A 62,407-nucleotide genomic window follows, 5' to 3' on the forward strand; every position below is an offset into this window, starting at 1 on the left:
TTTGAAAGATTTGGGTTTGACATAAATGGATTTCGATTATAAACAGGTCAGTATTAAATGGGTTAGATTTAGATTTAGACTTTTGATCCGTTTAACCTATTTTGACCCATTTAATAATTTGGTCGGATTATTACTCGACCGATTTAACTTGTTTAAAACCTACTTAACATGTTATATTAACCTGACCCTCTTAACTTGTTTAATCTATTTAAATCTATTTAACCCGCTTAATCTGACTTGACTTGTTTAATAAATGGGTTATAGAGGTCTGGCCGAGTTACCTATTTAACAAACAGATCGAATTCAAATATAAAACTTTAATATGTTTAATAAACAGGTTGAATTTGGTTTGATAAATTTTTAATCTGATCCGCATCTGACTCGACACATATCCGATCTGATCCGATTTGGTTGCTAACCCTAGCAAAAGTTGATGGGAAGCCAGCTTGCCAGTACCTTTAATCTGTGGTTGAACATGATGACACCTTTTGGCCTTGGTCGACATTTTGTGACCAAAACGTGCATGTAGAAGCAGCATGTCCACCTCAAAGCACGAAGTTAGTGCGCTGAAATCTTTTCCTAATGCTTTCTCTTTTTTTTTAACTTGGAGTAAATCGTGCATTTATAGGTAGTAGCACGTGCGATCCATTAGAAGAGAGAGAAGGAATTACCGCATAAAAAAAAGGAAGGTGTTGCTGCCCGCCACATGTCCCATTCATGTGGGAAACGTGCAAGGCAGCGCCAACCCTCACATTTGACCGAACGGCCGGAAACCTTGGCACCCTCTCAAAAATAAAAAATAAAAATAAAAAGATTTATAATCCTCTCAAGATTTCTAATTTGAAAACCACGACCTAAAGATTCAACGACCAACAAGTTTGGTCATCCTAGTCTTTTTTTGTGCTGCAACGTGTAATTCATGCTCATTGTTGTAGCTATTTGATTCGGGGCTGTTCTTTCGACTCCATCTTTTTCAGTCATGGTGCAAATAATTAGCCTAATTGGACCAAGTCGGCCATGCCCATTTATTTCTAAAATTTAGTATCTTTTTTTTTCGATAAAAACGGCATCCCATATAACTCTCAAATACAGTATCTTTTGAAACCAATGCCAGAAGTAGGTGCTAGAAAAACAATGATTGCACTGTGCAGGATGGTTTCACAAATGGACATCTACAAAGCTCATGATCTGAAATAGTCGGGAGAAGGTTTCATTGTTGTGGGCAGGGCATATACCTCGTTATGTACATCAAGGATATCTTACAAGTCTCTCCACTTCTTTCTTTCTCCCTCTCTACTTCTGAGAGGATGTATCTTTTTGCCTTCTTTTCAATATATTTGGCCCCAAAGCTCATTTCTTCTAAAAGGGAGCAAAGGATATTTGGCAACCCTCACCTCTTGAACCCATTAGTAATGCAGGATTGCCTCTGGTGTCTCGCATCTAGCGCCATTCTGTTGATCTTAGGACTTCTAATTATATTTTATTTAAGAGATCATGGGTGATTTTCCAATCAAGACAGGACTTAGCCTGGTGGTTTAATAAAAAATGATACTACTGCATTTGCTCTACTGAGTGAATGCTGTAATATCAAATAAATTGGAGGCTATAAGCGAGCAAGAAAACGTGACACCTATTGATGGCCCTGTCCCGGGCAGAAAACATGACTGAAATTTGGCCCAAAGTTAAAAAAATATTTGATCTTGGACCCCGATTAAGCTAAAAAGGAATAGAATGAGAAAGCATTGAAAACACTATTAAAAAATTATGAGATATCGTATAATATATCACTTTTGAGTGGTTTTATTTCTATTGATATTTGATATACATATGTATATTATTTATTCGAGTATTCTTGATAGTTGGTTTGTGATTTCATAATGTGTGCTACAATTTCTTGCTATTTTTAAATTTAAATTATTGTATTGATATGAATGTGTGGAAATTTTTACTAGGCTGTAAAGCTTATGCCACCTCTTTTCTTTCTTTTTAGAGTCGCAGGATGTATAGTTTCAGATGGGTTGGACATGAAGTTTGAGTATCAAAGTTATCAATTAGTTAGTAGTTTTTTTTTTAATTACTAATGAACATTTAAAGATTTTGTAACTGAAACAACTTGATTATTTGGATATGATGGATTTATTTATTTAGATTAATTGATTAATTGTGGAATTATTAGATTTTTTTTTCATCTTCGACCTTGCATAATTTTTAGGGTACTGCTTTAAAGCTCATACAGCCATGTGACGTGGTCGCCCAGGTGATGGGTTCAGGCCGTAACAATGGTCTGTCAAGGCATTAACTGTATGCAAGAATCGCATGACTATTGGAAAACCTGGACTTACACACAATCTGGTTTTGGTGATCTACGAGATCTATATGCATCATGCGAAAAGATCCGACAGATACAGTGGCGAAAGAAGCTACTTACATGCACATGATCTTTGAAGGAGCAGCAAAATCTAAAGCTTGCAGCTGGGGATAGAAACATAGCAAAAGAGAACTTTGAGGGCTTTGACTTCACAACTTCAGTAATGTTTTGGTGACACACAGCAGTAGAGGGGTAGCTGTTCCTTAAGAGGAGTGCAGATCTAGTTTTAGCTTCATGATCTAAGAAGTACTAATTCCTTCACTGTCGTGGAGATTCCTCTCAGCATTTTAGGTTTCTCATTTGGCATGTCAGTTATAGCTCTAGGATGTGCATACTGCATACACATGTCGTGTATTCATGCCACTCTGATCTGCTCATTAATGGATGATGGTTGGTGGAGAGGATTTCTATGAATATATACAAAAGTGCTTTTGTTCTTCAGGTATACTGAAAGCAAGACAACTTAAGGCACATTAAGATGTCTATTGATATTAGGAATATAGAAATCAGATAAGTCCTCTGACAGACATTTATGAGTACGGGTCTTGTAACCTGTGTTATTAGGACATGTCGTTAACAAGAAGAGACATACTTAAAGTAGATTTTTTGCAGCTGGATCAGCCTTCATTTCGTAGCCAAGATGAAGGGTTGTCTGATCTTGATGTTGTGAATAGTGCTGTGCTGCCTCCAACAAATTGACATGGTAATAGTTTCGGGAATCGAATGTTGGAAGAGTATCAAACTCAGGCCCTGCTGGCACAATACCTGCTTGCTGTGCTCGCTCATTCTCTGCTATCTGAGAACACCAAAAAATTCAAAGTGAGCAATAAGAATATAGATGGTACGTTGCTACTTTGAGACTGTGTGTGGCTGTACAGACCTAAATACAATATAAAGAAACAGAATCAATTGAATCAACAAGTGAAAATATAAAAGACTCATGACCGAGATGGGGGAGAGGAGCCATTTCTTTGAGGAATCCAAAGAGTCAGCAGCAAGCTGTCAAGCCTCCAAAATACTGTTTGTGTTGGTATGGACATGTAGGAAAAGAGACCCTTTGTTTTGTGAAGAACAAATTAAATGGCATTTTGGCTTTCAGGGGGCTTCATTTATGGTTGTTGAGATGTTACATGTTTGAAGTCAAATGCAACACTTTGATTTAAACAATATTGTTTCCCATTGTAAGAAAATATAAAATATATAAATAAATCTACCTCATTCTATTTGATTAAGCTTTTAGGATAAGTGGTGATTTCCTGATAGTATCAGACCAGATACTGAGTTCGAACTCTATCTCCGCACTCTTTAACTTCATTATTAAAAATTTTACATGTTGGGCTCACCCATTAAAAAGAAAATTCGACCCACATGTGAGGGAGAGTGTAAGAAAATATAGAATATATAAATAAATGTATCTCATCCTATCAGCTTAAGCTTTTGGGACAAGTGGTGATTTTAACACCCATGAAGGGTGTTGGTGCATCGATCTATCAAGAAATCGGCAATCCAAAATTTGGGCTGTAATTAGGTCACTTGTTCAAGTACTGCTTGTCCTGTCTCTTGCTTCAAACAGTCGATCATTCTGGATCTCATTCAGAGAGGACAATTTTCAAATGAGCCTCCATACAAAGGCTTCAATATTGCATGATATCTGTACTATCATCATGAATATAGTTTACAATCACATTTATTTTTTATACCATGTCATACAGGCCACTATTGAGGAACCACATAATTACCGCGCCTAGTGGGAATTCATTTCTTGAAGACAAGCAAATAAACTCAAAGTGTTTTGTCATAACTATTGGAAAAAAATCCTACTATTCTCAACTGTTAAATGCAGCAGTATGTAAAAAAAGTTTGATCAATGAGAGAATTTCTAGGATATAAGTTACTGCTTCGTTAGCCAGCCATTTTAAACTTATGAAAATGCATTTTATTTTTCTCTCAGTGCTAGAGTACACATACAGGTCTAAAAACATGATAGATGATATCAAATATCTTATGAATATGATATGCAAGTACTGTTTTTTGATTGTTGGTCACCTAAATTTAATTTCATTATGCATTTCTTTTGTTTATATCAGAATGAAGTATCAGACTAACAAAAGGAGGGAAGAGAGTTTTGTTGTTCTCATTGATACCTTAGCTCTGAGGTACATATTGTCATTTTGAAGTTCTACTTCCTACAGTTCAACAACAAAGAACCACTCAGAGGGAGACAGATGAATGAAAGAAATCAACACTTGGAATTAAGTTGCAGGGATTAAGTTTATAAGATTACCTTTTTCTGCATATACTCGATCTCTGCAAACAGCAGCTCATGCTGATGATAAAAAGAACAATGAGATTCCTTAGAAATCAAATTAAAGAGCTGGATGGACCAAAAAATTCTGATGTTGCATATTATTAGGTAATGGTACATGCATACTTGGTACCTATGTTGAGGGCAGAACAGAAAACAAATTACACTTATTTTATATTGACTCGATTCTCGGATCCCATCAAATATTTTATACATGTCTACCCCCCTCCCGTGAACCAAAATGATTTCCCTTTTCAATGCTGAATAGTTGCTGGGTTGAGATAACAAATCTGGTTGATGTAGGGCATGATGTTTTATAACTAATAATCATAAACTTCAGATAAGCCAACAAACTGTGCTGGTGGCAATATCAAGATCTCAGTTCGAAGAAAACATGGATGCAGATTACCTTCTTCGATCTGATCCGTGTGATGCCTCTTTCAAGTCTGTTTTCGAGTTGCTTGAGCTCCTTTACAGTCAGAGAGCTCAAAGACTCACCCATTAAGTGCCTGAAAGTTAGAGGTGGTAGTAGATTAGGAATCATGGTAAGACATAATCAAGGCTTAGAAAATGCATACCTTTCCACATATTTAGCTACATTGTATTCGAGACCTACAATCGTTTCTGATGTAAGTTTGAGGTTCACCTGTTTGCGTTTTGTAAAATCTGTATCTGGTGGCGCAACTTTGCTGATTCCTGCTGATAGTATTGCTGCAACCACATCACCATAGAAAATTCAAGATGATCAAATGAATCTTACAAAATTTTAAGTGATTTCTGCTCTATATTTTCTAAATCTGTCTTTTTTCTTTTTTTTTTTTTTTAAGCTGTCCTCACTAGTGCAATGACATACATAGAAAGCAAATACCATTTATATGGATAGCATTCGTTTCTTCTAAAAAACTAAAATGTAATAAACTTGATTATTCAAAAATGATATAAGCTATTATTTGAAGAATTGTGAGCTGTCAAGGGGAACACGAAGGAGTTACTTCCCATCCTTTTGAATCTTATAACTATCTCATACTTATGGTGGACCACAATTCATAGTCCTTGATTAGTCTAAATGACAAATGGACCTGTCTGGCCTGTCTGAACTCTAGACATTTCCTGGTAATGACAATTAAGAAACAAAAATGCGTAGCTGTATCATGCGAGAAGATGATTTGCAGGTAATCACAATTACGAAACAAACAATGGCATGAGTAGCAGATAATGATCGATAAAAACAAATCATTCAAACGTACTTTCTTGCCTTTGCTATACAATTTGATAACCACAATAGACTTTAAAAAAAATTCCGGATTACATAAAAGCTCATTAAAATGCCACAACAATAGAGTTGCACCTCATTCAAATAACTTGCAAATGCGGTTTATTTTGGAACTGAGGGCATTGGATTCTAACAAGTGGCAGTATAATGGCAAATCTAAGCTAATGATATCATGTCACTTGATGTGAGTTATGGAGCAGGATCAGCTATAACAAATATGTAGGGTTAAGACTAAATGTAGATAAAAACATACTTGCTCTTTCACAAATGATACCCCAAATTGTATGTATTTCATACCCTTTTGAGAAAAAAACCAATTCTTTCATACTTTCTTCTTATTGCTATTATTATCACTTATGGCATGCACTGTCTTATTAAGGCAGTATCCCTTGTCTTGTCTTCTAGCTTGTGACATTTAGGTCTTTTTGCTTAACTCTTATTCGTTGTTTCTGCAAGTTGTGTTTTTTATTGCATGAAATTTTGTGTCAGCAAACCGATCAATAAAAAATCTTGTCATGCCATTCCCAAATAAAGAACAACAAATAAGGAATTGGCCATGCATTGTGAAGTATAAACAAACCTGAGTGTTTGATGGTAATAGTCAAGTCAACGTATGAGAGAAACATGATCTGTTTAATTAGTAGTATTGTCCACCCAAGATTCAACATATTCTTCTGTAAAACAGATAAGAAGCAGACAAACTTTGATGTATGTCTATGTGATTAATCTTCTACCTAGATAAGCTGCACTTTATTTGAGAGTTTTCACTCTTAACTACCTAATATTTACATTTTACCTGGGCATCAGTTGTCATTACAATATTTGGTTTTTTGAAGAGTTGAATTCAAAAATTTGAACTTAGCCAAAGACTTTTAGAGCCGAGGAACATATATTTTACAGATATCATTTAGCAAAAATGACAAAATAAAAAGATGATATATATGATCTCATCTCTATTTACTGATTGAACTTTTGAATTCTTTTGAACATTCAGACATTGTAATCAAGTGGTTGAAGTTCTCAACCATAGACTAGAATGCATTATCGACCATGTTTTCTGGTTATAATAGGGATTTCCTAGGACTAACATGAATATATTTACATCTATTACTGGCCAAGGTCTATCTTTCTTTTAAAACATAAAATTGAGATAAATTGAAATAAGTTCTGGAAAAATATAGCAGATGAATGTTTACTGCAAATCATAATTGTAAAATGTGATTGAAACCAAATAAAAAAAAATGGAGGAAAAGCAAATATGGTTCTGAACCAACAAGGTATTAGTGGAATCATTCTTGGATGATATTGCTAAAATTCACTATCTCATTAGCACAAAGTATTGGAGTTGATGCAAGGTGATTATACTTTGCAAGGAAAATCTTTTCATCACCCCTTACGTCATGCGGAGTGACAACTTCAAATTCATGTTTTCCATGAGAAAATTGACTCTGACATAATCTTAGTAGTTAGTAGTATCATCACTCTGTTCTCTTAGTAGATCAAGCACTTTACAGCCGTTACAGCCCTCAAAGGAAGGTTGTAAACTACCTTAATCCACTATTCTCAACCAAACTCAAATATGTCCAAAGAAAGCAACAACCAATGAAAATGAGAAAAAGAATCTGTCCAATCAATATATCAACAAAATATTGCAAGGTACATGTAAACCTACAAATAAACAACAAAAAGACCAACTATATAAATAATTCACTGGCTTGCTTTTTTGCCTAAAATTATGAACTTGAAGAATTTTAACTGATAAAAAGATAAGGTAAAAATGTATGTAATTTAGAGAAAACTAGTTTAGATTGAATTGCCAAGTCTTTCTTACTTGAGAATTAATCTCTATGGCGGCACTTGAGTTTGAACTGTTGGCACATGCCTTCTTGTACCTATCAATTGTTGATCTTATGCTGAACAAAAGAATTGCCAAACCAGATAAGTTATATGCATTTTAGTAAAAATTATACATTAAATTACTCATGAGAAGCTGAACTGTCCAATAAACATGCCTATTGATATATCATGTTGCATTCTAAAAGAACATGTTTGAGAGTCATGGAGAGCATTATTAAAAATACATTGATGAGGTCTTGAAGTAAAAATTACTTATTAGAAGTTAAAGGAACTAACATTTAAACTTAAAACATAAATTATTAAAGAAAGAATATTTTCAAGCACTTCATTAAGGTTGCTGACATGATTGCTTATTAAACATTAGAAAAATGAAACTTGAACACTAGTTTAGACATTAAGAATCATATGAATCATGTTTAGTGACATCTTCTTACTATATAATAAATGTTCATTAAAGAAACTTCACAAATATGGCTATGTTATCCAAAAATTTAAGTTGTAAATGGAGGTAATGCAACCTTCCTACTGAAATCTAAAAAGAGAAAAGCAAGGTAATGAGAATAGTACATTAGGTGCTAGAGAGTGTCATGTAGCTATTGTTTAGAAAGTGCCTTGATAAATATAGTGTCTCACTTGATTACCACCTTTTATGATAACTGTATAAGAAACAATTGGCTTTTATATTTAAAAAGAGAGATTCCTGGTAAAATTTATCATTCAAGATATGCGTCTTATAATCTAGATTAAATGGCCCTAGACAATCCGGATCTCATCTTGAATCATGATGCATTATGAATTGTATAGTCCCTTGGATCATAAGATCTAGGTTGATTATGCTATTTAGAAAATAAATCATTTGTTATTGCATTTTCCATTATTCATTAAACTGTATAAATTTTAAATTATTTCACTTATAGATCTTGATTAGTGAAGTAGCAAACATAGTATTGCAGTTTGTGGGCTTAAAAGAGAAATTTTTATATTTTTTTAACCACGTTTTGGAAAAATGATAATTAATTGGAAGATAGTATATAAATCTTGAATAACTGGACACAATCTTTATTTTATTAGGCACTCTATCTATATGAACTTATACTAATGCAAATTAGATTTCTTATATGTATTCTTTTTTATTCTTCATTCATCAATTCTATATTTGGCTCATAATTTTTGCATTTCTTGTATATTTTAAAATTTTGATGCTTATACAGAGATAAGGAAGCCAAATTATAACTTTTGGTAGATTCTTTTGGATAAGATCTTGGGTTTCACAAATGGTATCAGAGTGGACTTAGCCTACAATCTATATAGACTAGGGGCACAACAACACGAGAACTTTTGGAGCTAACCATGGATTGATTATAGCATTTGTGATTCAATTTGATTAGAATAGAACTCTTAGCCTAGCAAGTAGATCAAACTTAAAATAGGAGTATAAAAGGACCATGTGACCATGTGTTTGGTTCTACATTGTACATTAGAAAAATTTTGGATACTTGTATAGAGCCAAAAAACTAAATAATAATTTCTAACTAGCCTAAGGGTGTTGTTGATGTTTTGAGGAAAGGTGTTTATGTTGCTTATAGGGAGTGTTGATGGTTGTTAGGTGAGTTGATTTGTGTTAATTCTTAGTTGTAGGGTCTTTTGGGACCTATTAGGATCGTTCTCTAAGTAGCTTTTATGAAAGATGGGTATGGACATTGAGTGGCAACAAGTGGAGGTTGGGATGTTGAGGTGACACTATAGTGGCAAGCATAGGATGAGATGGCAAGTGAAGACCGTGATGATGAAGTGAGGAGATGATGCAATAGGTGCCCCATAAAGAGCTGCATTAATTTTGATGCTGAGCTAAAGAGCAATGGAGTAGATGGTAGTAGCAATATAGTAGAGTCGAGCGAGACATTAAGAGACATGCCATGGAGGAGCATTGATTGGCAATGGAGCCGTAATGCATGAAAGTGGTAATTCTCCAAATTAGGAGAAGAGAAGATGCAATGGTCTGTAATGACATCTAAGTAATTAGAGCCTAAAAAGTAGAGGTAGTACAATTGCAGAACTTTAAATTTTATAATTCAAACTCAAGGAGCTGTTATGGTTGGGTTGGTCATTGTCTAGGCTTAGGGGGTGTATTTTGGGCTTTTATTAAGTTGCATTTATATTTGCTTATGCTGAGTTTTATTTGTTATGCTCACATTGGTTGCTTAAGCTTGCGGTCTTATATCCCTTCTTCTCTTTCTCTCTCCCTTTCTTTACTTTATATGTAATTTATTTTAGTTATCAGTCACATATTATGGTGGGTTTTCACCATGTGCTCAAAGAAGTAGTATAATATATGTAAAGTATAATAAGTAATTTGAATGCTTGATTTATTTTAGTACACTGCACTATTTACCAAATCATTCCATGCATTATCTAATGAATCTACTAATATTAAATTTTGCTTTTCAATTTCTAATTGATTAAAAATAGAAATAAACTAAATGATACATGATGCAAGTTGAACTAATGGAGTTTAAGTTGAAATTATTCTTACAAGATTGGTAAGTATATTCCAATTATTATCAAATATTTTTTATTTCCTTAATTTAATGCATTATTTAGAGAAAAATAGTTGCAAAGGATATCTATGCAATTAAAAGTTGGAGTAAAATTTTTAAAACTATTTAAGCATACCATGTAGTGAGTGGTATATGTTCTATTCTATTGATTATATAAGGTTCACATTCTTCAGTTCAGGAAACCGCGATAATTATATGTATCAAAGCTTAATTAAATACTATATGTTCATTTGCATGCTCAATGGTGTATCAATATTAAGCATGAACTATTATGTAACTGTAAAATAATCAAACATGTCTTATTCTTTTTTAATTTTATCCTCAATCTTCTTTATGGCAATGAAAATTGATAAAACTATTTTTGTTTAAAAATAAAATTTATTTTAGTTTCTATTTTTTCCTCCCATAAGCATTATTCGGAGTGTAAATACAAATAGTGTATAACAATGGCACATTTATCAATTATAAATATCGAAATACAAGTACTCATAAATTGAAAACATATATTTGATTAATTAAAAAGTATGTGTACAAATGGTTGATGCCTATTTCTTAATCAATGTGCTCTTATAAATTTTTTAGTATCCTTTATAATATTGACGTCCCACAAACTGGTGCATTAATATTGATATTTTAGAGTTATAATTAATTACAAATCAAATGAAAACCCCTATATGTTGCTTTTTATAGTTGTAATCGACCATACAAAATGCTTCAATATCTTATTTATTTTTATTGATATTGTAGTACTTCTATTGCCCAATATTGGACTACAGCAAATAGACACTATTGCATAAGTATTTGATATATCCAAATTGCAAGTTGAGTCATTTGAGAATATAAAGAATTCCAAGATCAAGAATTAAATAGATTATCGGGTTCAAATAAAAATTAATTTATTGGTATGTAAGTTATATACTAAATTAAGGAAAAGAGGAGAAGTTTATAGAGCCAAAAAAAAAATACAAACAAGATTTGTTATTCTTATATATGTCTTGACTATCCCCATGTATCTTGAGTATCCTTCTCCTTGTGTGATTATGTATGGGTGATTTTAGTTTAATTTTGAGTTAAACAAGTATCTCACCTATAGTATTGGATTCTTCTAATGCAAAATATTAGAACAAGCTAATTATACTAGGATCCATAAAATCAAGTCTTATAATATTGATACATATATAAAATAAAATAAAAGTATTTTAAATTTTCTTATAGATGCATTAAGTGAGAATATACCATATATCATATAAATTAAGAAGTCAAATTGTTGATCATGATTAATACATATTAAAACACATATATCTGAGTTTGACTGATTTGAAAGGGTCTATATCTTTGATGGAATTTGTGAGATACGGGCTGAAGTCGGCAGCCCCAGCCGACTTCAGCCCCGTTCTTTTTGGGGAAGAGCCGGAATAGAGGATCGCGAACGCGATCCTCTCCGGCCCCTCCGGGGGCGATCGGGGCGAGGGCGTCGTGGGCATCCGCGCCCCCCCCCCTCCAGCTAATCCGCGGCCAATCCGGCCACGGATTTCGCTCGTCCGCCGCGATTCACGCGGCGGAGAGCCGTTGCCCTAGGGCTATAAAGCCTTCCCCCCCCTCCTCCAGATCACCGCCGAGCTCCCTCTTCTTCCTCTCCTCCCTCTCCTCTCCCTCTCCTTCCTCTACTCCCGCTTCCCAAGTGGCCGGCGAGCCGCCTCGGCCAACCACCATCACCACTTGAGCCTCCTCTGTTTTGAGCTCTCCTTCCTCTCCGGAAAGCACCGCTGCCGTCGCCGCTGCTAGCTGCCGGACCGAGCCACCTGCTGCCGGAATCTGCCACCTCCGTCGACCGCCTGTGAGCCTCCTTCTCCTTGCCTTCGTCTTTTGCCAAATAACGTGATATTTTCCCCTGTTTTTGCCCCAAACCGAGATCCTTCTCGGTTCTTCCTCGACGCCGGTCGCCGCAGCAATCTGCCGCCGGCCACGACCGCCCTACCGACAGCCGCGTCCCCCGCAAGCCACCGTCCGGCCACCTAGGCCGGCCACCCTGCTGCCCTCCTTCCTCCCTCGTTTTCCCATCTCCCCTATCCATGGGGAGATCGGGAAGGAAGAAGGCCCATTGTGGGCCGTGAGCACTTTGATGGGCCGTTGGGCCCAGTCCACTGCAGGCCCAACTTGGGCCCAGTCCAGTCCGGTTGGGCCCAGTTGGGCAGTACCTTTGTGGGCCCAACTTGGGCCCAGTTCAGATCCGAACCCGAAACCCGAACCCGAACCCGAACCCGAACCCGGAACCCGGAACCCGGAACCCGGAACCCAAAATCCGAACCCATTTGGCCAATAAATGAAATTTTTCAGTTCAGCCCTTGGCAGTATATTATTTCACAAAAAAGTATTCTGTAATTTGTATTTGATCCCTGTAGGAAAGATTTATTACATAAAGTCCCTCAACTATATTTGTTTGGTCCTTTTACCCAAGTTTTATTACAGAACGGTGCTATATAATTAGACATCGGTCCCTGAAACGAATTTTTATTGCATAAATGAACAAATTAGAGGCCAACCTTGGGAGGGCCCTATTGGGCCGAGTCTATGTGGGCCCATTGGGCCGTATCTGATGTGGGCCCTATCGGGCCATGTTCATTATGGACCAACTCTGGGCCCTGTTGGGCCGTGCCCAGTAGTATTATTTTTGGACTTTTGCTTAGCTCTGAAATTAACAAAGAAATTAATTAAATTTAAACAGGTGAACCTGATCCGCCTATCTGAAGTAGGGATTAAGCGAGAAGATGTAAGTAACTTAATACTTCAAGTGTGATTTCCAAATTGTTTGATAAACTGATTAAGTTTCGACATATGTTTTGTATTTAGTAAAATGGGTCTAGCATGTTAAATTTTATTTGAAAATTATGCTCTGAAATCCATAAATTATGACTGGGCAATTTATGAAATCTGTTTATATATATATATGCATTCTCAGCATGGCTATGATCTGTTCTGTTCTGTTCTGGCCCCGCCAATGGGGATTATACGTTGGACCTGTCGACTTGTAATCTGTGAGGAACCGGTTTCGACACCGCGCCACCGGTGATTAGAATAGTGGTTTCTGGACACCGGCTGCCATCGGTGGGTAAATATAGTGGATTTGGCACTTTTGTGCAACACCGGCTGCCATCGGTGGATAAATATAGTGGATTTGGCACTTTTGTGCAACACCGGCTGCCATCGGTGGATAATAATAGTGGATTTGGCACTTTGTGCAACCCATGCCACTGGGGTACGTGGCCGTAGCCTGTTTGTGTTGAGATTATGATATTAGAGTTTTTGGAAAAATGATAATAAGTTTTGAGAACAGTAAAACAATGTTATTTATGAATTATTCCAGTTACTATCCTGTATTTTGATCTGATATGCTCTGACCCCACTTTGGGGTATTTTGTTGCTTACTGGGCTAGTGTAGCTCATTATTTTATTTTCTCTATTTTTTAGATCCAGAGGCTTGATCGCACGGGATTGGGGAGTGCGTTAGATTCCTGATGATTTCTTCAGTTATTGGCATTTTAGTTAGATTAGTTTGGACATTTGAATTATGTTGGCAAATATGCTATTCTGAAATTTTGTAAGACTGCTTTTTGAATAATTATGTCATCTTTAAACATATGTGATTGCTTTGATATGATCAGCTGCCTTGCACGCCTGGGCGGCCCGCCGCACGGGCGTGCGACGTCTGCCACGCCTCGGGCTCGGGGCGTGACAGATTTGGTGGTATCAGAGCGAGGTTTAAGATTACTAGGGATCATAAGAGAAACAGTCATAATTTGAGCCTAAGTCTTAGGATTCATAGGATTCGTCGAAAAGGTTGAGAGATGGGTAGGAACTAAACAAGGGGATAAGGTTTATTTATTTTTTTTGCTAACTATTTCGTATTATTCTGTTTGGATGATTTTATGACATTTATATATTTTAACTGAATCAGAATGCCGCCTCGCCGTGTCCGTAGTCTGAATCAGATGGTTAGGGGCTCTCGAAGAAGAGTTCCTGCTAACCAAGCGGACGAGGCTTCACAAGGCTCAGGGCCCCAGGGTCAATCAGCAATGACTCCGAAAGCTGTCGCCGGAAATCAAACCCGGGTGCTCGAACTGATTGAGGAGGTCGTTGGGTTAGTACGCCAACAAAGGCAACAACCTCAGCAACCAATCCAGCAAGTCGTTGATCCTCCGGAGCAAAGAAGGAGTATAGCTGAATTCAAGAGAATGGCTCCTTCGGCTTTTAAAGGCACCACTAGTCCTCAAGAGGCCGAAGCCTGGATAGATGAAATGGAGAAAGCCTTCAGAGCAATGGAGTGCACTGATGAAGAGAAGGTCAGATTTGCCACCTATATGCTTCAGGACCGAGCTCATCATTGGTGGATGTCTGTGGAGCGCACATTGGCACCCGAGCAGGAGGCACTTACCTGGCAGAGGTTTCGCACAGCCTTCTACTCCAAGTATTTCCCTTCAAGTCGCCTTAAGGAGCTAGAGAGAGAATTTCTAAATCTGTCTCAAGGAACTATGACTGTGGATGAGTATGAGGCAGAGTTTGACAGGTTAGCTCGGTTTGCTCCCACCCTCATCATAGATGCAGAGTCCCGGATGAGGAGATTTGAAGAAGGATTGAAGCCTCACTTACGTCGGGGTTTGGCCGTAGTGCACTCAACCAACTATGATGATCTGGTAGACAGGGCCAAGAATATGAAAATTGTCTGGAAGGAAACACAAGATTCAAAAGATAAAATACAAAAGAAAAGGAGCAGAGATGATGATACTCATAGTGGACAGAATTCTAGTAGGACAGCGAAACCTCGTAATAGGCCTGGGCAATCAGAAAAGCAGGGATCTTATGGAGAGACTATTCAACAAGACCAGTCTAAATGTGAAGCATGTGGTGGTGCCCATAAGACAGAACTCTGTAGACGATTATCTGGCGCATGTTTCAGATGTGGCCAACAGGGTCATAAGATAGCAGAGTGCCCTCGCAACCGGCAAGTATCACAATCAGATCAGAGGCCTCAAGCTACAAGAACCCAGCAAGTGCAAGGTTCTCCTGCTCCGGTTCAGTTTGCTCAGCCTTCTTCTCCTAAGCAACAGATAGGAGGGAGACCGCATACACATGGTCGTATTTATGCACTGACTCAGCAGGATGCTCAGGCATCCAATACTGTGGTTTCAGGTACATTGCTAGTTGCTTCTGTTTATGCTCATACACTATTTGATTCTGGTGCTATGCATTCCTTCGTGTCATCTACATTTGTGCGAAAATATGACCTACCTTGTGTGCCGTTAGAGTATGATTTGCATGTTAGCACCCCTGCCGGAAGTGAGATGATTGGTAATCAGGTCTGCAAGACTTGTCCAGTTTAGATAGTAGGTAGAGACTTGCATGCTGATTTGATAGTTATAGATATGTATGACTTTGACACAATTCTCGGTATGGATTGGTTAGCATCACACTTTGTTGCCATTAACTGCCATGAAAAGCAGATCCGTGGAGACACTGAATTTGGCTCCATAGGTAGTGGTGCTTATACTTTCCCTCGAGTTCTCTGCTATGCACATTAAGCAGCCTGTATGTGTGGTTGATAGAAAAGAACAAGCGTTGAGGAGGCGCACGATTCCTTATGTTAAGATCCAGTAGAGCAATCACTCAGAACATGAGGCTACGCAGGAACTGGAGGACAAGATGATGAAAAAAAAAAAAATATATATATCCAGACCTTTTTTTTTGTAAACTAAGGTATGTTAAATTTCGAGGATGAAATTTTTATAAGGAGGAGAGAATGTGAGATACGGGCTGAAGTCGGCAGCCCCAGCCGACTTCAGCCCCGTTCTTTTTGGGGAAGAGCCGGAATAGAGGATCGCGAACGCGATCCTCTCCGGCCCCTCCGGGGGCGATCGGGGCGAGGGCGTCGTGGGCATCCGCGCCCCCCCCCCCCCTCCAGCTAATCCGCGGCCAATCCGGCCACGGATTTCGCTCGTCCGCCGCGATTCACGCGGCGGAGAGCCGTTGCCCTAGGGCTATAAAGCCTTTCCCCCCCCTCCTCCAGATCACCGCCGAGCTCCCTCTTCTTCCTCTCCTCCCTCTCCTCTCCCTCTCCTTCCTCTACTCCCGCTTCCCAAGTGGCCGGCGAGCCGCCTCGGCCAACCACCATCACCACTTGAGCCTCCTCTGTTTTGAGCTCTCCTTCCTCTCCGGAAAGCACCGCTGCCGTCGCCGCTGCTAGCTGCCGGACCGAGCCACCTGCTGCCGGAATCTGCCACCTCCGTCGACCGCCTGTGAGCCTCCTTCTCCTTGCCTTCGTCTTTTGCCAAATAACGTGATATTTTCCCCTATTTTTGCCCCAAACCGAGATCCTTCTCGGTTCTTCCTCGACGCCGGTCGCCGCAGCAATCTGCCGCCGGCCACGACCGCCCTACCGACAGCCGCGTCCCCCGCGAGCCACCGTCCGGCCACCTAGGCCGGCCACCCTGCTGCCCTCCTTCCTCCCTCGTTTTCCCATCTCCCCTATCCATGGGGAGATCGGGAAGGAAGAAGGCCCATTGTGGGCCGTGAGCACTTTGATGGGCCGTTGGGCCCAGTCCACTGCAGGCCCAACTTGGGCCCAGTCCAGTCCGGTTGGGCCCAGTTGGGCAGTACCTTTGTGGGCCCAACTTGGGCCCAGTTCAGATCCGAACCCGAAACCCGAACCCGAACCCGAACCCGAACCCGGAACCCGGAACCCGGAACCCGGAACCCAAAATCCGAACCCATTTGGCCAATAAATGAAATTTTTCAGTTCAGCCCTTGGCAGTATATTATTTCACAAAAAAGTATTCTGTAATTTGTATTTGATCCCTGTAGGAAAGATTTATTACATAAAGTCCCTCAACTATATTTGTTTGGTCCTTTTACCCAAGTTTTATTACAGAACGGTGCTATATAATTAGACATCGGTCCCTGAAACGAATTTTTATTGCATAAATGAACAAATTAGAGGCCAACCTTGGGAGGGCCCTATTGGGCCGAGTCTATGTGGGCCCATTGGGCCGTATCTGATGTGGGCCCTATCGGGCCATGTTCATTATGGACCAACTCTGGGCCCTGTTGGGCCGTGCCCAGTAGTATTATTTTTGGACTTTTGCTTAGCTCTGAAATTAACAAAGAAATTAATTAAATTTAAACAGGTGAACCTGATCCGCCTATCTGAAGTAGGGATTAAGCGAGAAGATGTAAGTAACTTAATACTTCAAGTGTGATTTCCAAATTGTTTGATAAACTGATTAAGTTTCGACATATGTTTTGTATTTAGTAAAATGGGTCTAGCATGTTAAATTTTATTTGAAAATTATGCTCTGAAATCCATAAATTATGACTGGGCAATTTATGAAATCTGTTTATATATATATATGCATTCTCAGCATGGCTATGATCTGTTCTGTTCTGTTCTGGCCCCGCCAATGGGGATTATACATTGGACCTGTCGACTTGTAATCTGTGAGGAACCGGTTTCGACACCGCGCCACCGGTGATTAGAATAGTGGTTTCTGGACACCGGCTGCCATCGGTGGGTAAATATAGTGGATTTGGCACTTTTGTGCAACACCGGCTGCCATCGGTGGATAAATATAGTGGATTTGGCACTTTTGTGCAACACCGGCTGCCATCGGTGGATAATAATAGTGGATTTGGCACTTTGTGCAACCCATGCCACTGGGGTACGTGGCCGTAGCCTGTTTGTGTTGAGATTATGATATTAGAGTTTTTGGAAAAATGATAATAAGTTTTGAGAACAGTAAAACAATGTTATTTATGAATTATTCCAGTTACTATCCTGTATTTTGATCTGATATGCTCTGACCCCACTTTGGGGTATTTTGTTGCTTACTGGGCTAGTGTAGCTCATTATTTTATTTTCTCTATTTTTCAGATCCAGAGGCTTGATCGCACGGGATTGGGGAGTGCGTTAGATTCCTGATGATTTCTTCAGTTATTGGCATTTTAGTTAGATTAGTTTGGACATTTGAATTATGTTGGCAAATATGCTATTCTGAAATTTTGTAAGACTGCTTTTTGAATAATTATGTCATCTTTAAACATATGTGATTGCTTTGATATGATCAGCTGCCTTGCACGCCTGGGCGGCCCGCCGCACGGGCGTGCGGCGTCTGCCACGCCTCGGGCTCGGGGCGTGACAGAATTAGAATATGATATCATGCTATTAAAAATATTAATCATAAGTCACATGTTTACAAGTAAGAAATGTTCAAACCTATGATATTTCAATTTTAAAAATATGTTAGATCATTTTGAACATATTTTGTATTGACAAGTTCAATATTTTTAATTTATGAAAAATATAATGGGATTCTAATTTTGGAACATGTTTGAAATATTATACCATATTATTCTCTTTTTTTAAAAATACAAATTAGGTGAAGTGTAATAATAACAGAAAATATATATCTAATTGAACTTGTTTTAGGATTTTATAGATACTTTTTTTTCACAATCTAGTGAAAATAAATGTAAACTTAACTAATATCTATGAAAAATATATTTTAACATGTTCTAATGTTATGGAAGTGAGTTATTTCCAACTCTTTCTAAAAATGGTATGCTTTAAAATATATACTTTCATACAAAGGATTACGTGCCAAATACTTTTCAACTAAATTCAGATCATTTATCATTTATTATAAGTACGAAACCAATGTAACATTTAGATCTAACTTTATAGAACATATTTTTTCTCCCCAAAAAAATTATGTAGTAATTTTTCAGAAAATGACATTAATGAATATAAGCAAGCTTTTTATATCAAATCGAGGTTAATCGTTCGACTTCACCATCATTTCTTGTTCAAGGTTTGAAAATTCTTATAATTAATTTATCAAAGTTTTCTTCAATTTCCTCCCCATTTTTAGTCCTCAAGATATACATAAAACTTCTTCTTTCTTAAATTTAGATTATATTTATGCACTTCTAAATCATTCGACATTTTTCCTTCCTTTTTGTCCTACTTTTTTCTTTCTTATCTAAGCATATACATTAATAATTATCTCCCAAATTGGATTTATCTATGTACGATGATAAATTGTATGCTTGTGCTCCTGAGTTATATCCTTGTTGGCCCTTGATGATAACGTATTAGTCAACCACTACCAGAAAACACGCGTATAGTGACGAAAAATTAGTGACGGACCGTTATCAGTTACTATTTGTGACGGATTAGTGACCGACAGAAATTTGGTCACCGTGGTGTAAACTTAGTGACCATTTAGTGACAGACCGGTCACAGAATGCGCGGGTAGGATGGGCGCCAAACCTTAGTGACCATCATAGTGACGGGGTATCTGTCAGCAATATGATAACCAAAATTGCAACCAGACAGTGACAAATGCAGCCGTCACAAATATAGTAACCCTAGTATTTATAAATTTTTAAAAGATTATTTTTGGCAGTAACAGATTATTGACAAAAATTTCTGTCACCAAATTTAATTTTAATTCCAAAAATATTAAAAATATTATTTTTGAGTAAACCTAAATTAAAAGAAAAGATAAAAGGAGGAATATCCAAAATGAAACTAAGTGTGCCCGCCGTTCCGCCCAAATTTCTTCGATAATCCAAATTCCAATCGCTCTCTATAAAACTCAAATTTCTTCTTCTCATTTTAAAATCTCATGGTGTCGGCCATGACCCATTTGCACCCCTATTGCAAGTTTCCTGCTTTATAGAATTTTTTTACCATGCTTTATAGTTCAAAAATATTTTTGTCTTGCAAGTCCCGTCCAATCAGCCTTATAAATAAAAAATAATTTGATATGAAATTTGGCTTGCAAACCGATTTAGCCCAAATCAGCCTTAGATATACAATTTGGCTTGCAAACCGTGGTATAGAACCATGGTGATTTGCCTTAGATAATCCACATCAATGGATATTGGTTGTGAACATGGTCAGCAATATAGAACCATGGTGATGGAAGCTATGGGTCCAGAAGAGGAACTTCATTTGAGAAGTGCATTTGAAGTTAATCATGAGGAAGAGCCAAACAAGGATGCTGCAGATTTTTATTCTTTGTTGAAAGATGCAGAAGTACCTTTGTGGGAAGGGTGTAAAAAACACTCTAAGTTATCTGCTATTAGTCAATTATTAAATTGCAAGTCTGAATTTAATATGAGTATATCTTGCTATGATCGAATCATGAAAATAGTGAAGAATATGTTGCCGGAAAGTGAGAAGCTGCCCTCTGATTTCTATCAATCAAAGAAGATGCTTCGGAAGTTGGGGTTGGAGTATACAAGTATTGATGTTTGTGAGAATAATTGTATGCTATTCTATAAGGAAACAGAGAATTTGATTGAGTGTACTATTTGTGGTCATCCTCGTTATAAACTCAGAAGAAATGATGGTGGTGGTAGAAGAAAAGATGTTCCTTATAGAAGGTTGCGATATCTTCCAATAACACCAAGACTTCAGAGGCTTTTTATGTCAAGCAGAACGGCTGAACTCATGTCATGGCATGTGAAGGGAGGTGATTCAGATGAGATGGTGCATCCTGCTTGTGGGGAGGCTTGGAAGCACTTTGACCGCATTCATCCATCCTTTTCTACCGAGCCTCGTAATGTTAGACTTGGGTTATGTACGGATGGATTTAACCCCTTTAGCCAATCAGCTCGTCCTTATTCTTGTTGGCCAGTTTTCGTAACAGTTTACAATCTTCCACCATCAATATGTATGAAACGACCCTACATTTTTCTAAGTTTAGTCATTTCTGGACCTAAGAGCCCTGGCAAAAGTATTGATGTCTTGCTTAGGCCTTTGATTGATGAACTTAAAATATTATGGAAAGTAGGGGTCACCACTTATGACATCTTTAGAAAAGAGAATTTTCAAATGAAGGCAGTTTTATTATGGACTATCAATGATTTTCCTGCATATGGCATGCTTTCAGGATGGAGTACGCATGGAAAGTTGGCCTGCCCGTATTGTATGGAGAACTCAAAAACATTTACACTACAACATGGTGGGAAGACTTCTTTTTTTGACTGCCATCGTCAATTCTTGCCCATGGACCATGCATACAGATACCAAGTTGATAGTTTCTTCAATGGTAGAATAGAGACAGACCCCCCACCTCGTCGACTGTCTGGTGAGGAGTTGAAAAATAGGATCTCTGCTTTGCCTAATATAACTTTTGGTTTGAAAGCTCCTAAGCACACCATTCCTGGATTCGGTAAAGATCATAATTGGGTGAAAAGGAGCATATTTTGGGAGTTGCCCTATTGGCATACACTACTTATTCGACATAATTTAGATGTCATGCATATTGTTCGGAATGTGTTTCTCAATATATTTTACACTTGTATGGATGTAAAAGGGAAGACTAAAGATAATGTGAAAGCAAGGCAAGATTTGGAGTTGTATTGCAAGCGTCCTAAGTTGAGGATTCAATTTGTTAATGGAAAGCTAGTTAAGCCTCCAGCTTCCTATGTATTGTCCAAAGACCAAGCAATGGAGGTCTGCGAGTGGGTGAAAGGGTTAAGACTGCCTGATGGATATGCTTCAAACATATCGAAGTGTGTTAACCTGGATGATTATAAGTTTTACGGGTTAAAAAGTCACGATTGTCATGTTTTCATGCTGAGATTGCTTCCAATTGCATTCCGTGAAGTATTGCCAGCACCAGTGTGGGATGCATTGACAGAATTAAGCTGTTACTTTAGAGATTTATGCAGCACAACTTTGCGTGTCCAAGATATGGAGGTTCTTGAGAAAAATATTGTGGTAACTCTCTGCAAACTTGAGAAGATATTCCCTCCTGCATTTTTTGACTCAATGGAGCACTTACCTGTTCATCTAGCTTATGAAGCTAAGGTTGGGGGGCCCGTGCAGTACAGATGGATGTACCCCTTTGAAAGGTAACAATTTCTGTAAATCCATTAATATAGTTTCTTTGTATCCATTAAATTTGAGAAATTAACATATTAATCTTATTTATAGGCTTATGCATGATATAAAGCAGAAGGTAAAGAATCGAGCATCGATTGAAGGTTCTATTGTCGAGGCTTACATCATAGAAGAAATATCAACTTTCTGTTCGCATTATTTTGAGCCTTCTATACAAACGAGGTTAAATCAAGTTCCCCGTAATGAAGATGAAGGGGAGTTTGATCTCGTGGATCGTCTATCCATTTTTACTCATCAAGGTCGACCTTTTGGAAAACCTTCTGCAAGGCATTTGACTACTCAGGAGTTTAATGCTGCTGAGTTATATGTTCTTCTTAATTGTGTGGAGGTTCAACCTTTTGGAAAGTAAGTTACACAAGTACTTAATTATAATCATGCTTAAAAATGCATATGGAGTACAATATATGTGATTATAGCTTTTGTCTTGTAGGTATTTTGATGATTATATCCGGCAATCTTGTCCAAATATAAGCCAAATTGATTTGGAAAGACGACGCGAAATGGAGTTTCCGGCTTGGTTTAGATCATATGTGAGCTGTAAATTCATAAATATAATAATAAATTAGACTTTCACTTGATTTATTCTTACGATATTATTTTTATCATGCTAGGTTAATGACAGTAAAAATCATGTTGATGGGCGCTTAAAGGACCTATCATATGGCCCTGGGAATAAAGTTAAATGTTATAAAGGCTACTTTGTGAATGGGTACAGATTTCACACCAAAGAATATGGAAAGGATAAAAGAACCTTCAACAATGGTGTGTGCATTAAGGGAAGCAGTTACAATGACTTTGAGAGTGACTATTATGGGATGTTGGTTGACATTATCGAGTTAGACTATTTTGGGATTGGTAATAAAGTAGTGTTATTCAAATGTGACTGGTATGACAGAGATAAGGGTATGAAAGTGCATTCTCAACATGGCCTCGTTGAGATCAATTATAAACTAAGACTTCCAACCAATGATCCGTTTGTATTAGCTCAACAAGCACATTAGGTGTTCTATACTGGTTACCCAGGTAAGAAGAAGAATCGAAGATTGTGGTGGACAGTAATTAAGACAAAAGCTAGAGGTAGGTTCCTTCCTAGTGGGACAGAAGAAAATTTTTCTGATTTTTATCAAGAAGAAAACTACAGGATTCCTACCCCAATCTCGATGACAGATGAGCTTGATGACCCAGACATTTTGGTTGGTGTTAATAGAGATGCAGAAGATATTGATGCAGCAGAAATTGAGTTGACAACTAACCAAATGGAAGAGGATCTTGAGGATGAAGAAGAAGATTTTGAAGATGAACAAACTGAGGAAGAGGAGCATGAGGCTGAGGAAGATTAAAATACAACATGCATATTTATAAATGCTAATATAACTAATTTTAGACTTATAAATTATAGTTGTGCAGACATGAGAAAGAGCAAAGGGAAAGCAACAGGTCCACCGATTGTTCTTTACTTTGATTGAATTTGTTGACATTTACATTGTGAAATAACTATAACTTTTTATTGTTGTGCAGTTATGGCCAAGAAAAAAGGGAAAGCAATAGGTAATGGAAAAGCAGCTTTAATACTGGCTGCTACTCAAGTTCCTCCTCAACCTCCTAGGTTGCCTGAGCGTGTCGAGGAATGTCATGATGATGATGATTACATTCCTGATGGGGACATGATTGAAGAGTTGGATGCAAATGAAGAAATAAATGATGAAGAAATGAATGGTGCAGTGCAAAATCATGAGGATACAATGAATGAGGATCAGATGAATGATGAACTTGGAATTGATCCAAGACAGAGCAATGGCCGAGAACCAACCCTTAAAGCCCCTGTTGATGCAAATGGAAAAGTGATTGTTAGGTGCAAAAGAGGAATGTATGAAAATATCACTTTCTTATATCACTAATTTGAATTTATGTGTTTGTTGCATTTAAAGTATTTAATTTATTTTCTAATGAATATTTTTTAAATTGTAGGTTTCTTGATTATGAGGTCAGTCACAAAGCTGTTGCTATCATGCGCCAATTTTTCAATGGTCCGTGGTTGTCATGGAGGGAGGTCCCTACACATGCTAAAGTTGGAATGTGGAACAAATTTGAGGTGATGTAATTAATTTATATTTCTTATCATTAACTTTTGCCCTTAGCAAATAGTAAGTCTGATTACTTGCGATCTATATATTGTTAGGAGATACACACAATTCTTCCAGGACAATTGCATCATGTGCATCAAGTTTGGAACAAGCATTGTCAGCGACGATTGACAACCTCATTAGGGAGGGTCAGAAGCCAAAAGCTTCTGGAAGCAAAAGGAGATTTAAATAAAGCCCGTGATAAACTCCCTAATTGGATCTCTAGAGAAAATTGGAATAAGCTAATTGATATTTGGATCTCCCCAAAATGGAAGAAGAAATCAGAAGCCAACAAAAATAATAGAAACACCATGAAGAATGGTAGCATCTCTAAACACTGTGGAGGATCAATCACATTTGTCAATCATGACGAACGATTGGTACATATCTTTATTCAATTAGATTTCTATAATAATTTTTATATTATTGTTCAATCATCTTAAATTAGCCCATTATATGTTAATGAATTTTTTCTTTTCTCTTTTGTGAAATTAAAGTTACGTAGGGAGCCAACAATAGTTGAATCTTTTAATCGGACGCATAAGACAAAGCAAGGCATGGGAGGATATGTAGATAAGAGAAGTGAAGCTGTCATGGTAAGTATAATTTTTTTATGATTCATAAATATTATTGAGCTTGCTCATGTTTATCTCTTGTTTGATCCACCATAATGTTTTTCTCTTCTTTTAAATCAACTGGCAGGCAAAGTATTCAGCTGAATACTCCAAAAAATATGGTGATGCCTCCACCTCAGATGCTCCTCCACGTGATTATGACTTGTGGTTTGAGGCAACTGGTGTCCCAACTGATGGCCATGTCTATGGCTTTAGTCCCCTAGAGGATCTCACTGGAATTATTGGGCAATCATCATCTGCTTCCACCTCTACAGGTCAAGCTCCAGAGCTGTACACTCATGAAGACATTCTACGTATTCTTGAGCAGGAAAAGAAAAAATGGCAAGAGGAGGTTCTTCAAAAGATGAGAGAAGAGATTGGCTTTGGACCAAGGCATGCAGATCGGGGGAGTAATGGTGATTCTGGTTCTGCTGATCATGCTTCATTATAATTGTTTTTGCCTTAGATGATAGGTCTTTGCATTCCTAGGAGGAATGAAATCTCTGTTGATCTTTATGACATATTTTTAGACTTTGATTTTGATGGATTCAGGACATGTTGATGCCAATTTTGAATGACATTTAAAATGACTTTTGCGTAATGTTGAATGCCTTTGCTATTAATGATATTACTATTATTATTATTATGAGCCAATCAATGTACCAAATGTACCAGGTTATTAGATTGTGATCGGTGACCAAATTTTGGTTACTAAATTGTTTACCAAGTATTGTGACGAGCAGTCATAAACTTAGTGACAGGATTTTGGTCAATAAAAATTAATTTTGCTCAGCGCGTTTGTAACCAATTAGTGACCGTAAACTTATCACTAGGTCAGTGACGGGATTAATGACAAATGTAGTGACAAAATGTGTGACCATGTCTGTGACGACTAAATCTGTCACTAAAGATTGTGACAGATTAGTGACCAAACTTGTGACCGCATTCTGTGACAAAATCAGTGACCAAGTTACCTTCGTCACTAACTCCGCAACTGGATAGTGACGGAAAATACATAATTTCTTAAATATTTAATTCTTGAATTTGTAACGGCTTAGTGACGGCGGTTCTGTCACGGAGGTTAGTGACGGGAATCGCCGCCATCACTGAGAATTTAGTGACGCGTGTTTTTGTAACCAAGTCAGTGACGGGAGCTCCGGTCACAAATTCCATATTAGTAACCGGAAACACGGTATAGTGACGGGAATCTCCGTCACTATACGCGTGTTTTCTGGTAGTGAACATACCAAAACTATATTGCATATTGATTATCATCATGGTTTATAATAGCAAACAAAGTCCTCTAATCGAAGATTTTAATCCAATAACGGTAACATCCCTTTTATTTCCTCTAATCATGGGTTTATTGTTCTTAAACAATGTTGTTTCTCTATGAGAAATGGTACCAACTCTTTAAAACAAGATAAATGACAAACTGGCCTTGATCCAATAATTTAACCTTTTAATGAAATATTAATCGGAGAGGAGAAATGAGAGATGAAGTGCTTTCTCTCCATCTCATTCCCAACACAACTATTTTATCTTAATTAGGAGATATTAAGTAGGTTTTGATACCTAATAATAGCATAGTTATCTTCATAAAATGCATGCTAATTTTATTTAAGATGCAATTTAGGAGATTTCCATTAACATGCAAATGGTATAGAGTATACAATGTTGGAAGTCCATCGCTTGTCCTTTCGTACAAAGATTCTATTCCTAGTTTATTTTTATTTCTTATTCCAATGCTAGTTGGAATAGTTTGTCTTTTAGTACTGGTCTATTTTAGTTATGTTGAGCCTTAGATTTAATATATTTGGGTTAAGTTTTTAGTTAGAGTGAGATATTGACATCTTTATCAGTAGGAGATGCTGATGTTTTTTTTATAGTTGGAGGGAGAGTGTGGCTTTATAAACAGAGAGAATGAGAAACTTACGTAAAGAAATGGAAAGAATTTTTTTTGGTGAGGAAAAGTATTTTGGAGATGCTTAATGCTTCTTTATTGAGAGGAGCCAAACTTATTGTTTTGGCTTTTATTTTTTATTTTTATTTTTTTCCTATTATCTTTTTTGCTTGATTTAATTTGTGTTTGCTCTGGATCTTGGACCAACGTGTTTGATCTATTCTAGCTAGTATGCTGTTCTACACACATTGCAGCCATGGATCAAAGCTAGCAACCTTTCATGAATGCATTAGTGCCCCTTGATTTGCGTCCACTTGAAAGTTTATGAAATATTTTAGTATATTTTCCTTTTTTAATTGTTAACAATAATTTTTATATTGAGCATTGCTATTTTTATTGTTGTTACCATTGTTGTTGCTCCTGTTGTTATTATTGTTATAAGTTTATAACCCTACTAATGTTTTAGTCCTTTCATGATCTTTGTCGCTTATTATTATTTTTATCTGACTTTTGCTTCTTTTATGTAAACACATTGGAGGAATGTGCTGGTATACCAGTTCGAGACAATCTCTAACATTTTTTTTCGTAAAATATACTTGGTTGCCCAAAATACACATTCACATTCTCTCCAAAGGCTTGTAAGAGTATACCTGTACATAAAACCGGTTATCAGAGAGGACACTAAAGAAGAACAGAGATAATGTCATGCCGTGTAAAGCTACCTTCTTTACGTACACAGTAAAATCTAGTATACAGACGCTAAATCATTTCATCCATTCCAATATTGTGCCAGATACGTGGAAAAGTATTGCTCGTCATGACACAGAGAAACTTCTTTGGGTGCAACACAATGGTTGAACATGAGATGATTACATGTGAGGTTTTAAAATCTTTCTTAGATTATAGTTATCATACGAAAAGGAAAAAAAAAATCTACATTTTCCTTGTTCCTATTTCGAGTGAGCACAGAAGGCTGCAGTTTCGCCCAGGTAAATCTAGTCTTGATTGGGCTCCTAGTCCTCTTCTGTCAACCTTTGTTTCCTCAACGCTGACAATGAAGCTAAATGCATGACAAGATGCAAGAAAGAACCTGAGAGGAATTTGTAAGGAAGAAAGCTAAAAAAAAGCTATGATGAACACTTAGTTGTGGGAGATGACATCGAAGGCACGGGGCCCAAGAAATATCTCATAACCAGTCACAATGAGCTCTCCATTCAAAAGTGATCATCTTCACCCTGCACAGGTGTCCGAAGACAAGCAACCGCCCATAAAAGAGGAAGGTACACATGGTTGATGGGTTTGAGCCGCTTAGCACCAGAAGAGAAATCCCGTAGGGAGAAGAACAGTTTCCATCTCCATATATATCAGAAGGTTTAAAGACCAGAAAAAATTTATGACTTGCTTTAACAGTGAAAACTGAAAAGCGAATTGGCTTTCAGGAAGCTTCAACTTATAAATAACTCATAAATGAAGGGAGGGGTGCTCCTTGTCCGCTAAATGATTGATGAACAGATATCTGGCTCATTTTCCCATATCATTAGAATGCAGTCCATTTAGGAGCTCCTCTTTCCATTGAAAAAATACAGGAGGTGCTCGAACAATTGGAGACCTTTTGAGGGAATTAGTTACATGTATAGGGGGCGAGAGAGAGAGAGAGAGAGAGAGAGAGAGAGAGAGGGAGAGAGAGAGAGAGAGAGAGATGGCTAGAAAGTACTGCAGATTGACAAGCCAAAAGTGTAACACAAGAAAGGCAAAGGCAAAGAGGAAGGGAAGGGAAGAAGAAAACCTTAAAATGTAAACCCATAATAAATACCGTACGTGTATTGGTTAGAGGGCTAGAATTTACGCTTTTCATGATAGGAAGTCTAATTTTTTAGAGAAACATGACAGGAAGTCTATTGAAACGACTGGAGATATCGTCATTTCGTGGAGTCCCTTTGGAAAAGGTTATAATCGAAGAATCAACTACAAAGTTTCCTTAACAAAACATGGGTACGTCGGAAAAGAAATCCTATGCCAAGACAACAGCTAGAGAAGCTATTCACTCCAAACACCTTGCAAGGATGCAAGACATAATATTATCCATCTTAATCTTCCGGTGTAAGTCTGAAGCCAAAGTGGCATAGAATAAGAGAGACTATGAGAAAATAACGAGCATATATACTATTAGAAGAAGAACGTGTAAAGACAGATTAATAAGCTTTACTTCATTGTTTCTTTCTTTCCATCCCAAGAAACGGCTTAGAGTAATACATCTATTCTAATACTAGAGTAGAAAGTCGTGTAGAGATAGAATTCATATCACAAGAATGTAAGCAAATCTCAAACCCTTTTTAATTGCCCTTCTCTTCACCAGAAAGGGAGATAACGAGTCAAAAAAAACTCTTCCTCTATCACTCGATCATTCCTTCCTATTAAAAATCTTAACAACAAGCTGATCCCAAAGCAAAATAACAACAACAACAACAATAATAATATTAATAATAAAAGCTGAATTAAATGTGACAATATGAAAGGGGATTTTAAATAATAAAAAATCCATTTGGATCGGGGATGAAAAGGAAGCATATGAAAGAGGAGCAATACTTCAATCACTAACATGCTAGAAACTTAAAAAGAATTTGGCTTGGCCATAGAACAAATAAAGCCATAAAACTCGATATCAGAAGGGATGAGCAAATTAGGAAGAGAAGACATCATAATAACCTCATACCTGTTATTGGCGTACTCATAGAGGCGGCCCCGGCTGGAGAAGACGATAAGGGCAACCTCAGCATCACAAAGGACGGACAATTCATAGGCTTTTTTCAGCAGTCCATTTCGGCGCTTGCAGAAAGTGACCTGCCGGCTTGTGGTGTTCTCGATCCTCTTGATCTCAATCTTTCCCCTCCCCATGATCTCTCTTTCTCCTCTATCTGCTGAAGTTGATCTAGATTGCCAAGAACGAAGAAAAAAAAAAGTTTTCTAAAACATAAATGAAATAACGGGACCAACATGACCTAAACCTTCACATATTGACATATTATTTTCCACACATCAAAAGGTATTCAGGAAAAATTAAAAGCAACAAAAAAAATAAAAGATATATAGAAAGAAAGAAAAGATGGGAACTTTAGGTTGAACTAATGCTCCACAAGCTCAATCTTGGTGTTATTTCTAGCAAATAATTATGGTAAACTGATCAGAAACAACTACAGCGGGAGAAGAAAAAAAACCCACAAGTAATAAACATCAGTTTGAAGTAAAAGAATATTTGAATGGTTAGGGTTCGGAAAAGAAAGTGTGTGACAAATAAAACGGTGTAAGAAGGAGATTCACAGCTCAAATCTCGATTCCAGTAACATTTTTGCTTGCAGATCTTTCTTTTAGAGCAAGAGAGGAAACCAACAAACACAAAAAAACAACCGAAAAAAAAAAAAGAATTAGGGCAACCAAAATACATGGAGGAAAGAATTTTTCTTAAGAGAAAAAAATGAAACCATCAGAAGGAAAGGAAAAAAAAAAAAAACTATTTCTTTTGACAAAGATATATTCAAGAACCTGTGAGAACATAACCCTAGAAACTAGAGTCAAGAACTTGGACACGGACCAAACGATCCGATCCGACAAAGATACTGTTTTCCTGGAGCAAATCTAGCGAGAAGCGGGAACAAAGTCCCATTTTGTTGCTGATGCAACGATCGTTAAAAAACAGACGAGATCAGCAAAAAGATCGCCGGAGATCCAGCAAAAAAAAAAAAAACGAAGAGCGATAAAAATAACTCCTTACGATTTCTAGCAACCCCTAATTCCGGTATTATCATTGAAAAACAAAGAAAGAAGAAAGAAAGAGATTGTTCTTGAAAAAAAGAAAGAAAAACTGGGGAGTTTACCACTCCAGGAACTCAGCTTCCACGCCGGAAGGGAACGGGAAGTCCAACACCGCGAATTCCGAGGGAAAAGAAGGGAGCTCAGCTCTCTCTCTCTCTCTCTCTCTCTCTCTCTCTCCACTGCATGCAATTGGCATCGGATCTGGTGGCTTTCCTCTTAAAGAGTGGAGGGCGGGGTGGCCGGGTAAGTTGTACCGCCGGATGGAGTCATGTTGCTCCATCTTGGCAATAATAATGTCACGAGTTAGCTTCATCCTTTTGTCGTTATTGGAGCGATTACAGGGAGATTGAGGAGTTGCGGTGGAACAGTTGACCGGGAAGTGGTGGGGGGGGGGGGGGGGTGGACCTTCGAGGTCTGAATAGCGCGCGGTAGGGTGAAAACGATCGGTAGCACCTCCTCCGCACGTGACCTCCCCATGCCGTATTCCTTCTCAGATTGTGGTTAGGTGTAGGAATGAAGTGAGAAAGGAAACTTGCTAACTAGACTAAGATTCTTGTATAACTATAGGATGAAGAGAGTTTGGATCTTAAAAGTAACAAAACCTTATTTAAGCTTGGCTTGGCAATTCTTGCCACATGCTTTTCTTGATTCATTATACATGGAACAGGTGACATGGTGCACAAGAAATCATTTCAATGGAAGGTAAAATAAGGATGCATGCCACCTTTTTTTTATTTTTTTCTCTCTTTAAATGTTTTTCTTTCTATTCATTTCTTTCATCCATTAATAGTTTTCTCGCATGTATTTTTAAAATATTAAAACTTCCATATATTTGTTGTTATCGCATTATATGCATTCCTGCTTCATTCCATTGGCTAAGAAATCTGGTTCTTGAATGTTCGCGCTTAACATTAAAATAATGCTATACAATATCTTCTCCTTGTTTGAGTGAGGATATGTGCAAATATGCTCAAGTCAGCACAAGTGCAATTAGACGTAGCTTTTATTACTACATTATCATGTTTGTTAATTAATATGATGCCCTACGAGCGCCGAGGGATTTTTGTATGTCAAAAACAATGAAAACACATCCATGTTTGCAGAAAATCAAAACTAAAATATTGCTTAGGTTAATGAAAAAATCATCACCATATCGTCATGTTATTGTAGTGATATCGTCATGTTGGTATACCATCTGCTACCCTCATGTGCTTGTATATTCTTATGGCTAACAAGAACAAATATCTATGGATATTGTATCCATCACAAACTTTCAAGGTTGTATCATGAAGTTTTGTTACTCATTAACATTGTGCTTCCCTCATTTTCTTTTTTATATTTTTTGTTTTCCTAACAGAAAAACACTAAGAAAAGCAACAATGCATAAGAACAATCCATAATTATACTTTTCCTAGTGAGTATAGCAATACAAACTAATTATAACTTGATATAAAAATTTAACTAGGATCATGTATTAAATTTTTTGAAAGTCATGGTTCAGAATACACAAATTCAGCAATGCTGTAAATTATATTGGATTTTCCTTCTTTTTTTTTTTAAGATAAAATGGTAGAAACTCTATATGGATCATATCATTGAGTACCTGGAAATGTAAAACAAACAAATATGGAAAAAAAATACGTATGTTGCCTAAAATTCAAGCCTTTTCTTGAAAATACAATCAAGGGATGAACGAATATGAATACATAGATTCTCTGGGGAATTTCAATTTCCAATATAAGCCACATTATGGATAGTTTCTTTGCATGTAATGCATCACATATGGCAAGGTAACTTAATTACTTAAACATTCGGCAAGTTTTCCTTCATTTACCAAGAAATACTAAATTGAAGGTACATCTAATGACATGTTTAGGACCATGCATGTGTCATGGACTGACTTATGTAGCTGAGTAGGAGCCAATTCAGAGCGAGCATAACGTCCAACTTGAAATAACATTGCTAAATACAAGAGATCTTCTTGCTCTATAATTAGGAGAAACATTCTAATCCTTAGCAGAAGCCACTAATTTAGACTGGACTCATAATTCTGTGTAATTTGAGCTACGGCTCTGCGTAACTCAACAATTTCAAGATTGCTGTAGGCTTATATAAGATAGTCATATACTTCTAACATTGCTATGAACATGTTCCATATTAGAAGGGAAGGCTTAGAAAATTCCACAATGGTTTTCTGGAAACAAAAAAAATATGCTGTCTTTTAATTGCATTGTCTATTTGTATCACTATATTTACTTGTTGAAAAAACTTAGCTATGAAACAATCTATTATCTCTCTTGTTTTTGATTTGAATGATTGCATGCTGTCAAGCCTTCCTAGTATTTTAAAGCAAGAACTTAGCATAAGTAAGACTTTGATATCACATTACGTATAAATGTAGATCAAAGAGAAGAAAATTTACACGCATTCACCTGAATGGCTTTAATGACATAATTTTGCGTGGTTCTTCCATCTTTTCCATCTTCTTGTGTACTTATCCATGGTGAATACATGATGGAGTAATTAATTGCATGACAAGGTCTCCGAAGTATAGTTGCTATGTCCTTATCAAGTTAGGACCACAGCTCCATTGTCGTGGTTGAGTAGGTCAATTTTTCTTTATTGGACTACCATCAAATCCAAATGTTACAAACTTTGTTAATATGGATATAATTCCTTTCCTGGGTGATGCTCCACATGTAGAAGCTATGCACTAAATCAAGACTCTTCGGGGACCATCGATATAATCTTTCTGGGTCACAAAGCTTTTTCCCTGAGTGCAAGGACACAGGAATTGCACCCCTATGATCTCATTAGGACTGTAGAACAATTGAACTCCAGTTTCACTATATATCACAAAATACACAGGCCATGAGGATTTAAGCCTATTGTCCTTGAGTTTTTTTTGGTAGAGAATATATAGCAAGGGACAAGCATTTTTAACCTTTGATCATGTTCCTGGATTAAAGCAGTGAAGAATATGTACTCATTTGCTTGCCTAATTAAAAACATGTTGTTATTTGTTCCTTTGTGTTATCTAGATTTTTTTGCCTCTAATTTGCAGTATACTTGTAGTATCAAATTAAAAATCAGACTGTTTTTAGATAAGGAACACTGGAAACCTTTAAAGAAAACTCGGGAAAATTTTGAACTCCTAAGGTGCATATAGAGACTCTAAAATTTGAAGTCATTCTACAATTCACATCCTCCATCACTAAACATTATTGTTCATGAACTGAACTAGACCAACATTTGTAAAACATCAAAACTTCTGCAAACTCTAGATGACGTTTCTTTTTCTTGAAAGAGAGAGAAGAGAGAGACTCTAAATGACTGACATAGCACTGACTCTCCGCCTTGCAGTGTGGTCCTAAAAAGATGAACTACTCAAACTAGTTCCCCTTATAGTTGCACCATCTTCTTTTCACCATTTACTGTGACTTAACATCCCAACCATGTTCTTTTATTGCATCTGTGGCTATGGACCTTTCTTCAGCTTCATGGCCTCTCTCACATCATATATATTCATGCATGCATGGATCAAGCTTCCCACCTCCGTGTCTTCTATTTCTCGTGCATCACTCTTTGTATAAAAGAGCCAATCACTGGATATTGGACTTGGTTTTGGAGAGGTCATATGTTGTGAGGACTTTCATGCAATCTCTCTCTCTCTCTCTCTCTCTCTGTGTGTGTGATACACAGGCACACATACATGGGAATTCTAATTCATCGTCCCTACTTCTTTATTGCACTTGCTGGTATTCAAGTGTCAGAGCGACCCTCTCTTTGTTTGCATTACGGTTTGGGGCATCAGCGGGTCATCCCTCCATGTGAATAGTCTTTCTTGTTAGTGCCGGGTTATCTGACCATACGAAAATGCTGACTATTAAAACTTTTAATGCAAGAGCTTTTTCCAATTCAGTTCAGCAAGAGGCTAGGCTAGTCCTCAACAAGAGGCACTAGATCGCCTCGGTGGCTTCGGATGCATTGCATTTGTTCAATGATTGGTCTACCCTCTGTGACCACAACCTCCTCCTACCTGATTTTAGAAAAATTTGGTTGAGAGTTAAGAAGATAACTTCTAGCCTCTCTGCTGCCTGATATCTTGTCAATCTGGTTCCTTGCTTTATATTCTTTCTTCTATGAGTTGTCAACCATTCAGCTTGTAGCTGATTTGTAAGTATTTCCTTTAAACAACCTTTGGGTGGTCTTCTACCTCCCTATTTTCCTCAACAGAAAAAAAGGGGGTTATCTTGATTCCCTGCCCCCTTCTTCAATTTCACCTATCTCCTTTCTTACTGCAGCCCTAAAGAATTTGGTTTAGATTGAGCAATCTTTATTTCAAGCAATTTGCTGTTACTATGTGAACTTGTTAGACATGTAGGTGTATGCCAAGCCTCTAGAAGCAGCAAGAAAATGTGGAAAACCTCCCTCGCCCATGGTGGGTCATATAAGTTTATAATCTAAAATGCTTGATGGAATTCAAGGTCACATTACCTTGTGTGTTGCAATTTGCTACAAGGTCCAATGAAGTCTACTAAAGTAGTGCATATTTTGGAAAATACATATTGATCACTTGCATGCAGACAGCCAGATGATGCTACCCCCATCCAGATACTCCCACTGGATGTGTGTTACTTCGATTATTAGCACATATTTGTTGAAATTCTAAAATCATTTAATAGTTGTCAGTCTATAATTTAGGAGACATGTATCGCTCGTCTGAGTCATCTCGATTCGAAATGAGTGCAGTGTCTCACAGACAGCATGATATGATCATGCTACCCAGGTAGTATCTAAACTTCGCTTATCGATAAATCCTGAAAACGTTGAAACATGCATCTATAAACTAAAAATTGAAATCATTATTCGATTCATTTTTCTAGCAAAATGATATGAATGTTCTAGCTAGTTTCAGCTTCTTACTTTGGTAAAATATTGAAAAAGTTATGTGTAGTTGCTTTACAATATGTGTGGTATTTATCTCTGGGCAGTCTCATCTCTTTTCTAATTTTATCCACCAAAAAAATTCAAATTGTTGATAAAATCTCATATTTTTGTGTCTAAATGTGCATAGGACATGCCTTGTGCTTTTCTAGAGAAGATAATAAAGCTAACCAGTTCTCATATTTCTTGGCTATATTTCATGCACTGGTGATCAAGGTTTCTATCAGTTTATTTTGTTAGACCATACTTTTGTTGGGCCTGTAATGGTAAGAGAGTGTTTTCCCATTTAGGACATTTCTGTGATTTTTCTTTATTATTTCCCTCTTCTCTTTCTGTCCAATCCTATTATATGTATGTCTATGTGTACATGTATATGTATATGCCAAGAAAAAACAAAAGATTTATGGCTCGTCTCATGCCGAGCAAAGCTATTCATGGGTAGTCGCCTGCTGGGTTGCGAGAACGTATACTCTCCTATGAAAGATTCCACTAATTATGTAATTATGATGAGCTTTTATTGTGCTTTTGTATGCAATCCAACACTTATGCCTAGAGAGAGCTTTTGCTGCCGACGGTGGACTGAGACAGTTTTGATATTCAAAATAGTAAGTCGGCAGAAAGGAAAAAGAAAGAAAAAAAGAGAAAGAGGAAGAAATGAGAGGCAGGGAGGGCTGCCGGAAGTCTCTATAGGGCGTTGGAGTAGCCTGAAAGGGCGGAGCCTCTAGAGAAAGGGAGAGAGAGGAAGGGCTACCAGAAGCCTCCGCAGGGCATTAGAGTGGCCTGAAGGGTCGGAGCATAGGCTCTATTCTCCAAATCCCTATTTTATTCGAAGCATAGGTCCGTGAGGGTCCTTTTTTTTATTTTAAAAATTTTAAGTGAAGTCGGCAAGGGATTTGCCGACTTTACTTAAAATTTAGGTCGCTTGTTGACTTAACTTAAAATTTTCAAAATAAAAAAAGAAGCCCAAATGAAATAGAGGTCCTAAGAGCAGAGCTCCTGCTCCGGCCCTTCCAGGCCCCTCCGGGGACCCTCCCTCCATCTCCCTTCCTCCCTCCCTCTCACTCTCTTTTTCTGTCTCCCGTTCTCTCTATCCTACTCTCTCGCCCTCTCTACTGTATCGGTACGGATTCGAATGAAACGACATGGGGGCGTATCAAATTGTGCTGCTAGCCAACTGATACGGACTCTGGTACCAGCATGGTAGATCTTGGATTAAACTATATTAAAAAGGCATGTATGTTAGAGTTTTCTCATTTCTGAAATAACATTTTTTATTTTTTATCTATTAGAAGCTGTTTTATTTTGAATTTTGACTGGTTGTTTTCTTTTAGGAATAAAGTTTATTGGGAGAAAATTTAGAATTTTTACTGGCAGTTTTTTTTTTTTTTGACAAAGAGTCGCATTTATTTTATTTTATTTTTATTTTTTTTGGCACATAATGATAACTCTCCTCTTCATTCTTACAACTTATCTCTTCATTTTTATAACCGTTCTTTCTCTTACAACTTAGCAAGTATGTGATATTAGTGTGCTATACTTGGGGTGCAGCCTAAAATGTAGGAAGTGTGAGTTTTGTATCTTGAAAACAATATTTTCACAAAGATGAAAAAATTATTGTCCCTAAAAAAATATCTTAAATGGTATGCTTAGCATAAATTAATTTCTAATTTTTCAGGTTTTTTCTTAAGCTTGATACACGAAGTTTGCCGACATGTGCTAGAAGCAACAAGATGAAAAAAATCCCAGGAACATAAATAAATTTTAGAAGCAGTGAAAAGATTTTGGCCCCTCTCTCTCTCTCTCTCTCTCTCTCTCTCTCTCTCTCTCTCTCTCTCTCTCTCTCACATTCACAAACTTGAGTAGTTATCATCTCTAAACTACTTGTGTTAAAGGCAACTACTAGGACTAATATGCTATTTATTTAAAGTTTAAAAATCATATTCTAGGATAAAGTGGGATGTTTTTAGTAAAGTTATTGTTGTCTACTTTTAACATTAACAAAAGCAAATCAATTTCCATAAAACATTTCCCTTCACAGAGAGTTCATGATGAGGATCGCCATACTTTCACTGGTTGTTGATGATCAATGACATCTGTTGTCTGTAGGCAAATTCAAGCAGCCCCACACACATCCAAAACCTACCAAGATGATTGCTATCCAGGTGTGAGAGAGAAAGAGAGGGTCCTTTTCATTGCCAGGTTAAGGTAAGCAGCATCTCCATCACTCAGAGGACCGAGGAAACTAAACATAAACGAATAGACAAAGGATGTGGCCCCAGAAATGAGCATAATTTTGAGAGGTGGTGGATGTGGTTTGCATTACTGTGATCCATAAAGTTGGTATAGCACAATGCAGTTGGCAAAATTGGTCTAACAACCTTATTAAATCGCATCATTTTTCTCGAGCACAGGCTTGTCCCAGTAATGACACAATTCTGATTAGCAACTAGAAGTTTTGGGATCACACCATACCTACTTTTAACATATTTAAGAAATAGATATAGCTTCAGTTTTTCATTGAGATTTTGTATAAGACGAGAGCTTAGCAACCAAAGTTCCTTTAAAGTAATTATCAATAGCAACCAAAATTTTAAAGGTCATACCTGTGTATGCAGGTGATTGAATGATATAAAGATGAATTGAGATTGTTTTATGCCAGCCAAGATGGAAGGTAGAAGAAATCCAAAATATGTTAGATGATTTATAACAAGTGAGACATCAAAAATTCAAGTGATATAGTTTATAAGAGATTAACCATCGGAAGCCAAAGTAAATCCTACAAAAAACCTTTCACTATTAAAAAGTGAACAGTATATATGATGGTGACCACCAGCTCAAAACTCAAAAGTACCACCCTAGATGCCATTAGATACTCTGACTGAAAGCATGATAAGTGTCGGCAAGTTGAGCACAAACAAAAAGAAAAAGGCAAAGGCATTGAGAGAGAATTAGTTCATGGAACCTGATTACAGCCATACTGAAAATGACACTATTGACCTGGACCATCAGGTCAATTTAAAGTCTTAAGATACCAGAAAGAACTTACAATCTAACATCATTTACTACACAGTAACTTCAGAATGAGGATGAGTACCAAAATTTAGTTCTGCAGAGGGTATGAAGAAGAATAAGAAGAAGAAAGAAGACGACAAAGAGATCAGTACCAAATTTTAGTCCTACCATCAGAGGGTAAAAATTTACTAGAAGAAGGAAGAAGAAATTGATTGATAGAGCAACCATCAGTGACTCAGGCTGACCCCACGAGTAATATTGTAGAAATTAGCATATAATGTTTTTAGTTCCAAACAATCTTCTCCATCCACAAATGAGCAATTATAGAATGGCTAGCAGAGAGGGCGACAATTTCACATAGTGAAAACTGGTAACTATTATAGAATGACGGTCCTTCAGGTATAAGAATGTACATTATTGCATCAAGACCTTGACATTCAGCCTGGTAGCTGAACTGGAATGAACATCTAGCCATCTCATTTCCAATAAAAACATGAAAGATACCAATGGGAAGATGTTTGCTTAAAACTAACTTGCATAAGACCTGAAATTTAAAATCCCAGATTCTACAGTCTCCACTGATGACTGAACATGGGAACATCAATCTAGACCATCAACGAAAGACTACACATCTGTAAAACAGGCTACATTTAAAGTGACTCTTCAAAAGTATGGTCTGTATTCATGATATTAAAGCACTAGGTAGGGGCTTGAAGTATGTCTAATAACTAAAAGATTGACATATAAAGGTCAGAATATGAACTAAACTTTTCATGACCGCACGACATACAGGAACCCCAGTGAAAGAGTACCATTTGTATCTTAAATTTTCAAATCTCTAACAGTAATTTGTGGACAGAACCAAAAATAAGCAGATTTCATTGGTGAAACACTGTACAGAAGACACTTTAGAAAGCCAAAGTGTACAAGGCAGGAGTCAATGTAGTGTCTTCTACAGTTCTTTTTGTAAGAATTCGCAGCAAACTTGGGTAGTGTGACAATGAACATTATAGCTTAGATATGAAGGTAGTGAACTACATCAAGTTGCAGTTTTCAAATAAGAATCCTAGTAAAGGTAAATCATGTTGTAGGTGCAAGAGAATCACATGGCATTCATATTCTTTGCTTTAGACCTCAGTTCTGTGTGGTTGTGAGAACATTATGATACCTTTTCGCACTGAATCAATACTGTCGACAACTTTACACAAATCAGTGCTGCATGAGTGGTGCATAAGAAGAAGAGTCATGATATAATTCTCAGCATACTGCCCCATAAACCAGATCTCAAACCAAGTGAATCAACATAAAAAATCACACCTCAAACCAAGTGAATCAACCCAAAAAACCACATCTCAAACCAAGTGAATCAACATAAAACATTTGCTTTGTTTTGATCCTAGACAACAAACAAAATGGCTGATATCAACTAAAAACATTGATCCCTATGTAAGGAAATCATAGAAGCAAGCAAAAAGAAAAAAACAGAAGATACTATCCCACGGTATTAAGACTAACACCAACGAACCAAGCACTCACTTGATCAGATAGCTACTACTTGATCAGAGAACCTATAAAATATTCACCTCCCTGAATGAATGGTGATAGGAAATGCAGCCCATGCGACCAGCTTAACCTGTTTAAGTTGGATGTTTAGGGGAAAAAATCTATTCAAAGGCCAACTTAGGATGAACTTCTGTACCAAGGTTCAAAACTAAATTAGAATAGGACTGACAAATATATCATATGCTGTCACTAATAGTACCTATGCTATTTACTCTGGTCTCTGATAAGACATTTTCATCTCATCATTTTCCATGTGTGCATGACATTGCCGTGTCATGCACTCAATGGTGTTTAAATATATGCCATTGAATTTGGCCCATGTTCTGGACCTATTTTGAACCCGAAAACTGGCCCCATTTACTTAAGATATGCACACGTAGATTTGTTCTTTGAACTTAAAACCTACAACTTGTACATCTCTTTAATCCCACTTCCTCTAGCTTCCACAATTATGTCAAACATGTTCAAACCAGAGGTCTGGTCTATCCTCTGATGTTTAATCCCTGAAGCCTTGACATCTCGTCTCCTACTTTTTAAAATGCAGTACAAAACTTCAATAGCAGTGATACGCCAATGTTCTTTCCAGCAAACCTAAATATTCATTTGAAGCTGATGATATATGATAGAAAGTAATAGGAGGCCCAGAAATGTAGTAGAATTATGAGGACATTATTAAGCAGAGCAAATCAAATTTCCTCTTCTGACAACAGCATTTCTCTTCAGAAAACTATTGCACTACCTGACCACAGTAACCCAATGCCGGTTTCTGATTTTCTTTATGTAAAAATTACTTCAGGGCATTGAATATAAGCACTTTCAACAATAAAGCCACTTTCCCTCAAAATTACCTCAGAGTAAATGAATGATGAGGAAATGCACTACCACTCTTTCTGAATAACTCAACTGGCACTCCACAAAAAAATATGCAAGCATTGATCTGAGCAAATTTCTGATAGATTCCAAGGTTACAGTGTCTGCAGTAAGTATAATACTTAAAAAATGAGCTACATGATAATCAAACCATCTACCAGCATCATACTTAGAAAAAAAGGGAATATGAATCCAGTCAGGAGAACAACCTTAAATAAGAATATACTCTATCACTCTCACCAAATATGATACTATTGAATCCTATGTCTTAGACAATTATAATGGAGGCATGGGAATCAAAAGCATGTCAAACATCATTACCCAACCATCTATCCACCATCAGAAGCATAGATGGCTTATGCCAGAAAAGGCCATATAGAACATGCTCAATTCAGCATCATAGTTTCCTCTTTAGAGAAAAGCAAACTATTCAAATGATCTATGTGTAACGATGGTATCATTAGAGAAAAAGGAAAAACAAAGATATTAGTCGTCGTAACGGAAGCGCCCCAAAAAAAGCCTGCCGATGAAACCTAGAATATAAAACTTTCAGAGATAACAAAAGTTATTAATCATCTTACATTCATTGTGTGGTATTTTTCATTTTAAAATTCATCAGTGCAATATGATAAATAAACTCAGAGAAACACAACTGGCTTAATCATTCAAGCTTGTCCTCACATCATGAATAAATGGAAACAAACTCATCTATACAAAACATGCATATACATCAAACATGTAGTACCTGGACCCTGCAGTGTGAGAATTACTCGTGCATTTGTACAAATTCAGATCAATTTGCTGAATGAAAATAGAATGGGAATCCCCATTTACTGGAAGAATTCCTAATCAATCACATCATTATATTAGATACAGAAAAATGAAATACATCTGATCTCATCTGCAGGTAGCTTAAAACTTTCGGATACAACAAAATTCTAACAATCACTATTCACTAACAATGGAGAACATTTAATGAATGGAGACCGAAACCTGCAAGTAATTTAAACAAAAATTGTATTAGAAATCGCCATGATAGGGTTAAAATAAAGGATAGACACAGAAGTAATTGCAATATGTCCTGTAGAAAGATTACATAAGCAATTTTCTTGAGACGAAAGTTCCCCTCTTCATATTAATCACGGGAAAGAAGAATACTTGATATCTGTTCAATTTCCTAAATAATATACATCTACGGAGCCAAGTGAGGCCAAAAGGATCAATGTGCATGTTATCATGACAATGTCATGCGTATGTACTTCTGCAACAAAGGTGCATGAGTCAGTGTCAGCAAAATAACCGGGTACAGGAAGTAGTGATTGTTTATATTGGAAAAAAGATCAGGAAAAAGTGCAATTAACCTTGTCCACTGTAGGAGAATTTGTCTCTAAAGGAGTCCAGGCTAGTAGAAGGCCAGATATCATCCAAATAAAACTTTGCAAGGAGGATGATTTTGGGTATTGGGAAGCATGAAGGACATGGAATGAACGGATTGGTGAATGAAATGTCCAAATAGGTCTTTCTTGAGAAAGAAATGCTCAGATAGGGAGAAATGAATCAGATGCACAAATGACACCTAATGGTTCAGCAATTTGAAGGGATACTACCAAAGGGACTTCTTCAATTTGGAGTTCAAGTTAGAATAGATGACTAATAAAAGTAAAATTATGGAAGAAATTGAAATGTGTTACAGTGAGTTGCTTTAGTTAGAATAGATGATTAATAAAAGTAGAATTCTAGGAGAAATTGAAATGTGTTACAATGAGTTGCTTTCTTATTGCTCCAGCTTGTTTGTCATAACCTCTAACCAAAATTGAGTAAGCAGTCAGCTACATAGCAGGCCCAAATCAATAGTTTAAGATCAATTATGTAATTCATTTAACTGTCAAGTTCACTTCCTTCCACTTCAAACTGAATTGTGTTTAAACTGCTAAAAATGTATCCTGACTTTATAATATCAACATTAAAATAAAATTAAAAAAAACCTGTTCGTGCCTATCACGGAGAAACCATTTTCAAAAGTGAGTATATATCATGGCTGATAATGGGGTTATTTTCCAAAATAACCGCAAGGAAAGATATTTTTTTTGCAATATGCAATGAAACAATTTAACTTGCATTTTCAGGAAGAACAAAAGACCTGCAATTCATAAATTACACTCATGCCCAATTATGATCCTGATGATAACGCTAGTAACTTTACTCACAATTGAATCTAGATTTCAGAGGTACTATCTCACCCATAGCATTACCATCAATTGATGATCAAGTTCTCAATTCTGAAGACCAAGTTCAAGCTCAAGCTCATCATCCTCTTCAAACAGCCTTAAGAGGCGTGCATGTCGCTCCTCCCTCTTCTTTTTCTGCCAATGCTTGAAAAGGAAAATAGACAATATCCCAAAACCGGCAACTCCAAGACATATATATAGTATCTCAAGTCCTGTTGTGCTACTAGAATTAGAATGGGCATCAGCTTTTGTTGCATCCTTGGAAGGTGATGGATCGTCGCCTAGACCTGCAAAGAAATGAAAGCTATCAGATGGCATTGCATAGAATGAATTAAAATTAAGAACAATTTAACAGAGCCAGGAAGGTTTAATAATTGACAACAAAACAACCAATCCAAAAGTTTGGATAAATAAAAATTAGATCTGCACCCTAAACTTTGGCCTACAACAGACTCTCTAGTCTCTACTAACTTAATCATAGAGGTTCTACTTGCAGCACATATCCATTTTCAGTACATACATACTAAGATAAATAAACTTAAGCTAAGACAGGTTTTCCAGAAAGAAGCCCAAACGTACCTAAGTCAAAACCAGTCAGTAATGAACACAACCACCAACGCTATTCCAATTCTGGCCAGCTGAACAAAGATGGGAAGCCAGAACAAATTTTGTTTAGACCTTTTCCCTATGTCAGTTGGTACCATTCAATATTGATCTGGTTCTCTGTGGAATACAAGTTGCAGACAGAACTACTAAAATTTCATTTGAGATGTAAAATCTTGATCTATGATCATGGATGGCAAGGGAATGTCTTGACAGATTTCTTAGCAACCTTTACAGATAATAGTTTCATGTAAAACCTCGACAAATTTCTTTTGAAGTCTTGGCCTTTAGGAAAAAGAGGGGCATTCTAGTAATCACCTCATCCCTTGATTAGATTTTATGAAGAAGTTTAGTGAAATTGCAGGTGTTCTATTGCTTTGAGAAAAAAAAAAAAAAACCTCTGTTGGTGTGAGGCCACTGATCAAAACTATGCAACTTGAATGTCCAAGACCAATTTTTAGGTATGGAGTGCGTCCACAATATATTTTATGATTCTTATCTTTCCTTTACCCCCTTTTTCTACTCTCTGAGATGCTCTCATTGTTTCGATCTGAAATCAAGGCCTTTCCCTTTGATCAAACCTAAAACTTTAATTGTTTGCATCTTCCCTGTGATTTACATATTTTACTTGTCACCTGATCAATCTTCATATTTCAAAACAAAATCCCAATTTTCCAGAAATTTGCAGCAAGCACTAGAATTAAGTTATCCTTTCACCTAAACCACTTTAAGGCTAATTTTAACCATACATTCCAAAGCCCTAGTTGAGATTCAGCCAATTACGAGTCATTCTGTAAAAGTTCAACCTAGCTATTCACTTCTAATGAAATCTCAGATATGAACCTAAGTAGGGCCTTAGTTAAGTCTTGTGCATTTTAAATCTCCATCAACTCTATTAGATCCTTTTGACTAAGCTAGCCAATGCATCTTTTATTTATTTATTTATTCGTTTACTTACTTACTTATTCGTTTATTTATTCTGGTAGGAACTATCCTATGACATCACAATAATTGAGTTTAACTCAAAACAAGTCTAAAGGGAATCTAAGTGATTGAGCGGTCACTAAATTTTCAAAGCCATTAATCTATATAACCAAAGAATTAGGAAGGAAATAACATGTAAAAGATCATCTCTTCACATGTACTGATGTGTATACCACTTGGGTTCCTTCTACAAGTAGCAGTTTATCAAACAAAGATAACTCTTCATGATTATAATGATACTTTCAAGCCTCAAAGAACAAAAGTTAAAGCTCATTGTTAACTGGATTCTCCAACTCTTGAGTCTTTAGAAAACTGGAAAAAGCTTTAGGAGCCATGAACAATTCAGTGACCAGCACCTAATTGAGCTTTGTTTACGCATAAGATATAACTGCAAATCTTCGATCAAGAAGAGGAAAGAAAAAGGGAGAAATCTATAGGGATCAAAAACAATGAATCAAGATTTTGTGATGTGCATTTGTGCCTGGTCGCTAAAAATTCTTTCCTATGGTTGTGTACCTGCTTGGTCACCTGCTTCCTAATACTTACACCCATTTTCAAACAACTATCTTTTATTACTGATTTGTCAAGAATAATCATAGTTCATTAAGAAATTTACCACTCAGTGTCCTATCATCCTTGACATCTTATACCAAGTATTTCTATTATATGCGATAGACAAATAGGTAAGCCTTTCCATCTTCAACAGATAATTAGTGGACAACCCTTTGCAAGTGGAGAACAATGTCCCTGCTAAAGTGGAGGAACAGTGAACCTGCTTACTATTTTTTATATGCCTTTTGGGTTGCGACTTCGGAGGTTGCAGAAAATCATGTTTTTTATTTTACTCTCTGTTGGATACCCTTGGTGTGACTTGGACTGACTTGCAATTTTTGTGCTCCACTCTTGACTAGGTCTTTGTCCATTAATTTTACAAATTACAAGACTGGGACTGGGACGCAAGGTCCGCCGTACCGGTACCGGTCGGCGTACCGGTGGCAGCCCAGATCGGTACGTACTGGTCTCATACAGTCCCGTACTGGTCCCGTACCGGTCTTGTACCGGTCCCATACCGGTTCTCCAACGATAAACTACCGGTACCGGATTCCACGCTGATCCAGTACTGGTTCCAGATCGGATCGGTACGGCAGACCATGCTGGGACGTACGTGATGCATGTGACTCACAAAGTTCTCAAACACCCATAGTGTGTTCTGTTGAAGGAATTAGCATGATAAAGAGCAGAAAATGACACCAAGCAAAGTAACTATGTGAAGGAAAAACATTTTTTCCCAAAGAAAAGAAAGTGGAATTATGTTCGTCCAACCTATATAGTAGGAAGTAGAACGAGACGATCCATTGAGGGGAGAGTGGTGGGAAGGAGGTGCAAAAAGGGAATAGTAGAGATGCTACATTGACAATGTTGTTTTCTTGCAAAGTTGCAAAGGCTTTTTTGAGAACCTCCATTCCACTCGCATATCAAATCATCCATAAGATCGAGGTCGAGGAGCGGATTCAACAATTGCAACTTCTAACTTCAAACTCTACTGTGGTGCGCCCTAATAGCTTTTTTCCTTTTTCTTTGTTAGCTGAGTTAGCAGAGAAGGGGAAAGCAGGCAGTAGAGGGAACCAAGTAAACCACCCTCTAGCAAAGCATAATTATTTAGGTAGACAAGGAAGATCCGTTGGAACCCAACAGCTAGCAAGATGATAGAAAGAATTCCATGTTCGCATGCTCCCTCACTAGCCTGTCTTTTTTTCCATGCTCTTGGACTCTGTTCACACCGAAGGCACGGCTCTAAACTAATGGGCTAAAAAAGCCAGGCAAGCAATGACCAGAATATCGCCACTTATGAACATGGCATCCGATGAGTCAAGGTTCGAGGAAAAGAGCCCTTACATCCTTTGGTTCAATCTATCTTTTGGTAACACTCCCTGGTGGTAAGAGTTGAGCAAAGGTCACCCTCAATCAGTTGCTCAGTTAGCTAGCAAGAGGCCCATCCTCAAGAATTTTCTAACTAAGCTAAACCATTGGAATGCCACTAAGCAAAAAAACCAGAAGGTGGAGTCAAACTCCCAAGTTTCCAATTATGATAGAGTAGGTGAAATGAAACAAAGTGGGAGAATTCACTAAATTTGCTCAAATGTAAAAGAATTTGATTATATAATATTAAAAACTTCCTAGTTATTTAATACCCTAAATTTTTAAAGAGCTAAACTACTACACCCATATACATAAGTCCGTTCTCATGCCTACTCCCAATTTAGTTAAGTAAGATATTGCTTCGTTTCTAGATGTCGACCTCTCTAATGATTAAGCTACCTTTAACAGACTACATCAACATATAATTCCTCTTGTTATCCCTTGTTAAAGGTGACCTCCAAATTCTTCTTTCCAGACTGGTGATTTTAGATTAACAGTAAGTATTCTCTTTCATGTAGTAAGGGTTGTAATTATGAAGGATTAACGTCAGATTTTACACCAAGTAGGACAGATAAGGAGCAGATGACAGCTATCACTATAGTTAAAACAATTTCCAACAACCATTGCTTTAGTCCAAAACTGACGAGCATTTTCTGTCTAGCAAAATAGAGAAATACAGTACCGAGTGATGTAGCATAGGGTGCAGCCAGCAAGTACTGTGACCAATTGGCCTATGCCAAGCTTTGCAAGAGCCAATGATTTCTATATTTCTAGTAAAATAATTTTAGCATGTTTTATTATTACTAAGAGCCTGTTTGGATGATTAGGCGGGCAATCCTATACGATTTGGGGATAGGATCTGCACAGCCAATATGATTGTAGGATTACAGGCTAAACTAGGCCTATATTCATAAAACCCTAGAAATTTTCTGGATATTTATGAATATAGGCCTAGCCCAGCCTGTAATCCTATGATCTTGCTGGTTATACTGGATCCTATAGAATTTTCAGCCCAATCATCCGAACAAGCCCTAAGTGATATAGAGAAACTTTTTGACATATTAATAAAATTTCTTTGAGAGAACTTCCTTCACCAAACAAAGGGTTTTTCAATCAAGCTTGCTTCAATTTGTCTGTTGATCTTCAAAATTTAATCCTGATGATCAAATCGGCCTTCACACTTCTTGTTGCATCCTATATCTCTGTTTAAACAATTCTTCTCTCATATTGGTGCAAAGTTTCTTTTTTTTTTTTTTGTTGATAACCATGATTTCACTAGGAAGCAATTTTTCTATGTCGCCCTATTAAGTTTTCTACCCCCAGAGCTCCAGATATGGAGTCCAAGTATGACTGAAAATTACATCCCTAAGTTAGAAGACAGGACCAAACCAGGTCCCAGGTAATCCCAGCTGACTGACGATTTCCACACTGTTCTTTGATTTGACTGATCTTAATACATCCGCTAAAGAAGTCATTATCATTCCATCAGGGAACATACACCACATGCACATGGAATCCAAGAGATTCAAACAAGCTTCACCAAGCCACGAGACGCTGCCTAAACAAATGATTGAACAACAAAACACTCAATTATAACAGAAAAGAGGAAACAACATGCAATATTTCCAGTAACAAACACCTCTACAAACCCCCAGAACAAACATCACACACTGGCATTTGGTTCTCAGTTATAAATCAAACTGAATTTCGTCCCACAATATGAAAATAAGTGATTCCACTGACGCAATGTCACCAAACTCCGTTAACCCCTAAAACTACATAAAGCAGGGCAGGGCAAATCAGACCGAATTTCGACAATCAAATACATCACATATCCAGAAGATGAGCGAAGAAAATTGAAACAAGTTGTGAACAACAAACCCTAGCAACGAAATCCACGTATCTTCAATAAATTAATGCAAAAATCGAAGGATTCTGAAAATTTTCACAAGCGTACCAATCCGCAGATCAGGAATTCAGGTAAAACAGGAATATCCGATCCATAAACTGCGAAAAAAATCGGAAAAAAAAAGCGGACTTTGACGCCAGCAAATGAAGGTTGTGTCTTTGACATTTTAGAACTCTTTTGCGAACTGGTGATTCCGGATCGGATAAGAAACGCAAACCTGAGATGAATTGAAGACATATCGCGGCGAGGAGGACGAACCGTCGGTGGGATTTTCCGTGTCCGTCTCCGCTCATCTCTCTCTTCTTTTGCCTCCTCTCCTCCGTCACGACGTCTTGGTTTTGGTAGAAGAGAAGAAAAGCGAACGGAATTTTTATGCCGAGTTCTTCAGAATATTCTCAGGTTGGCGGCACGTCGATAAAATCGTGGGCAGATGGATCGGGCCGGGGACTCTGGAACTTTAAGATTCGTGTTTGATCCATGACAGTGCAGGAAGATTGTGATCGTGGAATTGTCCGTGAATCTTCAAGCAAACAATATATCGAGTTGTCGAAATTGAAGTTATGCTTCCATCGCACACAGAATCTAAACCATATTTCGTGCAAAAAATACTATCATCAAGAGCATGAGGCGATCCAACATTGAATTGATCAATCCGACCATTGAGCATTTGTCTCGTTGGATCCAAAAAGCCAATAGATTTAGTGGAAAGAACAATATATTATTTTCTAATATGGCTTAAATTATCATTAGTTCAAAGAAGTTTTTAAAATTCTATTTCGATAAACCTAAAATTTACTTAAAAGAGTTTTCCAAACACAATTTACATATATAAGTATATGAGGTCTTTTAATACTCAGACTATGATGGAAGATCTAGTGATATTCGTAAATACAGGGCTTGTCCCTCTTTCTACTCATAAAAGATAAAAATTAGATATTAGATGTTCAATAATTTTTAGATTTTTTTGCATGATACTCAAAAAAATCTATTTTATTTTTGATAAAAATAAATATGATTTTTTATTATCGGTGTTAGAAGAACCGTTACATTAGAAGTATTTATGGAAAAATAATATTTTACGAGGGTACACAAATAAATATAAATTTTAAGAGAATATTCATGCAAATTTGAATTTTTAAAAGTATATTTATGTAAAAAACCATAATTTTTTTATACAAGTTGGAGAGCAAGAAAAAGAAGACTATTTTGCTGAATGGCCTCTAGATTATGCTTCTACTTCAGCTGCAATAAAGAAGTGCATGCTCAAGAGAAGAAGGAACCAATGCATGGTGCAAGATATGTCCTCTAAGTTATAGCTTGTGACTTTCATTGATTACTATGTTACCAATTGTGTAAATATCGGTTACTATAATGAGTTCTAATATTTTTTTTGTACATAAATATAAGGCAACGAGGAGAATATCTTATCCATGGAGAGGAGAAATTCTTGGGTAGACCTAGTCTACCACGTGTGCTGTAGATTGAACCAATGGGAGGCCACCAACGCATCAACTGATCCACGTAGGCGACGCCCCACTCTTCCTTAACCCTAGTTAGATTTCCACCTGATGAGAGAAATATAATTGAAAAAAAAAAAAAAAAATCCTCCCCCCGACGAGAAAGAGAGAGCCGACTCCGTCCAGCCCTCCGCCCCTCGGTCTCCTCCGTCGCCGCCATCTTCTCGACCCCAACGCCTCTTTCGCCGCTCCGTCCAGCTCCCGCTCACCCTCCTCCTCCCCGGCCTCCTCCGGCGCCGACTCCATTTTTGCCCCTGTCCGAGGCAAAGATCACCGCTGCGTCCCGAGGTCGTCTTCTCCTCTTGATACCTGTAAGGCTTTCTCTTCTTCTCCATTTGATCGTCATTTCTTTTGTATTTTTAATGCTAGATTTTCTTAGATCTGTCTACCCTTTCTTCCTCATTCGATAAGCACATGCCTGATGATGGGTATGTTTATTGGGAGAAGCTTTTACAGTTGGACTCCCAAATAAATTACTTTTTAATTTAGGATCCAAGTATAAAATGTAATATGGGGTTTTTATTTTTTATTTTTTTTGTCTTTTTAAGATTTCGTTAGCTTTCTATAAGCACTCGGTGGATATGCTGCAACACAGAGTACGAACTCCCAAACAACTACGACTATGCCAATAAAATCTCGACATGAGTGGTAGGTGTATTAATTTTTCAAAAGAGGATATTCAAGGAATGGTCTTGATTGCATCTGCCTTTCTTGCTCTTGAGGTTATGAGGGATTCTGTTCTGTATTCGTTAATCTTTTTAAAAAATAATAAAAAATAAATATTTGTATTTTCAATTCTTGTAGCTTTGATTCATGATGGTCAGAATTTTCTTATTTTTTCTTCTGATTTTCAGATCTTATTTTCAGGTCTGAAAAGTTTTCTAGTTTTTTCTTCTAATTTTTTTTCTAGTGTAACCACGATTAGGCTAAAAAAAAATTATGTAAATTTGTAACCACCTTTGAAATGTTATAGTAAATTTGTTTTGTATAGGTTAGAACGACATGGAAAGATCACGTTTGGGTGTTGAAGATCATGTTGAAGCAATTGGTCTTGACAGTAATATACAACCTATTTGCCTTGACAGTGATGAAGAAAGGGAAGCCATATGTCAGGTCACAAATGGAAAAAAAGATGGTAGGAATGCGGACTGCTGTAATGTCTTAACTCGTGAGGAGGCAACCAAAAAATTAGTAGGGCACGTTGTGCACAGTGAAAAGGAGGCTTGCCAATTATATTGTGATAATGGACATTGGATGGGTTTCAGTGTTCGAAGAGGAAAGCAGTCTTATTTTCTTAGAACATAAGGCATCCAAGCAAAAGATTATTATTGTTTGAAGGAAGGGTTTAAATTTAATCCTAAAGATTCTGAAAGATTATAAATGGAGGAGGTAAGAGGTTTGGGGCTTAGATCTTGGTACTATTGTTTTGTAACTTCTTGATCCTATTAATTAAATTTAATAATTATATTATTATATTCATATTCAAAGCTAAATGGTTAATGGCCGCACTATACATTTTTTTCTTGAATTCAAAGAGCATTAGTGCATATAAACCAAAGTCCGGAATGTTTTGCATCGATTGTGTCATCTTGAAACTCATAGATACAGAAGTTGTCACTGTCACAGGTTCACTTTCCCTGCATGCATTTATATCCAAAGGATCTTAATCGATTACATCCCCATAAACTCTTTGGTTTCATTTATATAACTTTCTCATGTCCAAGTCAACCAAATTGTTTGTATTGTTTGTTTCTTGTTTTGTTCGGAGTCAATGAACACATAGTTAACAAACCAAGATTTAAAGTCAGGAAAAGTACGTGCATATTGTCTTGTGTCAAAATACATGTCGCTAATTTTGAAATTCTTAGGTAGACTTAGTCTACCATGTGTGCATATCCACCGAGTGCTTATAAAAAGCTATCAAAATTTTAAAAAGAGTGGGGCATCGTCTACCTAGATTAGTTGCCGAGTTGGTGGCCTTCCATTGGCTTAGTCTACAGCACACATGTATAGTGGGGCCATTAACCAATTTGGCTTTGAATATAAATGTAATAATATAATCATTAAATTGAATTAATAGGATCAAAAAGTTACAAAACAATAGCACCAAGATCTGAGCCCAAAACCTCCTTCCTCCTCCATTTATAATTTAAAATATAGGTTTCTGAGGCTTGTCTTTCGATAGGTTCATTGGTCCTCCGCTATGGGTTGCAATCTTTGATTTCTAGGTCAGGACCTTCCTTTTGATGGCTTGGTAGGCCAGCTTTCCTTCTGAGTTGTTGGGCCTTTGGGCCACCTCTTTTGTCTTATCTGTGCCCACAATCCTCCGTCAAAACTCTAGGTTTCCTTGTCCGGCTTCGACTGCAGTTTGGCTTGGGTTGCTGGGCAGCGCGACACAGATCATCAGCATCCCCATTTCGGCCTCCATACAGGCTTGGTGCCCAGAACAACGCCATAATCGTTACCTCTGAAAGCCCTGTATTCTTCTTCAATATTCTCATCTGAATTCAAGTCACGGGTAAGACGATCTGATCTATACCTGGATTTCTATAATATTTTTTCTCTATTTTTATGCTGGCACTTCTTGTTGGTGATGTTACGGTCATTCGTTGTTTTTTTTTTTTCAAAAAGAAAATCTTCTTCCCCTGTATATGGTTGCAATCGTATTTTGATTTGTTTTTGTAGTCTTTTAGTTCATCTCTGCTTGCTCTTTAGCTTTATAGATTGTCAGATTGGTAGCTGTCATCTGCTGTCGTGATCTGATTCTCCGATTTACAAGGGTATTCCAATTGGCATCTGTATGCTTGAGATGATGATTCATGAGACTTAATGCTGGCCAGCAAAATGTGATTTTTTTAGGGATATATAGGCCTTCAGGTTTACTTTATTCGCTACTGAATAAAAATCTTTGAAGTTTCATGTTGAACTGAATTTAGGTGGTAGAAGTGGAGATGTCTTTTTGAAATGTCATATGGCAGTTGCCTGCTGATCAGGCTAGAAGATAACCGTTGTTTGATTTAATCTGACAAAATATTTTGGATATAGAAGCTTGCATTGAAGAGCTAAATGAGCTAAGATGACTACTTTTAGAAATTAGAATGATGAAGTGAATGAGTGGAAATTTGTGATTAAGAGAGCTTAGGACTAGCGCCATTGAAGTAATGTGGAACCAATTGCGTTGACTTGTCTGTTTGTAGTGAAGACCAGGGAATATACAATGAAGTGGGCATTGAGATTCCATCGAAAGGCTTCAACTCATAAGAGGAGATTAGGGATATTTTGATCAATGTAGGAAGAATGAACAGTGAAGTAGAACCCAATAAATAAAACCAATTTAATATAGTTCTTATCGATATGGTTTTCTGTATGGCAGAATATGCTTGTATAGGCCCACATGGTACCTGGATGTTAACATTGGAAATCATTATGATGTTTTTTTGGTACATTATAATGCACCCTCCTTTTTGAAGTGCAACTCTTGAGAGAGATGTAAAACATACTGAAGTGCCAACTGCTTTTGGGTGATTATCAATGTCACAGCACATATAAATAAGCAACCACTATAGTTCTTTATTAAAAAAATTATATATTTTCCTACCTGCCTTTCAGTTGCCTAACCAAGAATTTATGTATATGCCTACATTGGTCGGTTGAAGCATCATATTTCATGAGAAGCTTGGTTTGCTTTTCCTTTTCCTTCTTTTTCTCTTCTTCTGTTCTCTTAACTTCCTATATGTTGTTCTTCTTTCTCTGCTGGACATTTATATCAATTTTTCTTTGTTCCACCTATGCATAACCCTGGCAAATAAAAGTGATACAATACTTGCGACAAACTCTAGAGGCTCTTTATGCGAAGATTTTAATTTATGCATCATAGTACCTAACTTCCAATTTTGGACCAACATCCAAACATCTCTCTATAACTTAATCTTCCAGGTTTGTCTTCCTTGTATGCATATCTATGAACTATAAGACTAATCCAGAAAACTTCTATATACGCTTAAATGTGCAAAATTCACTCACATCTCTCCTCTCTTTTGATAGTAGATGACAAGTGGTTGTTTTGAATTAATATGTAGGATATTCTAGCACATAAGGTCAATCATCCCATACATGTTGATTGCCTACCGGCCTTGCATCAGGTACAGATGCTATTATGCTCTTTAGGTTATCAATGTAAAGATGAATGTCTTTATACCCATAAATACACATAACTTCATCAAGATCTGATCACTATTAAATTTCTAGACTTGCTTCTTCATATTTAGCCATCCCATTTTGAGCCTAAACCTGTGGACCCTTGTGTCAACAACTTAAGAAGCCAGAGCTCACTAGAAAGGTACACTAGGCACCTCGATAATCTAGGTACTAGACCCTTTGGCAATCCATATATGGTGGCACTGCATTTGGCTGTTGCTCTTATATGCTCTGTCTGTATCTGTTTGCAGTGGACATTGCTATTCCTCATACCAATTCTCGTTCATATCCTTTTTTACTAAATGTGGATAATAATTTCAATATTCTTATTTAGATATTTGTATCATTACCCAATAATAAAATGTAAAAATGAATAACAATGAGCATATCTCAAATTTGCATCCTACTTCTTAAATATTTATTGAAAATGCATCTTTATGTTGACCAGAAAAAAGAGGGGAGTCCGAATGGACCCTTGTATTTCTTTAATAATATAAGTCATGAATTGACATCAAACAGCACTATATTGTATTGAATTTGATAAAATCGAATAGCTAATTTATAAATATCAAACTTAATTAAGATATTTGAATCATGCATAGAGAGAGTCCTGACAAGATACCTCAATCATCAAGGCAGTATTTAAGAAAGTAACTAATTCTAAGTTCTGAAGACTTGCACTCTTTCTCATGATATTTCATATTGACCAATTTTATTAGCGATGAATTTCCTTAACAATCTATTTTTTGTATGTGCTAGCAGTAGTAGATAGTTTATTTTTGCCAAAAGGTTTCATATATTGGTGGATTAAACAAACACCTAATATACTTAGATCAAGAACTAGTCAATAACTTTTCTTTTCAGTGTTTGTTCACAATTGTCTAACTATCTATTAGAAATTTCAAAGCAGAAAATGTAGCATAATGAAGGCCAACCTGTCTTAGTTGAGCTGGGTGGCATCCCTTTCAATCTGGGGGAGGTCTTTGTGTGAACCCTGGTGGTGACATCCCTAACATCTTTGGAAATTATATTTGTAGGATGGAATGGTAGAATGGCTTACATCAATTTACGTAGAGTTGTATTATCCTTCCCTTTTTCATTTTTAAATTAGCGACATTTTTTCTTCCATTTTGATCATTTCATCCCTAATTTAGACCATGAGTCTGCTATTGTATGCCCTCAAGCCATTGACAGCACCATAGCAACAGGGGAAGAATCCCTGAAACTGTTTATGTTTGTATATATATTGTTATGTTGATATTATCATGACTATCATTTGTCAACTGAAACTACGACTTACATCTGTTGGTGAGCCTGAAAATATTTTTTTTCAATTTATAAGATATGCTTGATGTGGTGCTAGTAAATCATGTCAAATATGGGATCAAATGAATGGTTTTGTCTGGTGAGCATGACTGGATATAGATTATAGATTGGCATGATATGATCCAACTTAATTGAGCAGACTGGATTTTGGGCCAATACCTTGTTTTGTCAGTAAATGGCTCAAATCAGGTAATCTTCATATTTTGGCTGTTTTCCTAGTTGGTTCTGATCAATGGATATAAGGGTTCCTTTTAAAGCAGACTAACAGGATTATATTTTATTCTGGTCTTGCATAACTAGATTGAATTTTGTGCAACACTCAGAAGCTTCTTTGTTTCATAAGTTGGCCAATTGTTTGGACCATGCTTGGCCTAGAGTTTCAAGGTTTAGTAGCGACAATAGTACAAAACCAATCTATGTTGGTCTAGTCCAGGTTTCAGATAAATTTCAGTTAAGGTCTTGCATATTCTGCAGAATAATGACATCAGATGTGAACACATATGTATATTCACATTGACCATTGAAGTGCTTCTCTAATTCCTCTAGGATGGAGTGTAGAGTTCACGTTCATGTGGTCCTTAAGCTTGGAAATTGGTGCAGGAAACTAATGTAGCAATTGCGATAGTAACAAAAGTCTTTCTGTTAGCCTTGTTTGGGAACAATCATTTTTTAGTTTATCCAAAATTAATTTTTTTCAGCCTTAATATAAATGGTTGCATCTAATGTGTTTCTTGTACTTTCAAGGTACTAACCTCGTTTATCTGCAACAGTGCAACTAATTATAGTATGATATGGTTCACTCTTCTATAGTTTTTCCACCTCATTCTTAATTTAGAATATTGGAATTTTGCAGGAAATGCACCCTCCTTTGACTTTGCATAGGCATCCGATGTGTGCAGAGGTAGTTTATCTCCTTATTGGCTTCATATTGTGTTATAGTAGTGCCATCATTTTTCATTTTTTCCTAAGTTCTTTGGGTTCCTGATGCTTGTGCATTTTATGCTTGTCTGGGATCATTAAATGCTTACTATCAGGTTCAATGATGTAAAACAAGTTAATATTAGTGGAAAATAATTATTTGCAAGCCAAGTACTCATAATTTTTAGAGTTACCCCCCATCAATATGAAAAAAAGGGAAGGTAAAGTTTTTGTTTGAAATTGGCAATAATTATCTAATTTTTAGATCCCTGTTTTTAAATTCATGAGCTTATTGTTTTATGCATTTTCTTACCATTTCCTCCATCAGTAATGTGTTCTTGCTATCCCTTCATCTAGAATTTTGTTACTCTAGATTTGCTAATTTGCTTTTTGTTATTTTAGATCATTGAAGAGTTTCAAAAATGCCACACAGACCATCCGATTGCAAAATTCTTTGGGCAATGTACTGAATTGAAGATAAAGCTGGATCGCTGTTTCCGTGAGGAAGTGGGTTCTCTTCCTTTTTCATCTGCTACTGCAGGCATCATCTCAAATTTGTTAAATTTCTTTTTTACTGCATATCTCTTTAGAGGGCAGGCCTTGTTGCAATGATAAAGCTGCTCCATTGTGACTTGGGTCTCATGGATTCGAAACACGGAAGTAGACTCTCCATATATTGGAGTAAGGCTATGGATATTTGACACTTCCTAAACCCTGCAGTGGCAAAAGCCTCGTGCACTGGGCTGTCCTTTTTTTTTTCTCTAACAACGCACCTCTATGTAATGCCTCTTTGGTATCTCTTGATTTGTTTCAGAAAGCTTTGAAACGAAAGGCTAATTTCGAAAGGAGTAAGATATTGAAGGAAAGGATACAGGCCCACAGAAAAGAAATGACGGAGAAAAGCGCAGAATAATATCACAAACTAGCAATATGAGTACAAATACCTTATTCAGAAGAATGTTGTATTTTTATTTTCCCTGTAAAGATGTTTGCTATTTATGCACCACAGCTGCTTATTCATATGAACATGGACACATTCCAGAATGAGAATCACATCAGCATAATTTGGGCCAATAAATTGATTATTTGTCAATATTAGGATTATGACACAACTATTGGGATTTAAATTGCACATTGATTTGATGGTCATTTTTAAGTTATTAATCCAAAGTGATTTTCAGGGCATCCCACATTGTCTGTTGTTGCTATTGAACAATGTTGACGAACCGTGTTGTTATGTAATCTAATAAATTTCCGCTGGTTTTTCCTTGATATATTTACTTTCTTATGAACTCCAATGTGTGGCAAGGTGTTTATTTTAATTCTCAGCCCATTCATTTTGTCTTCTTTATCACTTACATTTTTGCCGACAATGATTTGAGCCACTGGATCTTATTGAAGATTATCAACTGCCAGTCCCCTGAGTATGTCAATCTTTTCACTGGCTCTTGAGGTGATGGTGGTGGAGGAGGTGTTTATGTGAACTTAAATTATCATGGTGCTTGACATTTAATTTGCTTGATTCTCACCCTGTCATTTATCTTCTTTTTCTTTTATCACTTCCTTCTTACCATCACAGACTTGTGTCAATGGAGCTTCTGAGAACTTTCCATTTCTTTTTTTTCCAATTTCATGAACATGCGGTAGCCTACGGAGGTGCAGATATGGACAAAAATGTGCTTACTGCTCCTCAGTTAAGGAGATGTGAAAGCTTGTTTTTTTCTATAAAAACAGTGCGTGGGAGAGGAGATAATTGGAGTTTTGAATATGAAAGGAATGATCATATACAGATCGAGCAAAATTCAAGTAAAAGCTTCCTCAGGTCCCTGCTCTCTAGTCATAAGTGAAGGAGACAGGAAAAGTTCCTTGGACATAAAACCGATATAAAACTCGGAGAAGCTTGATACGGCGAACACATGGTCATCCTCGTTCAGTTTGCCTTATCTTCTGCTCTCCAGTTGGTAATTTTTTTTTTTCGTACTTCCCTTTTTAACTTAATACAGGAAATGTTGTTTTTGGATGGTGACCATTTTATCTAAATGTTGGCTCTTTTTTCTTTTTTTTTTTTTTGCTAAAAAAAAGAGGAAAGGGGGAGGAAGGGACAAGCCCACCTCCACGTAGCAGCCCCCACTGGGCTTCCACCCCGTTAGGAGAATGTTTGATGCGGGCAGAAATGACCGTGTGTTGGGCACCTCGGTCAGTTTTACTCATACCCTTTCCACTCGTGGGCTTGACTCGGTTACCTCTCTAGGCTCGGGCACAAATACCACATGTGAGTACATCACATCTGACATCATCGAGGCTACCAGCAGAGCGATATGTCCTTTCAGACTTCATATCCGAGTGGGGAGCATTCGGTCTCCATAATTTAATCGACGTTCGTGCGTTTCGAACTCGGAACCACTTAGTTGGAAGTAAGGCCACGCTCCCACTGGGTTATCACCTCAGTGGTAAATGTTGGCTTTCATGGCCAGCTCTGAGAAGGATGCTGCCTTGGTTTGCTTGTGAGATATCATGCAGTAGGCTGTGATTTGGTATAATGGATGTCAATTTGCTATAAAATGAGAAAAGGAAGGCAACTTATGTTTTTACTTGCTATTATAAAAGGTTTTCTTTCTTTATAACCCTTTCAATTAGAGGCATGGCACAGAAGATTGATGAAGACCCTGAAAGTCACAGCTTCATGACTCGTGAATGTGTATTTAAGTCTTAAATTGCAAGTTCTGTTGATGTGCATCAAAGACATCAAAATCATATCCTTGTTCTGGATGACATGGAGAGTGGTGATGGAGTTTCCCTCAGCCGAAAAGATTAACTCAGGCTTCCGATAAGCTAATCGGATGATAATTTGCTGCAGAGTGGAAAAATTACGAATATGTGATTGGGCAATTAACATTCCTGATGAACTTTATACCTTCACCCTTAAGGAGATTATCTGAAATCCCTAGGTTACAAAAAATGAACACTTTAGAAAATTCAATTTTCAATGACTGAAAATAGTAGGTTTGTTAAAATTAGGGGATAAACCCCCAGATAATTTCAACTTAATTGAAACGGGCAAGCCCACCCCAGTTCAAACTTAATTGAAAAGAACAAGCCCACCCTAGTTCAACTATTTTCTGAAAATTATTTTCATTAAAAAAACTATTATCAGAAAAATATTTTCTTGAATATTGCTTAAAAACTCGAAGAGTAAGGCCCTATTTGGCAGAGCTATTGACAATAGAGCTTTTGGAAGTAGAGTTTTTTGAAGTAAAATTTTTATAAAAAGCTACTTACTGTTTAGTAACTACATTTCTAAAGTATCGTGAAACTTTACTATGTGTTTGATAAATAAACTGAGAAAGTATTTTTGGTATAACAAAAAAAATATTATATAGTATTATACAATAGAACATAATAAAATATAATATATTTTAATACATATGATATAGTTTAATATTATTGTAATGTAATATGATATTATTATAATATAGTAATATAATATTATATATCATAGCATAATAATATAACATAATTTGATATCATATAATATAACATATAAATGTATTATGATATAATATAATATAATATTTATAGTATAATATAATAATAAAGATATAACATGTTATAATTATTATTATATGAATATTTTATTAATATAATATTTTTAGAAACTAATTTTTGGGTTTTTTTTGTTTACTTTGTTGGGACTCCTGCAGTTGTAATATAAAGGAATATTTTCTATAATTATAATTTTTTATCATGAATATTTGATTCAAAAAAAAAATTATAAATCAAAACGGCTTTTCGATGCATGCTAAAAGTGCTTTTCCAAAGAATCTCTATTTTGAAGCTTCTTCCAATAAGCTATTTTAGCTTTCTTATAAAGCTAAAACAACTTTCCGATTTTTTTACAAACACCTTTATTCCATCCAAAAATATTTTTTTAGGACAGAAAGTATTTTCTGGCTCATCAAAAGATTTGTCAAACGGGGCCTACTCTATTTCTAAACATCTAATACCAAGCTTCAAATAAAATCGGCAAGCTCTGCCAATACATTGTGCCAAGAACACTTATTTGTGCTTAATTAGAGAAATTATTTATATAGCTTGGCGACTTAGTTTGTATAAAATATGATGCTTTATTTCCCAGAAAGCTCCATTGAATTAGTCTGAGGGATCAGTGGTCGATCAAAGGTCCAAAAAAAAACATTGCCCTTGACAATTTGGAGAACATCATGAGTCCAAAAAGGAGGCTTACATGAAACAGGGTATATCTTCTAATAAATATGCTAAATAAATATTTATATGTGATATGAGATTATTTCTAAATCTTTTTATAGTTATGCAGTAGCCACTAAGAACCTTCATGGAGCTGCAGTTATTTATATGACGAAGGTCAAGAAGGTAGAGGCTATCGAAGAGGCCGTCGAGAAAAGTGCCGAGATTTATTTATTTATTTATTTATTCTTTCAAAAGTATCGATATAACAGTTACGCACGTACATGCGCATAAGACTTTTATGCGGACGCGCTGAAGCCGCATAACGAATATACGCGGACCGTTGTAAATAAGAACGTTAAAAAAGATTTTAGGCGGACGAGTGCATATGCGTTCTATGCGGACGAGTCCGCATATAAAATGATATGCGGACATCAGCAGATGGTTCGTGTATGGAGCAGTGTGCCGATGGAGAAGGGAACCAGCATGCGTCTGTACGCATAAAATATCTATGCGGCAGCAAATCCGCATGGAAATCGTACGCGGGCATCCGCATAGAGGACTTTGGGTAGCGGAGGCGCACATGCATCGTGGGAAAGGGATCCTATCCTGGATTTCCTTCCGGCGGGCGCCGGGTCTCCGGCGCGCACCTCCGCCCTCGCCGCCGGCTGGAGAGAGTAAGACGCCGGCGTCATTAATGTAGCGAAGATCTCCCGTCGTCAACCATCCTCATCGACAAGCACCCATGCATGCATCTCATCCACTTGACCAGCCGGCCGGCGACTTGTGAGATCCCACCGGAGGTCGACGTCCGAGGCTTCTGCACCTCCCCTGCAGCTGCGGACCGATGAGGTCCCCCAGATTGCCAATGTTCTTGGAGTTGCATTCATCGAAGCAGGTGTTCAACGTTGAACGACTCTTTTTTTGGTTATCACACTCTCGATACCAAAGGACGACCTACCCCTTGCACTGGTGTGCTTTTAAGGGTCACCTATGTTCATGCACCGATACCTAGGGGGAAAAAAAAGAAAAAAAAAACATCAACAGAAGTGGGTGATAGAAGGGCTCTTGACCTAGTGTTCGTATGTAGGTTGTTTCTTAACTCAAATAGTTCTGAAATATTTTATCTTTCCATTGTGCATTCTTGAATGCCAAGGAAGAGCTCTAAAGCAACAAAATAAAGCGAAGCTTTCCGAATGGAATGATCGCATGACAATATCAAAATCACAATTAGTAAGCATGAGAATAATCCTTAGTAGGTAAGTTTATGTTGAAAGGAATAGTGGAGAAAAAACTTCTAATACTCATGAAGAAGCCTTGACTAGTTCTCAAGGCCAAGGAGTGTCCAAAAACATTCTCAACAAGACCACAAATCGACTAAAGGAACAGCAATTGGAGGCCATGGAATGGCTGATATATGTGATCATATTAACA

General features: G+C 37.0%; 5 protein-coding genes across 11 annotated transcripts; 3 read left to right on the forward strand and 2 right to left on the reverse strand.

Moving 5' to 3' along the window:
- Positions 1 to 2,831: 2,831 nt before the first annotated feature.
- On the reverse strand, positions 2,832 to 30,967 carry LOC103706126 (agamous-like MADS-box protein AGL11). Its single transcript, XM_017842517.5, has 8 exons — positions 30,839 to 30,967; positions 29,680 to 29,895; positions 7,778 to 7,859; positions 5,320 to 5,384; positions 5,083 to 5,182; positions 4,653 to 4,694; positions 4,513 to 4,554; positions 2,832 to 3,164 (listed from the first exon to the last, which is right to left on the reverse strand). Exons 2-8 carry the CDS (start codon positions 29,859 to 29,861, stop codon positions 2,961 to 2,963), a joined length of 717 nt encoding a protein of 238 aa, XP_017698006.3. The 5' UTR covers positions 29,862 to 29,895; positions 30,839 to 30,967; the 3' UTR covers positions 2,832 to 2,960.
- LOC120111647 (uncharacterized) lies at positions 20,166 to 23,327 on the forward strand. Its single transcript, XM_088717199.2, has 4 exons — positions 20,166 to 22,277; positions 22,360 to 22,671; positions 22,757 to 22,856; positions 22,938 to 23,327. The coding sequence occupies exons 1-4, from the start codon at positions 20,290 to 20,292 to the stop codon at positions 23,325 to 23,327; spliced, it is 2,790 nt and encodes a 929-aa protein (XP_088573325.2). The 5' UTR covers positions 20,166 to 20,289.
- Positions 24,942 to 25,664, forward strand: LOC149768171 (uncharacterized). Its single transcript, XM_089928629.1, has 2 exons — positions 24,942 to 25,045; positions 25,152 to 25,664. The coding sequence occupies exons 1-2, from the start codon at positions 25,007 to 25,009 to the stop codon at positions 25,512 to 25,514; spliced, it is 402 nt and encodes a 133-aa protein (XP_089784755.1). The 5' UTR covers positions 24,942 to 25,006; the 3' UTR covers positions 25,515 to 25,664.
- A 10,830-nt stretch (positions 30,968 to 41,797) lies between the features above and the next one.
- LOC120113274 (uncharacterized) lies at positions 41,798 to 49,235 on the reverse strand. Of its 2 annotated transcripts, none has more exons than XM_088714902.2 (3): positions 49,030 to 49,235; positions 43,421 to 43,683; positions 41,798 to 42,161 (listed from the first exon to the last, which is right to left on the reverse strand). In XM_088714902.2, the coding sequence occupies exons 1-2, from the start codon at positions 49,103 to 49,105 to the stop codon at positions 43,442 to 43,444; spliced, it is 318 nt and encodes a 105-aa protein (XP_088571028.1). In that variant the 5' UTR covers positions 49,106 to 49,235; the 3' UTR covers positions 41,798 to 42,161; positions 43,421 to 43,441. The 2 variants fall into 2 exon arrangements, with proteins under 2 accessions (XP_088571028.1, XP_088571027.1); XM_088714901.2 differs by having other exon boundaries at positions 43,409 to 43,683; positions 49,030 to 49,233.
- A 1,263-nt stretch (positions 49,236 to 50,498) lies between these two features.
- On the forward strand, positions 50,499 to 57,882 carry LOC103706104 (Cytochrome c oxidase biogenesis protein Cmc1-like protein). Of its 6 annotated transcripts, none has more exons than XM_088714904.2 (7): positions 50,499 to 50,640; positions 50,878 to 50,977; positions 51,321 to 52,847; positions 56,706 to 56,753; positions 57,173 to 57,277; positions 57,361 to 57,451; positions 57,585 to 57,882. In XM_088714904.2, the coding sequence occupies exons 4-7, from the start codon at positions 56,709 to 56,711 to the stop codon at positions 57,605 to 57,607; spliced, it is 264 nt and encodes an 87-aa protein (XP_088571030.1). In that variant the 5' UTR covers positions 50,499 to 50,640; positions 50,878 to 50,977; positions 51,321 to 52,847; positions 56,706 to 56,708; the 3' UTR covers positions 57,608 to 57,882. The 6 variants fall into 6 exon arrangements, with proteins under 6 accessions (XP_088571030.1, XP_089784756.1, XP_088571031.1 ...); XM_089928630.1 differs by having other exon boundaries at positions 51,415 to 52,847; XM_088714905.2 differs by lacking the exon at positions 50,878 to 50,977 and having other exon boundaries at positions 50,501 to 50,640; positions 51,415 to 52,847.
- The last annotated feature ends 4,525 nt before the right edge of the window (positions 57,883 to 62,407 follow it).

Source organism: Phoenix dactylifera, chromosome 2, assembly GCF_051530095.1.
Source record: "Phoenix dactylifera cultivar Ajwa chromosome 2, Ajwa_hap1_PhDact_Kaust_v1.1, whole genome shotgun sequence".
NCBI lineage: Eukaryota > Viridiplantae > Streptophyta > Magnoliopsida > Arecales > Arecaceae > Phoenix > Phoenix dactylifera.

Coding starts and splice junctions, on each gene's coding strand:
- LOC120111647 (XM_088717199.2), top strand. CDS start 20,290: ATGGATATTGGTTGTGAACATGGTCAGCAATATAGAACCATGGTGATG. Junction 22,278..22,359: donor TGGATGTACCCCTTTGAAAG/GTAACAATTTCT, acceptor TCTTATTTATAG/GCTTATGCATGATATAAAGC. Junction 22,857..22,937: donor CGGCTTGGTTTAGATCATAT/GTGAGCTGTAAA, acceptor TTATCATGCTAG/GTTAATGACAGTAAAAATCA.
- LOC149768171 (XM_089928629.1), top strand. CDS start 25,007: ATGGGAGGATATGTAGATAAGAGAAGTGAAGCTGTCATG. Junction 25,046..25,151: donor AGAGAAGTGAAGCTGTCATG/GTAAGTATAATT, acceptor ATCAACTGGCAG/GCAAAGTATTCAGCTGAATA.
- LOC103706126 (XM_017842517.5), bottom strand. CDS start 29,861: ATGGGGAGGGGAAAGATTGAGATCAAGAGGATCGAGAACACCACAAGC. Junction 7,860..29,679: donor TATGAGTACGCCAATAACAG/GTATGAGGTTAT, acceptor TCTTTTGTTCAG/CATAAGATCAACAATTGATA. Junction 4,695..5,082: donor CACGGATCAGATCGAAGAAG/GTAATCTGCATC, acceptor TTTTATCATCAG/CATGAGCTGCTGTTTGCAGA.
- LOC120113274 (XM_088714902.2), bottom strand. CDS start 49,105: ATGAGCGGAGACGGACACGGAAAATCCCACCGACGGTTCGTCCTCCTC. Junction 43,684..49,029: donor ATGTCTTCAATTCATCTCAG/GTTTGCGTTTCT, acceptor ATTTCTTTGCAG/GTCTAGGCGACGATCCATCA.
- LOC103706104 (XM_088714904.2), top strand. CDS start 56,709: ATGCACCCTCCTTTGACTTTGCATAGGCATCCGATGTGTGCAGAG. Junction 57,278..57,360: donor ATCGCTGTTTCCGTGAGGAA/GTGGGTTCTCTT, acceptor ATATCTCTTTAG/AGGGCAGGCCTTGTTGCAAT. Junction 57,452..57,584: donor TAGACTCTCCATATATTGGA/GTAAGGCTATGG, acceptor GATTTGTTTCAG/AAAGCTTTGAAACGAAAGGC.